General features: G+C 45.4%; 1 protein-coding gene across 1 annotated transcript; it reads left to right on the top strand.

Moving 5' to 3' along the window:
- The first annotated feature begins 23,214 nt into the window (after positions 1-23,214).
- On the top strand, positions 23,215-46,612 carry F2R (coagulation factor II thrombin receptor). Its single transcript, XM_075591225.1, has 2 exons — positions 23,215-23,458; positions 41,875-46,612. The coding sequence occupies exons 1-2, from the start codon at positions 23,380-23,382 to the stop codon at positions 43,062-43,064; spliced, it is 1,269 nt and encodes a 422-aa protein (XP_075447340.1). The 5' UTR covers positions 23,215-23,379; the 3' UTR covers positions 43,065-46,612.
- The last annotated feature ends 25,477 nt before the right edge of the window (positions 46,613-72,089 follow it).

Below are 72,089 nucleotides of genomic sequence, written 5' to 3'. Positions count from 1 at the left end.
CTTCCGCACAATATTATTAAAAATACATAAATGCTGATTCATTACCATAGCGGATAGCCGCTAAGGCAATGAAGGGGTTAAGGCAGAATAGCATGTTTAAGGGGGACATTTGCCCCCAATAAACATTGCAATACACAACATACACCCCCTGTGTATGTAAAATACATAAACAACAATAAATACATTAAATACATATAGTACTCACCACCCATGTCCGGCTGCCACGATGAAGTCCGTCCTCATCTTCATCCTGCCCATGCCCCATCCGCTTCTGCAAAACAGACACAATAATTAAAACATCCAATGTAATGTCCCCTAACCCCTTAATCACCATAGCGGTTATTAACCGCTACAGTCATTAAGGGGTTAACCCACCATCACCCACATACCATCCCCCACTAACCCTCCCAACCACCCTCACCCTCTACCCACAGGGGAATCCTACCAAATACCCTTGGGGCCAATACCCCCTCCCCCAGCACATACAGTACAATAATGTGCCAAATAACTATTATCCACATAGGGATAATACATTATTTGGCCATTATTAAACACATTAAATACCTTAATAAAATAAAGAAAATTGTACTAACCTCATCAATAAGAAGGCTCCATCGCCAGCATCATCCTTGGGGTCCGTTGCCAAAATAATAAATAGGCAATACATCTCAATTACATTAACATACCAATGAACCCCTTAATCACCTTATCGGGTACTAACCTCAAAGGTAATTAAGGGGTGAAGCCATCCTGCAATGGCAACACCACTTATGCATAACATCCTCAATGAATTAAAAAGCAATTTCCTAACCAAATCTCATTTAATCATTCAATCTGAAGGCTTAAATGCCACTTAAAACATTGCTTTTACAGTGTATACATGTAGCATAACATGTAAACTACATGTAGACGCTGCAAATCAATGTTAACAATACAGTAAGCCAACTCAAATAGCCTGACATCACAAGAACTATATTATGTAAGCAAATAAAGTCAACATCAATGAATAAACACACATGAATTACATCCCTAAACAATTAAAATACCATCCATACCAATTACACAATTAACTATAGCTATCGTAACAGAGAACAAGTTCAAAACATACTAAAAAGGACACCAACATTTACAATATACTAAAGCAAGCCTCTCCATAACCTACAGTACAGCATAAAGCCCACAACTTACATCTCTCTAATAATAAAATACATTTAACACACATCTATGCATAGCAGCATAGCCACAATCATTTACAATACAGAAAATCAAGCTTTAAAAACACTATCATTTCTTACCCTGTATGTATATATCTCTCTAGAAATACATACATACATACAGTGGCAAGAAATGATATGCCATGTGACAGAGTCTTTCAATGACGTCACATCCTCTCTCTCCCAAGCCTCTGTCACATGGTACTTGAACCAATCAGAGTAGGGATAGACTTCCCACGCTCTGATTGGCTGCCGTACCATGTGAGTCCGGCCATGTGTCTTTTCATGACGTCATCTTAAAGGCAATTGCAGCAAAGCCATTCTGATTGGCTGTGCTGTCATTGCCTTTAAGTGACGTCATCATTTTTTTTTACATTGGCCAAAACACATGGTTTTCACGGCCCAATCAGGGCCGTGGGAACCATATGACGAAAATGTGACGTCATAGGCCTTTAAAAGCCTATGTCGTCTCATTTTGAAGCCAGACGCCGAGGAAGAAGGACCTCCTCTGAAGAAAGAAGACCAGGGCGTGGCGCCGGACGGCAAGAAGACCCCGGAAGAAGGTAGAAGAATACAGATGAAGATGGATTACAACTAGAAGACCCCTGGATTGTCGTGTTTTATTATTTTAATGTTTATTATTTTATGGTTTTTTATTTTATGGGTTCCTGTTCGTGGATTGGTTCGTGAGTAAGCTGATCAACGGGAGTCGGTGGGGGCAAGTAATGGTAAGTTAAATAAAGAAATGTATTTAATGTAACTGTGTTTTTTTTTGCTTTTTCATGTCTTGATTTTTTTTTATGCATATCATTTCTTGCCACTGTATGTATGTATGTATGTATGTCTAGAGAGATATATACATACAGGGTAAGAAATGATAGTGTTTTTAAAGCTTGATTTTCTGTATTGTAAATGATTGTGGCTATGCTGCTATGCATAGATGTGTGTTAAATGTATTTTATTATTAGAGAGATGTAAGTTTTGGGCTGTATGCTGTACTGTAGGTTATGGAGAGGCTTGCTTTAGTATATTGTAAATGTTGGTGTCCTTTTTAGTATGTTTTGAACTTGTTCTCTGTTACGATAGCTATAGTTAATTGTGTAATTGGTATGGATGGTATTTTAATTGTTTAGGGATGTAATTCATGTGTGTTTATTCATTGATGTTTACTTTATTTGCTTACATAATATAGTTCTTGTGATGTCAGGCTATTTGAGTTGGCTTACTGTATTGTAACATTGATTTGCAGCGTCTACATGTAGTTTACATGTTATGCTACATGTATACACTGTAAAATCAATGTTTTAAGTGGCATTTGAGCCTTCAGATTGAATGATTAAATGAGATTTGGTTAGGAAATTGCTTTTTAATTCATTGAGGATGTTATGCATAAGTGGTGTTGCCATTGCAGGATGGCTTCACCCCTTAATTACCTTTGAGGTTAGTACCCGATAAGGTGATTAAGGGGTTCATTGGTATGTTAATGTAATTGAGATGTATTGCCTATTTATTATTTTGGCAACTGACCCCAAGGATGATGCTGGCGACAGAGCCTTCTTATTGATGAGGTTAGTACAATTTTCTTTATTTTATTAAGGTATTTAATGTGTTTAATAATGGCCAAATAATGTATTATCCCTATGTGGATAATAGTTATTTGGCACATTATTGTACTGTATGTGCTGGGGGAGGGGGTATTGGCCCCAAGGGTATTTGGTAGGACTCCCCTGTGGGTAGTGGGTGAGGGTGGTTGGGGGGGGTTAGTGGGGGAGGGTATGTGGGTGATGGTGGGTTAACCCCTTAATGACTGTAGCGGTTAATAACCGCTATGGTGATTAAGGGGTTAGGGGACATTACATTGGATGTTTTAATTATTGTGTCTGTTTTGCAGAAGCGGATGGGGCATGGGCAGGATGAAGATGAGGATGGCCTTCATCGTGGCAGCCGGACATGGGTGGTGAGTACTATATGTATTTAATGTATTGTTGTGTATGTATTTTAAATGGACAACTGCACTATTATCCATTTGTGGATAATAGTCATTGTGCCCATTACTATACTGTATGTTAGGGGGGTATAGGTGTTGTTGGGGTCATATATATATACATATATATATATATACAGTGTTCGACAAATCACCCAAAAATCTACTCGCCCAACCAAAAAATCTACTCGCCACCTAGTCCCGCCCCCAACTCCACCCCTAGTCCCACCCCAACTCCGCCCCTAGCCCCGCCCCCAACCCCGCTTTAAAATAAAATATATAAATAAAATACATTTAATAAATTCCTAGTCAGAACAACATTCGTTTTTGACATAAATGTATTTATTGTATTACATTATACTACAATTAGTCGTGTGTGTGTGTGTGTGTGTCAATGTCGGATCTAGAAATAAAAGACAGATGTGAATGACTAGTTTCCTGAACCCCTTAACCAGTGTCTGGACGTCGGCGCTTCACAGAGAGAGACAGAGAGAGACAGACAGACAGACACACACCCACACAGAGAGCGGCACACCCACACAGAGAGAAAGAGAGACACACAGAGAAAGAGAGAGAATGAGAGACACACACAGAGAATGAGAGACAAAGAGAGAGTGCGACAGAGAGAGTGCGACAGAGAGAGGGAGAGGGTGACAGAGAGAGGGAGAGGGTGACAGAGAGAGGGTGACAGAGAGAGGGAGAGGGCGACACAGGGAGAGGGCAACACAGGGAGAGGGTGGGTGACACAGGGAGAGGGTGGGTGACACAGGGAGAGGGAGGGTGACACAGGGAGAGGGAGAGTGACACAGGGAGAGGGAGGGTGACAGGGAGAGGGAGGGTGACAGGGAGAGGGAGGGTGACAGGGAGAGGGAGGGTGACAGGGAGAGGGAGGGTGACAGGGAGAGGGAGGGTGACAGGGAGAGGGAGGGTGACACGGAGAGGGAGAGGGTGACACGGAGAGGGAGAGGGTGACACAGGGAGAGGGTGACAGGGAGAGGGTGACACAGGGAGAGGGAGAGAGAGGGTGACACAGGGAGAGGGAGAGGGTGACACAGGGAGAGGGAGAGGGTGACACAGGGAGAGGGAGAGGGTGACACAGGGAGAGGGTGACACAGGGAGGGAGGGAGAGGGTGACACAGGGAGAGGGTGACACAGGGAGAGGGAGGGTGACACAGGGAGAGGGAGGGTGACACGGAGAGGGTGACACAGGGAGAGGGTGACACATGGAGAGGGTGACACATGGAGAGGGTGACACATGGAGAGGGTGACACAGGGAGAGGGAGGGAGAGGGAGAGAGAGGGTGATACAGGGTGAGGGAGACACAGGGAGAGGGAGAGGGTGACACAGGGAGAGGGAGAGGGTGACACAGGGAGAGGGAGAGGGTGACACAGGGAGAGGGTGACACAGGGAGAGGGAGAGAGGGTGACACACTCACAGACACCCACTCTCACTCAGACAAACTCACTCACACACACACAGTCTGTCACTCACACACACACAGTCTGTCACTCACACACACAAACACTCACCCGCAAGGCAGGGGGTCGCACATGGCAGCGGGGGGCCTCCGCACGGCAGGAGGGCCTCTGCAAGGCAGGGGGGTCGTACATGGCAGCGGGGGCCTCCGCACGGCAGGAGGGCCTCTGCAAGGCAGGGGGTCGCACATGGTAGCGGGGGCCTCCGCATGGCAGGAGGGGCTCTGCAAGGGGCCGCGAGGCCGAGCAGGGAGAGGCTCCGGTGAGGGGATTTCCCCTGCTTAGAGCAGGCAGAGGCTCCGGTGAGAGGATTTTCCCTGCTTAGAGCAGGCAGAGGCCCCGGTGAGGGGATTTCCCCTGCTTAGAGCAGGGAGAGGCTCCGGTGAGGGGATTTCCCCTGCTTAGAGCAGGCAGAGGCCCCGGTGAGGGGATTTCCCCTGCTTAGAGCAGGCAGAGGCCCCGGTGAGGGGATTTCCCCTGCTTAGAGCAGGGAGAGGCTCCGGTGAGGGGATTTCCCCTGCTTAGAGCAGGCAGAGGCCCCGGTGAGGGGATTTCCCCTGCTTAGAGCAGGGAGAGGCTCCGGTGAGGGGATTTCCCCTGCTTAGAGCAGGCAGAGGCTCCGGTGAGAGGATTTCCCCTGCTTAGAGCAGGCAGAGGCACGCGTGGGGTGAGGGGGGGTCACGGAGGCCGGGAGAGATTGGGGTGAGGGGGGGGGTGGATGGCCGATGCGAGGGGGGGCGGATGGCCCGATGGGAGGGAGGGAGGGGGGGTGACAGATGGCCCTGCAGGGGCCTGAGGCAGACATGCGTGGAAGGGGCTGGCTGGCGGAAGGGGGAGGAGTGGAAGAGCTGAGGAGGGAAAGTTGCTGAGAGGCGGGGGAGGAGCTAAGGCAGTGATCAGAGAGCTGGCTTTTTTTTTTTCTCCAGCGCGAGCGCGGGAAAAACAGCAGCGCGAGCGCGGGAAATTTAAAAAATACACGTGTGCTGCTTGTGCCAATATTTACTCGCCTGGGGGTTAAATCCACTCGCCCCGGGCGAGTAAATGTATATAATTGTCGAACACTGTATATATATATATATATTTATTTATTTATTTAGTGTGGGGCTGGTGTGTGTATTTTTTATTATTGTGGGTAGTGGGGGTGGGTGAAGGGGGTATTAGCCCCATCGGTGGTTGTTTAGGGCTTGCGGGTGGGTAGCGGGAGGCCTTAACCCCTTCATGACCGTAGCGGTATTAACCGCTACGGTCGTGAAGGGGTTAAGTGCCCCCGCAACCCCCCCGCAAGTCCTAAACTCACACCCAGGGCCAAATACCCCCTTCACCCACCCCCGCTACCCACAATAAAGATGGCACGGTGGGTTAACCCCTTCATTGCCTTAGCGGTTAGCCGCTAAGGTAATGAAGTGGCCTTTAAATGCCTTTTTCCTGCCTCGGATGCATGCCGGGGGTCTCCGGTGCGGGTATCAGCTCCGGAGACCCCCGGCATCAATCACAGGCAGGAAAAAGGGCTGATTTTTTCTAAGTGTCGCCCCGGCCGATGCTTCTCCTCCAGCAAGTTGCCAACTTTAGTTGGCGGGCTGGATTGGCCATAAAATCTCCAATCTGGGGTGCCGATCAGCACCGAAAAGCTGATCGGGGCTACCTGAATTCAGCCGGGTTTAAAAAGTGCCGATAAGTGGCTTATCAGCAGCCGTCTCCCGATAAGTTCTTATCGGGAGGAAAAGTTACCGATAATTCCCACTTATCGGCACTTACTGAATCAGGAAGGAAAATAATGGCTATAAAATGCCGAAAAAGCCTTATCGGGGCTTACTGCATGAGGTCCTAAGTCGTCTTTCTGACCAACACAACTATACACAAAGACAAGGGACAGCTATCCCCAGGCAAAAGTATGTCACTGCTTACAGACTTTTCCTGTGAACTGCCTGATGCCAGCTCACCCAGCATTGCTATAAGCTGCAACTTTTCAGCGGTACAAAATGCAAATGAAAGACTAGTTATTTTAAATCATTGCCTTGTGATTTATATCAGCACAGCGCTGTCTTCTAAAATAGAAAATAGAAAAGTATTTGCTTTGAAGATGAAATAACTTATGTCAGTGTTACTATCACTCATAAAAGTGGTCTTATCTGAGTACTGACATGCAATCATTATGTTCTGTTCGCTCATAGTAACACAAATCTAATGACCCTATTTGGAAATGTTCTGTATTTGGTGGAAATGCAAGATGTGGGAATTATTTTTGACATATCTGGTATATACAGAACACGGCACAATTTAATGTTCCGTCTCTTCTGAGGTTTGCAAGAATCCTTGTTCTTAATGTAACTATAGATTACAGTCTAGTGGCCCTATTCATGGAATGTCACTCCCTGCCGGTTTCACAAGATCTGTGCTTCTCACTTCTTTTCTCATGAGTTTTTCTAACAAGAACATAATTTTTGCCTTTTATTGAATAGGCGCCTGATTGTCTTTAGCTGTGATGTATTGCCAGTGTTAGAAGTATGTCTGCTGCTAGAGAATTTATTTACGTTATATCTTCCTGTCATTATACACTACCGACACACTTTATTGAAGTGTGGTCGGTACCGCAAGCCGGGAAATCTCCCGGCTTGCTAGTGGCCGCCCCTCGGCGTGCCGCGCGTCATAGACGCGCGGTCACGCGTCATCGGGAGCGTGCGCCCCCTGCACGCGTGTCCAGGGGCTCCCCGAGGGAGCCCTGGTGTCCCGCGATCGCGGGACAGCGGCAGGGGGTTCCGGGGGACCCGGCGGACCCGGCAGCGGTAGGGAGAGCGCCCCGATCGGAGGGCGCTCTTCCGCTGCTTCGGCGCGCGCCCGTCACACTCGGGCGCGCGCCAGGCTACTGCTGCGGCACAGAACGGGCAAATGCTCGAATAAACTGTGCCGCAGCAGTATACTGTATTAACCACATTACTTTATGTGAAAATATTCATCTTAAAAAAACCTCTTAAATAGGGAGTAGCCTGCCTTTAAGGTGCATGTTCAAACTGAGAGTTGACAAATAGGGAATCATTACTCACTTCCAAAAAATAGGAATATTGGTACTCAGAAGATTAAGGAGTCAATTCTATATACTCCAAAAAGGGCTGTTTTCACTCAAAAGTCATATTAAAATTAATTGGGATTTTGGCATGAATGGCTGCTTCAAAGTATATAGAGTTTACCCCTTGTAAGAGGCAGGTGCAGACGTACACACAAGGAGACAGTTTTGTCTCAAGAAACAAACACCTATCCCTTGTAAGGGCTTACTTACTTCCCCAGTCCTTATCTGCAAGACTGTGCGGAAAAGCCCCTTTCCAACCCATCATCCCAAAGTCTCAAAAGGTAACTCAAAGCAGGCGGCCCTTCAGGTCAGTCTCTGGTTCCGGGTGATTGTTCGTTGAGGGGCCAGCCTTTTGGTCGGTTACTGGGTTTGCTGAACCCTGGAAGAAAAGTCTGTTCCCCTCGTGTCTTGCAATCAGCACACAGTATTCCTGTGAACTCAAGAATCTCCCTTGCAGTTTCAGCAGGAGGCTTTTCAACCTGTCTGATTACCAGATGGAGACTGGTTAATTGTCTATCTGCAATTAACCAGCTCCCTACTGGATTCCTCAAACTACTAAAGACTTTCCATTGCAGCCTCATTGAGACAGGGTTGCTTCCATGTTATACACCTAAACGTTTTATAAGTGAAGGCCTTCGTAGAAAAACATTGCACTGTAACTTTATACTGAAACTGGCTAGGAGATTCTGAAGTCATTTTAATTATCCTAATCACATAAACCATTCTGGTTCAGAGAAAACCTGACAGGATGCTTCAACTGTGACACGTGTAAAGTTTATCAGTTTAAACTGTACATTATATATACTATTGGGTAACGACCGCTCAACCTAAATCCAAAGGACAGAAAACTGAGGTTCATAGGGATATAACATATAGAACCAACACAAGTGCAGGACAAACTGCCTACACTGTATCCCATTCAATCTGCACTCAAAGTGTAAACGTATATCCGTGACTAAAATAGCCAGGGAGTATCAGTTGTTCCCATAGATAAGGTATTCAGTTAATTCTCTCGAGATGACACTGTAGAGTAGGTATTAGATAGTAACAAAATAATAACATTTTATTGATAAATTCATAACAACGACGCAAGTGGACAGACATATACTCTACAGTCATATTAAAAGTCCCCAAGGTAGGACGGCTCTGTGTTTAGCAGAAAGTAGGCGGATTCATTGATAATCATCTGACATCCAAATTAGCCTACTAACCCCGGGCTATACATCCCTTCAGGCGCCAGAAGGCCATTTTTGTTAGGTATTCAATAATAACCTTTTCAAATAGCATTTTTCTCCCAATGGATCTCCAATTACCTCAGAAATACAATATAGTATGTGGCACACAGCTCTGTACACAGACATTTATAGGCAAATCCCTGCAAAACCTATAATCTAGGTTTTTTTTCCAAGGCCCAGAGAGCTAAAGTAACTGGCCGTAAGAAGCTGACTCTGAAACAGGTGAGTCTGGTTTTGTTACGCCGGTGCTGCCCGCAGACCAGACCCGTTCCTTTCACTGAGGTGAGGAACGTATAGAAGCACGCACCCGCAGCAAAGGGAGCGTGTCCGGAGTGTGGTGATTTTGGCGTTGCCAGGCCAGGTGTATTTCGCTAGCAATACTTGCCGGTACCGGTGTAGAAATGCCGTTGTCGTTGCCGTTAGCCAAGGTCTGGGATTGGAGAATTCTGGAAGGTCGTTTGTCCAAGCAGGGGTCTAGAGCCAGAGAGAGACGTCCGCCAAGCCAAGTCGTAACCTGAGTGAATGAGAGAGAAAACGCCAGAGTAGTAATCCAAATGAAAACTATGTCGAGCAATGAATGATAGGAAGGACTGGCATTATAAAGTGTGGCTGACCAATCAGAAGTGAAGGCAGACCTGGAGGACTGCGTGGAGCCATCCTGGATAGGTTCCCTTGATTGGCAGGCAGGTGAGGACTCTTGTCTTGACAGGAGATCATATTCCTGTATTGGGGGCGGGTCTTCACTGCCAGAGCAGTGAATAAATTAACTTCGCCCGGACAGCGCGCGCCCGAGCAACATGGCGGCCGCGTGAGGTACTGCTGGAAACCGGGGACGCCGAGGACGACGGGGAACCCCCAGAACCGACGGAGGTGAGTGGCGCTGGCGAGGGGTGCGCGCCACGGCAGCAGGAGGGAATATATCAGCAGAGGAACCAGGGCGCGGGCGCCACGATCCCTGATTCCTCACAGGTTTAAAGCCCAACACCTTTACTCACTGAGCCACTCTTTCAGTACTCAGGCTCATATTTACTAAGCACTTTTCTGCCATAGAACACCTTCCAGCGAATTGACTTGAATGCTCCAAGGTGTCTTCCAGCTCTATTGTTTGGTTCAGAATGCTCAAACCTCCCTGATTGAGGTACTGGGAGGTTGACATATTGTACCTGGGACTAAAGCAGCAGTCCAAGCTGCCATTTCCATTCCCCCTCCCCCCCCCCCCCATTAATATGTGCATTAATACAATCCACACAATGATAATTAATTAGCTAAGTTGCAGATCAATCGGCGAAGATTCAGCTCTGGGGTTCGCTAAATGTCAGTGCAGCAGAAGAGGACCAAAGATGCAAAGTTCTGCGGGGAAGATCATGTGACCAGGCAGTCACTAGATACAATTGGTGCACTGCTAGAGAGCGGGCAGGGCTCAAAAAGGTGTGTTCTAGAGCCACAATACCCAGACCCACAATATTATATATTTTTATATTTATTTGTGTCAATTGGGTGCCACTGGGACAGTGACCTCAAGTATTTTACAATAAACAATGAAGCCCCAATGCACATCCAATATGACAAACTATTTAGCACATTACTACCGTATTTCCTTCATTCTAAGACGCACCTATAAGGATTCCAGTCTAGGCTTCGGCTGGAACCCGCCCTTACCTGGCTGCTGTGGACATTTTGATTACTGGCAGCCTGCTATATTGGCTGCACCTGTTCAAGGGCTTAAATAGCAGCCATTGATTCCCAGCCCCTGCCTGAGCATTGTATATGTTTCCCTTTGTTAGTGGCCATCCTGGGCACTAGTTCCTCAGCCTTCCGTGTGGCTTGCCTATCCCCGTGGCTTCACTGCTACAGAGGCCAGTCTGTTGCTGTGGCTTGTCTATCCCTGTGCGCTTGCCTATCCCTGTGCGCTTGCCTATCCCTGTGCGCTTGCCTATCCCTGTGCGCTTGCCTATCCCTGTGGCTTCCCTGTTAATTTGGAATTCCTGTTGCTGACTCCGGACCGTGACCCTGACATCGCTGCCTTTCGCCTGCCCTGACCTTTTGCCTGTCGCCTGGATCCTGCACCACTGCCGCCTGCCCGGACCTCCTGCCTGCTTACTGACCATGGATATTCTAACAGGACTCTGTACCTGAGCTCTGGTTGGTTAATTGGCATCCCTACCCCAGCCCTGCGGGTCCACTTCCTGATTGGAGACAAGCACCGTCACAGCACCTTTTTCCCATTTTCACATGTGTGAAATCGGGATGCGTCTTAGAATTTATGTTTTAAAAAAAATAAACGAGGTTGCAAGGGGGCGTTGCTGGAGCAGCCGCAGTGGGATGCTTCCCAGGTTTTCACGCGCCCAGCAGTAGCTTGGCAGCCTTACTCAGCTCTGACCCCAGCCGTTAACTCCCACTCCCCCCTCCCTCTCCCCGGCGACTCTCTGCCTTGTGGGCAAGTGTGCTCGAGACCGAAACTCCCCTCTATCCAAAATGGCTGGCTGTTAAGCTCCCGGCGACCCTCTGACCAGGGAAGGGGCAGCTGGTGTGCGCATGAGACCTGCACTCCCCCAACCCACACCACCAAACCCGTTAAGCCCTGCAATGTCTTTGGTCAGGCTTTGTGCTCCGGGACCTTTAATTGCTAAAACAGACAGTTTTACCTCCTGCCAGGTCAAAGCAGCAATACTACGTTCCCCCCCCCCCCTTTTTTCTTTTATTTCTTATTTTCATATATATAGCATGTGACAATGTATAATTCTACATTGTTACCTAAACTGGCAATCGTTTGGTGCTCCTGTTTTAAATCTGTAAAAATCCTGATTGTGTGTCTAACGAAATGGTCGCCTTCTAACTTTGTGCTGCAGCCTGTAAAATGCTGCAGCTGATATGTAACATTATATTACGAAGTGTAACACATTATTGTTATAGCTGTCTGAATAATAGACAGTCTGCTGTTTGGAACACAGCAACAGATCTGTTTGTGATACTTTGTTGCCAAAGGGCAGATCTCAAAAAGGTGTCAGAGGCGGTTTCAAAAGAGGAAGTTGATATGACTTTCTAAATGGTTGCTGTAGCAACCAAAGGATGATCAGTACATTAAAAAAATCCTTAAAAATGGCATTGCGTTAAACAAAAATGCAGATAGTATTATCTAATATGGCAGAACTGATTTATTATTTTAAAAAAAACACAGTAGTATTTTTCATGTTTTGCTGCTTTAATCTGGATTCTTTTATTTGTACGGTTGTTGTTGTTTTAAGGGAGCGTTTTTTATGTTTATTTATTGGGTGCACTATATCAGGGGTGCGCAAACTTACCTACATGTGCCCCCCCTATATTATCTCCCCACCGGCTCATGCCCCCTCCCTGCACGGCTCCGGCGTCAAATGATGACGCGGGGTCATGTTACGTCACGAGATATATATATATATATATATATATATATATATATATATATAATCACTGTCCTCTAGGTGCTGGATTAGGGCAGCTTCCAGCAGCAGCTTCAGACTAATTGAACAGGCTGCACTCCTGATTGCTCATGGAGTTTTAAAAGTCAGGAAGTGACTACACACGGAGAGAGACTGCTGACCCCAGAGAAGGGGGACAGAGAAGAGTTCTCCCCAGCTGTGGAAGCTGGCGCCGTTCCTTAGACCTGCTGGATGGTGGTCCTTGAGTCTGCTGGGACTGCCTGGGTTGTAAATCCCAGGAAGAGGAAGGAAGGACGCAGGACCGTGCTGAAGCGGGGATGTCCTATCCTTAACATTGGACTTAGAGGAGAGATTCTCTGAGCTCTCGTGGGGCTGTGCTCCCCTAGGAAGGAAGGACGCGAAACCGTGCTGAAGCGGGGACGTCTGCTCCATAACTTTGGAGTAACAGATAATAGAAACACCTTATTGCTGTGTTAAGAGACCGCATATGCTCAGCTATAATAGTACCCGCCTGGGGGTGTAACCAGCCCAGCTGTCCACTCAGCTAGTAAGGGCTGAAGTTGCATGTACTGCTGCGGCCGAGTTTATTCGAGCATTTGCCCGTTCTCGGCCGCAGCAGTTACCTGGCGCGCGCCGGAGGGTGCTGGGCGCGCGCCGAAGCAGCGGAGGAGAGGCCCGCCGATCGCGGCTTCCCCCTCTCCTCTCCGGGTCCGCCGGGTACCCCGGAACCCCCTGCCGCCGTCCCCCACATCGCGGGACACCAGGGCTCCCTCGGGGAGCCCTGGACGTGCGTGCAGGGGGCGCAGGCACCCGATGACACGTGACCGCGCATCGGAGACGCGCGGCACGCCGAGGGGCTGCCACTTGCAAGCCGGGAAATCTCCCGGCTTGCGGTACTGGCCACACTGCAATAAAGTGTGTCGCCAGTGTATAGTTAGTCTCCTAAAAGGAGTAGGAGTTTATCTTATGATTTTGTTTTGAAAGGGATGGTGGGCCTGTTTGTATATTATTTATCCCTGTAAATAAACCCCATATAGAGAAATACTACGTTTCCTGCCCTAATCTGGGACTAAACAAGACTGCAATATGTTGTGAGAAAAACACAGGCGCAGATATTGTTAAGGCAAATGGTATAGCCAGATATGAGTAACAGGGACACAGAGAATAATATAATGATAAAACAAATCATAACCAAGTTGAAGATGAACCTAAAAAAATGAGAGAAGAGGCAAATATGGTGATGTCCCACAAGTCCACACCACACGGATCTAAGTTGAAATATAGTCGAGTTCCCACTGCTGTGAATATGACTGGAATCCGCGTCCTCGTGCAAACAGGGGGATGCTGGCAGCTACTACCATCCCCCTGTTTGCACAAGGACGCGGATTCCAGCCATATCCACAGTAGTGGAACCGGACTATGTTTTCATCTAGAATGTGGCCAAATGGTCTGATCTTTCCAAGTAACTTTTTGCATGTAAATTACTTTGTTATTGCATTCCTCATCTGAGAGTGAGTTGTGTGAGGGAATTCTTAAGAAGAAGCAGCTTGGGAAGAAGCTAGGAGAAGCTGCAGTATCCACTCCAGTGCTGGTGCCAAGCCTGGAGTCCTGTTGTAGAGGACTGCAGAAAGGAAGAACAGGGCAAATCTCTCTAGGGAGGTCCCGGCACCTACAATTATAGGGTACCCCAGTTTCCCAGTTTTAAGTAAGTGTGTTGATTTACTGTAAATGGTTGTGGATATTTCTTTTTCCAATAAATTAATTTTATAAACTCGGTGTTTCTGTCTGGCGAATTGATCCGTGTTGTGCTAGTCCTGGTCTCCCGTGACAGTATGTATGTAAATCTTTATTTGTACAATGCCACCCATTTTCGTATCGCTTTACAGCAGTAATAGACATTACAATATAACAAGGGTGTAATATCCTCGGAATAAGCACTTCTAACACCAAAGTAAACATTAGGAAAAGGATCCCCTGCTCTGAAGAGCTTACAATCTAAGTGGTATGTAGAGACGGAAGAACTGACAAAGACATTGGGAAAGTAAGTGCGTATATAAGAGGTACATACTATATGCAAGGATGAGCACTTTGGAGTTTTGAGTTTTAAGATGGACTTTGAATGTGGAGAGAGAGAGAAGGTGCTTGGGGAATATTAAGGGAAGGGAATTCCAGAGGTGGGGGCAGTGTTTCAGGATAAAGAGAAATTTCACAACAAAAAGGCGTAGGCAGAAGACAACTTTTTCATTACTAATTTTAGCAAACAAGATTATAGGATTAAACTAATACTTATTTTAAAAAAAAAACGATGTATCAAATTTTATTTAATAATATAACTGAAAGCCTAGGTTAGTTTAAAAAAAAAAAAAAAAAGCATGCAACCGAAATAATATACTGGCACATAGTGGGTTATGCACAAAGCAGTGATAAGTGTTTTTAAGTGAGATAAGTGCTTCATGGCGCAATTTATGGCGGATTTTTTTTTAGCAATGACTGTGTTTTGATGATATAAAGCCTTTTAAGCGTGATACTGCAGTGTTATCACTGCTTTGCGAATCACGCTGCATGCAATATTGAGAAATAAAGGCATTTATCTCACTTAAAAACACTTATCACTGCTGTGTGCATAACCCCCAGAAGTGTCTTGAAAAAAAAAAACTAGGTCCAATGTTGCTAATTGTACATCCTCTCAGAAACCTTTGGGCATTGTGGAATTTGTAAATACATGTCCAGTGACAAATATGTTGTAGCTACCACCACAGGAGAAGAGTTTAACATACATAACATTATCAATTGCTGCTTTCAGTTTGTGACCTATGTTTTGGATAGCCCTTGTGGGCTTTGTTGCAGGGTACATGCAACCGCACAAGCAGGTTCCCTTGATAAGGCTTATTTATTGAGCCTTAAAACATACAGCACACAAAAACAAAATAACTTCTCATCAGCAGACAAAAAGAAAATATCTTCTTCTTCAGCAGACAAAACAAAATAGCTTCTCTTTAGCAGAAAACAAGGCAGCTTCTCTTTTGCATGCAGGACACAGACAGTTCATCACATATGTACTTTGCAACACAGACCTTATAGCAGTAATCTCTTCAGTATTTTCAGTCCTGTCTCCTGACCAGCTAGCCTGCCTGTGTGCACAGCTTGGGGTTTTAAAACACCTTGATTATGCAGCTTGGGTCAGACTAATTAAGTTAGTGTGTGGCTGGGGCCACGCACGCCTGAAGCCCGAACATCCACCCCTTCTCTAGAAAAGAAGTCAGCATTAGCATTTTCTTTTCCACACCTGTGCTGAATCTCAAAAGAGAAGGGTTGGAGGGCCATATACCATCTGGTCAATCTAGCATTGGAGTCCTTCATACTATTTAACCACTTTAATGGAGCATGGTCCGTCACCAGAGTAAAATGGACTCCTGCCAGGTAATGCCTCAAGGCCTCCATTGCCCACTTTACTGCGAGGCACTCCTTCTCAATCACTGAGTAGTTTTTTCCCTCGGGAACAATTTCCTACTCAGAAAAAGGATCGGATGTTCCACTCCCTCAAACTGTTGTGACAACACTGCCCCTTGCCCAATCTCTGATGCATCGGTTTGCACTACAAAAGGCCTGTTGAAGTCTGGGCTTCTAAGGATGGGACCCTCTGATAGACACCTTTTTATGTCCTCAAAGGCTCTCTGACATTCCCTTGACCATACCACTTGTGTAGGGGCACACTTTTTTTGTGAGGTCTGTTAGTGGGGCTGCAACTTCCGAGTAGTTGGGGATGAACCTCCGATAGTACCCTGCTAAACCCAACAGGGAGCGTACCTGCGTTTTTGTTTGGGGGGTCGGAACTTCTTTCAGGGCAACTACCTTGTCGGCTAGTGGCCTTACATTTCCACCTCCCACTGCATACCCTAAGTATTTGGTTTCCGCCTTACCTAAGGCACATTTCTTAGGGTTGGCTGTGAGCCCTGCCTTTCAGAGATTTGAGGACCGCTTTCAGCCTTTTTAGATGGGCCCGCCAGTGTTTACTATAAATGACAATGTCATCTAGGTACGCTGCGACATAAGCCCTATGGGGTCTCGGCCCTTTATCCATGAGTCTCTGAAATGTGGCTGGGGCTCCATGCAGTCCAAATGGCATTGTCACAAACTGGTATAAACCCATGGGAGTGGCAAAGGCTGTTTTGCACTTGGACTTTTCCTCTAAAGGTATTTGCCAGTATCCTTTTGTTAAGTACAGCGTGGATATATATTCCACGTTACCAAGGGTGTCAATTAACTCTCCCACCCTTGGCATCGGATATGCGTCAAACTTGGATACCGCATTGACCTTTTGGAGTTCCACACAAAATCTTACCTTCCCATCAGGTTTAGGGACCATAACTAGTTGACTACACCACTCACTGCATGATTCCTCAATCACTCCTAAGCGTAACATTTCCTGTACCTCCTTCTCTACCAGGGCCCTACGACTTTCAGGCAACCTATAAGGATGGGAACGTACCTTTACCCCAGGTGCTGTCTCGATCACATGTGAAATTAAATGAGTTTGCCCTGGCAAATCAGAAAAAACATCATGGAATTGTGTAATTATTTCTAACAAGTCCCCTTTTTGTGCAGAGGACAACTGTCTACCCATTGGGATTTTATCGTCACCCACGATGTTTTCCCGTGTGGGCTGAGGACCCAAGTCCATTTCCTCCTCCACCGGGCGGATGAATAGAGCCTGCTGCATCTTCCAGGGTTTCAGCAAGTTCACATGGTAAATTTGTTTACCCTTCCTGGACCCTGGTTGAGCGATCTCGTAATCCACATCACCCGTGCGGCGGAGTACTTCGAATGGGCCCTGCCATTTGGCTAGGAGTTTGCTCTCACAACTGGGTAACAACAACATCACTTGATCTCCTGGGTGAAACACACTCATACGAGCATTTTGATTGTAATGTCTCTCCTGACTGTCCTGGGCTGATCTAAGATTCTCCCTAGAGACCACATCTAGGCGCTTCCTAAGGTCTAGTACATATTACAGGGTATTCTTAGAAGGGTGGTGATGTAATGTGGCTCAAAAGTGCATTGGTCCGTGTGTATGGAATGGAAGGGAGCACATACTGGGTATTAATACATTCAAGTTGTAACAGTATTCAGCCTATAAAGGGGCACTAAGGTTACCCTGAAGGTTGGGATAGGTTGCCCAGAGACACCGACCCCCACCTCATTGGGTTGGCCCTAGGTAGTGTACTCACGATACTCAGATCCTCCAGAGTATCCCTTCCAGAGCGTGCTGCTGTATCAGGATGAGAAGTCCAAAAGGTGAGGAGTGTGCAGCGCACAATGATCAGTAAAAAGAGCAGGTCTTGCAAAAAAATCCTTTATTGAGAAGCCATAAAATAGAGGGCTGCAACCCTTCTATGCGTTTCGTGCTAGTGCACTTTATCAAGTCTTGAACTTCCCGCACTGCAAACAGCAGAAAAGGGAGAAGTTTATCCCAGGCTCTCTTCTCTGAATCTACAAACTTTCTCAGCATCCCTTTTAGCGTTCGGTTAAATCTTTCCACCAATCCATCAGTCTGTAGATGGTAGACCGATGTCCGAACCGACTTGGCCTCTAATAATTTTAAGACATCCTGCATCAGTTTAGCCAAAAAAATTATACCTTGGTCTGTCAACATAACCTGGGGTAGTCCAACCCGTGAGAACAGCTCCAACAACTTGTTGGCTACTTGCTTCGCCGTTGCTGTTCTCAGGGGGAACGCCTCAGGATATCTTGTTGCATAGTCAACTATTACAAGAATAAACCTGTGTCCTTTCGCCGAAGGTTCTAGAGGTCCTACCAAGTCTACAACAATCCTCTCAAACGGAACTGACACCAAGGGTAGAGGAACCAAAGGGGCTGGTTTTTGTCCCTTCGGACTAGTTAGCTGGCACTCCGGACATGCCGCACATAACTTAGCAATATCACTATGCATCCCTGGCCAATAGAATCGGGACGAAATACGGTCCACTCTTTAATCCCTGCCAAGGTGACCACCACAAGGGAAGTATGTGCTAAAGCACCTATCATCTGAGATCAGACTCCAAAAGACTGTTCATGTTCCAAGGCTCAACAAAGTATCCGGACGTTCCTCATTCTCTTACCGTGCACCCCAAAACTGGAACAACCTACCAGAGACTCTCACATCCACCAGTTTAAGTTATTTCAAATCTAAGGCTGCCTCACATTTTATTTAAAACCAGAGACATAACATAAAACACAGACAAAGCTCAGTGCACATCCAGAAAAACTTATATACGGTACAGTGCCTAAATATACATATATAAATAACTAATAAATAAAATGGTCTTTTAGTTTAACATTTTGGCCAAATTGTTGTAAGCCCTTGAGCCAACTGCACGGCAGACCACGTTTCAAGGGTCCCTAACACTAATCTAGATTCTTAATAACCTGTGCATTGTCAGGAAGAATGATTTATAATAAATCTGTCAATATTAGTTGCAAAAGTTCTAAGTCTGATTGAAGCTTTTATTAACCTGTACATTACCAGGAAAAGCACTCTGTAATAGATTTGTCACAATCACACTGTAAGCAGGCAAGTTCCCCTGATAGTGGGAGATGCCATGGAGTGAGCTTTTAACCATTTAAATGTGGGAGGGAGTGAGCTTCAATTAGATAGGAGGTTGCCACCCTCCAATCAGCCAAGACTAGCTGAACAAGAATTATAAAACATACAGAACACCTACAAGCTCATATTGAACCCCCAAAATACCCACAACATATATAAGCATATAAGTTTCACAGAGGAGTGCTACTGAGCATGGCAATATATATTTTTAAAACCAAAGACATAACATAAAACACAGACAAAGCTCAGTGCACATCCAGAAAAACTTATATACGGTACAGTGCCTAAATATACATGTATAAATAACTAATAAATAAAATGGTCTTTTAGTTTAACATTTTGGCCAAATTGTTGTAAGCCCTTGAGCCAACTGCACGGCAGACCACGTTTCAAGGGTCCCTAACACTAATCTAGATTCTTAATAACCTGTGCATTGCCAGGAAGAATGATTTATAATAAATCTGTCAGCTTGTAGGTGTTCTGTATGTCTCACATTTTAACCTGGTCTGTAACTGTTTCATACGCCCATAATATTTATTATCTTTAACTGTGCATGCAATGTCTTGTATATAATGTATAACCTGCTCATTTATGTAACTGTATCTGTAACCATGTATTATTTGTCTTAACTCTGTACCCAGGACATACTTGAAAACGAGAGGTAACTCTCAATGTATTACTTCCTGGTAAAATATTTTTTAAATAAATAAAAATAAAAAAATAAAATAAATAAAGTGAACACAGATTTAACAAACGCCTTGGGAACCAATATCTGTCTGGTGACCTCCCCTGTTTGTGTCTGCATATTCACCCTATACAGGATATCATTCGATAATTCAAAATGGGGGAATACTATCACCCCCTGTGCATTCAATATCTGCTCATCAATTTTTACTACTTTATCATACTGTCTAGCAAGGACTGGGTCTTCCCTTTGCCTCTGGCGAAAATCAGGGAGGTATAGGTCTGGTAAATCTCCAGAGCCCATATCCCCCTCCCTCTGGCCATCCCCAGTCATCACTTGTGACTTCTGGCTACTAGAACGGTCACCTGAGACCCCGATTTCTGCAACCAGTCCTGTTTGTCAGAGCTTCTTTGCTTCTGAGTCTTTTGAACCTGGTGTCTACTGGGAAAAAGGTCTGCCAAGAAGGGGAACAGTTTACCAGGGTTCTCCTGAGCCATAGAATAAGGCTCCTCGTGAGAGACTGGAGCCATTAGGTCCGAAAAGAAAGGCCAGTCCCGGCCGAGCACAACAGGGGCAGAGAGCCAAAGAGCGACTCCTACTTAGAGGTAGGCCTCCTGACCTTTTACTTGTAGCCAAATTTTGGCAGTCGGACACCGCTTTACATCGCCGTGTATACATTCTATACTCCATGGGGAGTCAAAAGACACGTTCGGCGGTAACAGTTCCTGGAGGACTAGAGTTTTCCCAGAGCCCGAATCTACAAGTGCCTGGGCGTTTTTTTCCCCAACCTGGGCTGGAAGTAGCCAGGGCTTGTAACTTTCTCCAGTGAAGGCTGAGGCGACGGTCCTGCTGAAGGAACAATTCATCTGTGGACAGTCCACGTGCCGATGGCCTTGTTCTCTGCAGGCGGAACATGGAGAGGGTTCCCTCACAGGAGGGTGCCGCGGATAGCGCTCCGCTGGACCGGATACTGGAGACCAGGCATCTGGTGGGTCCTGTGGGCGATGTCCTCGAAAGCTCCTCTCATTTGGCATCAAGCCGGCATCAGGAAGGGGATGAGGGTCTCGGCGGTGCCCGGCATTTTGACTTCTTCCTTGTTGGAAAGACTGCTCCTTTCGTGGCACTTGGCGGTTGCGTATGGAGGGGCCGTAGTTGCCCCATTGTTCCAATCTCCCTCTTTGGGTATCCGCAAGTGCTGGTGAAGTTGGATCCGTCGGGTCCAAGGCACTCGCCTGATCCTCGGCCCCAAGGAAGTTCTCAACGAGTCGGACCGCCAAAGCTAGGGTTTTAGCAGCATGTCGTTTTACCCACGAGCATGGGGAAGGGGTTATTATCTGTAGGAATTGTTCCAAAACCACTTGCTCCAGAATTGCCTTCTTAGTGCGCTCCTCGGGCTGTATCCAATAACCGCTGAGCGAGGACCCGGGGTCTCATCTTAGCAGTGTACTTTAGGTTCCGGAAGTGCTGCCGGTAGGTCTCTGGGGTCAGACCTAAGCGATCCAGTATGGCGGCTTTTACTTGTTGGTAGTCCATTGCCTGATCTGCTTGGAGGCCCTGATATGAGGCCTGGGCTTCTCCTATGAGCGGGGCCAAAGCAGTTGCCCAGCGATCTGCAGCCCAGCCGTGAGCTTCGGCAACCCTTTCAAATGTTAGTAGAAAAGCCTCTGGATCCTCGTTCAGAGAAATTTTCCTCAGGAGGACCGGGGGTTTGTTCGCAAGTTCTGGACTGGCAGACCCCTGGAATTGGGACAGCAGCTTGGCCATCCGTTCATCCTGTGCTGCCTGCTGCTGTGTTAGGAGCCGGGTTTGCTGTTGCAATAGTAGTTGGGCCTGCTCCTGCATTAACAGTCCCTGCTGTCTGGTTTGCTCGCACAGAAACTCTTTTAAAAACTCTTCAATTTTTCTCATTTTTTGTGTGTGTATGTGTGTGTGTGGCCTTCAACTGCAGGGGCCCCTCAAAATCCCGGCACTTCTGACACCATATGTTGCAGGGTACATGCAACCACACACGCGGGTTCCCTTGATAAGGCTTATTTATTGAGCCTTAAAACACAAAAAGAAAATAGCTTCATCAGCAGACAAAAAGAAAATAGCTTCTTCTTCAGCAGACAAAACAATATAGCTTCTCTTTAGCAGAAAACAAGGCAGCTTCTCTTTTGCATGCAGGACACAGACAGTTCATCACATATGAACTTTGCAACACAGACCTTATAGCAGTAATCTCTTCAGTATTTTCAGTCCTGTCTCCTGACCAGCTAGCCTGCATGTGTGCACAGCTTGGGGTTCTAAAAAACCTTGGTTATGCAGCTGGGGTCAGACTAATTAAGCAGCCCTTCCTAACTTAACCTCGTCACTGCTGCACTGCAAGCCTAAACATAGGTTTGCCAGGTATATGGCTGGTGACGTTCATTCACCCTGTCACAGGCTTCAATACCAAGACCATCAGAATTCTGAAAACTCGTATAGGTGAGCATATTAATAGTATAACAAATCTAGACGGTTATCTGATGAAGGGAAAAAAATTCATAATTTAGCTAGACACTTTTCAGAGAAGCATGGTGGTCACTCAATGTCGACATTTTAGAGGTTTATAATTGGTGCAATAAAATCCTAGGGAGGGCAATATAGATCTCAAGTTACCACAGAGAGAATAATATTGGATCTAGAGCCCCAATTGGTCTCAATTAAATGGTTGAACTAAATCCTTTTATAAAGGGAGTGTTCTGTTTATGTTTATACATACTTTTTAATTGTGTTTTATGGTATGTAACATAGTCTATTTACCATTTGTGATTTGTAATTGGCTATATTCTTTCCATGGGTGCAGCCTATATAATACTTCACATTAATACATTAATATATTATATATTAATGGCAAGAGATGATTAAAGTACAAGGTACTCTGGACATGGATAACATGAGTGTCATCTCATAAATAGTAAACTGGCTACATTTGATGAATTAAAGCAAATAATTAAATATATAAATAAATCAATGCAAAATAATTTGTATAGAAAATACACACAAATTGTATGCTATGCAACCCATCATCAAAAATATAGAAAAATAAAAATATAATTTATTTAAAGAAACTGTTGGAGGTGACCTTACATGCAGGAGAAAAAACAAAACCAACGGATATGCCTTTACATCCCAATCTTTATTGCACGTACAGTAATGCTCCATAAAATCCTGCAATTCGTATAGATTTATTTTTATTTACATACATATACATTTAAGAAAAAAACTTAGAAATTCAATGTGCTACAATACACAGCACAACGTGCTTGTAGAAAGTGACTTCGACGCCAGCTGTGCATAAAAGACTCCTTCCCTTTGTTAAAAAGAGCGGCAGCATTGGTGGAGGGGGGGGTGAATGATTGCCCCCCCACTGTCCACATCACATCCTCCAAACTGCAGAGGACAGAATGATAACACAGAAGATGCCCCCTGTTGGCATTCTCCTAATTAACCTTTGCTGTTGAAATGTGGCCAAAGGGGGAAGGCATTGCAGCTTCACCGCCTCCCACACAGAGGCAAGGAGGCACAGTCTGCCTGTGCTGCCTGCATCCTGCCAGCAAAGCAAGCTCCTGTACAAGTTGTATTATAGGACTGTGCACGTCATTTGCTGATCCGGAGAGAAGCCTGCAGGGGAGTTAGTGAAGTTGTGTGGTTGTGAGAGGTTGTGACTACTTGGAAAAGATGGAGCCCAGGCTGCTGCTGTCCATGCTGTCTGTGATCGGCTTGTTCTGTCCGGCGCACTGTGGTACAGAGACACGGGGTAAGGAAGGGGTAGGGTGCACGCTATTTTTGGGCTGGGGGTAACATGCATTTGCATAATGCAAAAATGTATAAACCTGGGCTGGAGAACCACCACATCCCTAATTCCAGCCCCCCCCCATTAATATTCCAGCCCCCCATCCCAGACTTCCCTAATTCCAGCCCTCACATCCCTAATTCTAGCCCCCCCTCCCCACATTAATATTCCACCTCCCCCCACCCCAGACATCCCTGATTCCAGACCCCCCCTCACATCCCTAATTCCTGCCCCCCTCACATCCCTAATTCCAGCCCCCCCTCGCATCCCTAATTCCAGCCCCCCCTCACATCCCTAATTCCAGCCCCCCCTCCCCACATTAATATTCCACCTCCCCCCACCCCAGACATCCCTGATTCCAGACCCCCCTCACATCCCTAATTCCAGCCCCCATCACATCCCTAATTCCAGCCCCCCTCACATCCCTAATTCCAGCCCCCCTCACATCCCTAATTCCAGCCCCCCCTCACATCCCTAATTCCAGCCCCCCCCTCCAGATTGACCTAATTCCAGCCACCCCACACATCCCTAATTTTAGCCACCCCTGCATCCCTAATTCAAGCCCCCCTCCAGACATCCCGAATTTCAGTCACCCCTAATTCGAACCACCCCAAACATCCCTTATTCTAGCCCCCCCCCCCAGACATTCATAATTCCAGACCCCCCATCCCTAATTCCAGACCCCCCCATCCCTAATTCCAGCCCCCTTGGCAAGAGGCGATGCCTTTTAATCATGCTTTGTATATAATGTATGGGGTATTTATTCATTCTGTGCTTGAGCTGCAAGTACTCTGTAAATCCTTGTTTTTGTTCATACTTTTCTATTTAAGCAGATATTGAAGAGTACAAACATACACTTGTAAATTACACCCATCTCCTCAATGGCACAAAGCAAATAATAATTTAAGTGCACGTTTTGTGGCTCCAGTAAGTGAAATTTAGTGGGAATGAAGGAAAGCTGAACATTATTTGGCACTGAAACCCCAAAGATCATTAAGGTATTTTGACATTCTGATTTCAGCTTTGCACAAGGTAAAACCATAGAATGATTGTGATAACAGAATCAGCCAGCGCTGCCTGCAATACTTTACATGTGTTTCACTTTCCTCGGAAATTCAGTACAACTAGATCATATTTCTTTATTTTAACAATAAGACCCACCCAGTAACAACTGGTTCTTGTATTGCACAGTACTCACATGTACAGTATAGCAAGGCAATGTGACATCATACGATACCTCTCCATTGCCATCTATTTACCAATGTGTTTAATATCCAAACCTTCATTCAAACCAGACATTATTATTAGTGATTTAACCTCTTGTGGTGTTTCTGTGAAGTTCAGAGCTATAGAGAACCATGCATTGTTAATATTGTGCTATACCACAGTATTCCATACCTATGTGCTCCTTCATGAATTGTCAAAGATTACAATGTTTGCACTAGATTTCTACTATGTATGAGAGTGACAAAGTACAGTATTATCTGTTTATGGATTGCCACTGAGATCCTACAGTATGAACTGAATGGGAAGATTCATATTGTTGAGGGGCAGTCATATGACAATTGGACTTGTTATGTAGATGACTCCATTTTCTCACAAAGATTGCATGGAATCACTATTGCGATTTTCTCCTTCCATAAAAACATCTAATCACCCACATGGGTTCCCAATGCAGTTATAGTCACCACATGGGTTCTTTGGGTGTGAAATTACTTTATTTATCAAAACTATACTTCATAAAGAGTGTGTTTTTTTTGTTTGTTTTTTATAGTATAACTACAACGTAGGTTCATGGTGCTACAATAAACCCTGATATCCGTCCTTTAACCAATTATCTGATGAAGGAGCAGCAAATGGTTTAAATACATTATTAATACCACAGTCACTCCTACCAACCATTGTGACCAAGCACTGTCATCTACTGCACTTACTCCCCCACTTGCTGCGTCTGTAAGTCTCCTAACATACCACTTACAGTAGATCAGTGGTTTCCAAACTTTTTGGGGCTAAGGAACCCTTAGTGAAATTCGGAGGAACCCCAACCATCTCTAATAGCAACTCTGATCAGATGCATTGTACATTTGTATGTATTTGATACAACTTTCAAATGACCATAAAATGGCAGGGAACCCTTTAGGGGTGCTCGGGGACTCAAGGGTTCCTAGGAACCCTGGTTGAAAAACACTGACTTAGATTATAAGTTCTCCGGGGCAGGGATTTCCTTTCCTGTTGTCTGATTTTGTTTTACATTTATTGTATTATAAATTCTCTGTACTGTATTGTCTCTTGTAAAGCACTGATTATAGCTGTGGGCACTATATAAACAAGGATATACATACAGCTCAACCCTGTTATAACGCGATCTGTTCCAATGCGAATCCGCTTATAACGCGATTCAAGCGTGGATCCCAATTTTCGTATTTATGAAGACTTTACAACACGATTATAGGTATCTTAAATACTTTATTGTACAATGCATACAATTGTACATTATTTCTAATGCGATCCGCTTATAGCGCGATGTGATTCTTTGGACCCCAAGCTCAGCGTTATAAGGGGGTTGAGCTGTACTCACATGCATATTTTGATTAGCAATGTGCATTAAGCTTGATCATTGTACCCAGGTCAGATAAGAGATGAATTTGCTCCCCTTGCAGCCTCCTGCAGGTCAAGGTTCAGCCCACATCAAAACATTCTATAGCAATGATGTCATGTGCATGCCTTGCACTCCCTCTCTGGCTCAAGCTCACATTATCCCTGCCCCCCCTCCTCACAGCTATTATATAAGAGCTAGGTGATTTATGCTTCTGCAAAACTTTAAATGCAAGCTCTTTCTAAAATAACACACAATTGTCTAGTGTTCATGTATTTTCATCAACAAGTTATTAGGTGTGTTCTAGTAAAGGAATTCATGTTTTTCTGGTTTACACTCACTTATCAATCCACGTAATAATTTTTGGGGATACTTATTTTTGTTAAACACTTATACGATTGGTCATGCAGCTCTGACATTGAAGCAGCTCCTGTAAAACACAACAGACAAACTGGAAGTCTGCAATTAAAGTAATATTACACTATTGATTGGCTCACACATCAATCTTTTTGTTGTAGTACAAATAAGTATATAATCAATCACTTAAGAGTCAGTGACTGAGGCCTAGTGTATACAAAACCGCTACTTCTGGAGGGGGACCCCATTAAAAAAGTTAGGGAAACACCCGCTTAGTTCAGGAAATATTAGTGATTAGGAAAGCATGCTTCTGTAATATGCTTAAATCCAGAAGCACATACTTACAAAGCCACTGTAAGCATCCTGAAGATGTGTCCATGTTAGTAAAAACTACAGCAATATCCAAATTCAAACAGCTTCAGTGAATGAAAACATTGAGCTATTTTTTATTTATTTTTTGGTATGTAAATAAATCTAACCCATGTTTCCCAACCCTATGGTATAATCACTGCAATTACCTTGTGATGGTGCTACCTGTTTGGTTCACAGGAAGGCCCTGAGCATCCGCCGGTGTTGTTTGGGGATTAACAGGACAGGCTTTGAGTTCTGGGTGGTTTTTTCTCACTGGTACAGCGCCTCCATTCCCACAAGGCCTATAGGAATAGGTGCAGTCCCCTGTGGAAAACATTCACCCCCTCCCTGAAGAAACTGCAGCCTCAGGCAGGAGTAAAAAACAGGAACAGTTCTTTATTCTTGAACAGCAGTACACAGCATACATATCGGCATACTCTTTCCTTTGGTCCCTGGACTCAACCCCCAGGGCTTGAGGCCCCAAAGTTCTATCCTACACTCCCATACTCCCTGGTGGAATATGAGGTAGCTGATCCCACTCCTCTGAGGGAGAGGAAGGAAGGTGAACTAGAGCCCTGGCTCCACCCTACCAACACTGCACAGAACAGACTAGAATTTAGGCCCTATCCAGGGGAAGGTTCTAGGTCTGAGCCGTTGATACGGCAGTACCTGGCCCCCCTGTCACTCAAGGGAGTTGTTTACTGAAGCAAGTACGGGCAGATTTAACCCTAACACTGCCTGCGCTGGTACCAGGACTTACGTGTTAGGCAGTTGATTAGTAGCCATGGGGATACTTGGCTACACACTCCCCCTGGTGGAACTCTCACGCCCACGTTGAGACATCCAATCTGTGGACCATCCTATAACATTGGATAACAGGATAATTAACTTTAGTATTAGTGTTTTGGGTCAGGTTTCTTAACCAACCTACCCTCTTGGTCAGGAACTGTAACAGAATAGACCCTCATTGGCCCTCGCTCAGAGATATATTCTACCCGGTCTATATATATATGTTCCTCCCCACCTTCCATACTCGGATGAGGTAACATACTTTTTCTTCATTATAGTACCTGGATATACTACTCCTGGATGCAAGATAGTTCCCTTAACCACTCCCCTCTGTGGGCCTCTGCTTCCCGCATTAAAGCTTCAGGGACATATGGATAGTCAAACCCATGGGACTGACGGTACCTTTGGACTATTATTCTTTCAGCCCGGCTGATCTTAGTTAATTTCCAGCAACTGGCCTGCCAAGGTAATATCCAAAATAATGGTTCATGAGGGATCTTTTCCTGGTATGTTATCTTTAGACCGGCGGTCTGGTGCAATGTCTAGGGAGGCCTTAGGCTCCACAATGTCTCTGGGTGTATCAGTCCCGTTAGGCCTACCAGGGCCTGTTACTGCCAGCACATTAGGCTTGTCAGGGTCCATAGGGGCCTTACGTCCTTGGGCCCTGGCTTGGTCATGGTGCCTCTGTAAAAATATGTCATACAATGGATGAGCCGCAGCCCTCTCGCCAATCCACGTAACTGTAAACTTCTCTGGAGCCTGGAAATCAAGAGTATCCTCACCACTCCGCTGTGTCGCTGAATCCGAGGGGGTCTCCCGTCCGGGAGCAGGCACGTCCGACGCCGCCTCACAAAGGTCCTCCAAGGCCTTGGGGATCCTCCGCCCAGGTAATGTCATAGCGGATCCTGGATGCATCTCCCGCTCGTTCCGACTGACGGGAATCACCTCTCTGGCAACAGGGCAATGACACTCCGGCCGGAGCATTGTGATGGAGCCTTCCATCTCGCCTAGTTCCACGGCAGTGTTGGACATGCCCCCTGGGGAAGATGACTGGGACACCTTGGTATCGCTGTCGGTGGCTTGCAGGCAGCGGCCCCGCTCCTGCACCGCTAGCGGAAGTGCATCAGCCTCCTCCCGGGCGGTCATCTCACCAGCTAAGTCTCTTGTAGGGTCTTGAACAGGAACACACGGTTCACTTGGAGCGTCCGCTCCCGATTCTGCGATCCAATCTGCACAGTTCTGCAGATAGGCCGCATCTTCCATCTGGACTGGCAGGGGTGGTAGAAACACCTTGGACTTAAGGAAGGTGGGGAGTCTCACATCACTGGTATTTGGATTTCAGGCTCACGTCTCTGCCCAGGCAATCACTTGGGGCAAATGCACTGTAGGAAGCTTTCCCCATTCAGTTGTACTACCGGGAAGCCTCCCGGCAGTGTATACTATGATATCATGCATTCAGCCATGTTAAGGATGTTGAGCGGGAACAGTGTTAGTTAGCTCCTACTTCTTGTCTCACCATGCGCAACTGAGGGTGCGGTAGCTCACGTCTGGCTATGCCCCTAGTGGTGACACTCAATAGCTCGTTAACATTTTGCCTCCTCCAGGTGGATCCAGGAGCACAGGCACACTATAGATGGGCGCGGCTTTGACTTTCGCGCCGTACCAAGCACATTTCAGGGCGCGGCTTCATCTTTGCGCCAAGCCCCGTACAATTTTGCAAAGAAATCTTGCAACTCTGCAAACCTTGCCAGGCGGTTCTCCTTTTTTTGGCGGGAACCACTATTTCACTTGCTGTATTGCTATAGCACAGAACAGACTAGAATTTAGGCTGCATCCTCTTTTGTATCTAGGGGAGGATCATAGGTCTGAGCCCCTGATAGGGCAGGATGCCGGCCTTAGGCCCACCCCCCCTGTCACTCATGGGAGTTGTTTACTGCAGCAAGTACGGGCAGATTTAACCCTAACATTGCCTACCCTGGTACCAGGACTTGCATGTTAGGCAAATGATTAGTAGTCATGGTATACCTGGCTACATATATATATATATATGTACAACCCCACACTGATGAGACCCATCAAGGTCGAAACAGCTGTCTGTGGGTGGTTTTCTGGGTATGCACCTTAACCCTGGCTGTGCTCAAAGCTGTGACCATGCAGCAAGCTTAAGCCTATAGGGAACCATGTTAAAAATGGTTATTGAGGCAAAAAGTGACACTGTGTGCTCATTTGCATGTCATTTCCCAGAATCCCTTGCTGCAGTGGAAGTGCTGTATGCTGGGTGATAATGGGGAAAGGCGGGGTTGCAGACCTGCCTAAGACATGCAGATGAGCATACAGCTATATTTGCATATTTGCTTTCCTGTGGAGGGTTTTTGTCACTTTTTTTACTCACCATAATTTAACTCAGTATTATGGTTTAGCCTATCCCATAGCCTCTCTTGCATTCCCAGTAAAATCAACCCCACACTGATGAGACCCATCAAGGTCGAAACAGCTGTCTGTGGGTGGTTTTCTGGGTATGCACCTTAACCCTGGCTGTGCTCAAAGCTGTGACCATGCAGCAAGCTTAAGCCTATAGGGAACCATGTTAAAAATGGTTATTGAGGCAAAAAGTGACACTGTGTGCTCATTTGCATGTCATTTCCCAGAATCCCTTGCTGCAGTGGAAGTGCTGTATGCTGGGTGATAATGGGGAAAGGCGGGGTTGCAGACCTGCCTAAGACATGCAGATGAGCATACAGCTATATTTGTATATATATATATATATATATATATATATATATTATTTTTTTATATATATATTATTATTTTTTATATTTATTTATTTTTTTCACCATATATTTTTGAGTCCCTGTCTTATGGACTATTTGGGCTGTTTGGTTGTGGTTCTAAGTTAACCTAGTGTTGTTTGAGACATCTCGCACGTGGCTGATTCAAAACAATGTCCGTTTCTCCTGCTGGTGCGTTGTGTACAGTATGTTCCGCTGCAGAGCACTACGGGTTGCAATAACATTGGCTACAGCTGTATGTCTAATAGAGTTTTCTCTTTAAGAATAACATGTTGAACATTACCACATCTCATGCAGCCCCGGCTGGAAACCCAGAGATCTAAAAAACCACAGGTTTAATAGAAGCAATGCTTTGCACCTAACATTTATTACCAAGTCCAAAGTTCAGAATTGACAAAGGCACCATAAACATACTTGCATATTATAGAGTTGTGTGGGTGTATAGTTTTGTTTGCTTTCAGAAATATTTATTTTGATTTTATGACAGACATCTAAACACATTGGGAAGGAAACTTCCTCCCACTAATACAATTAATTCTCTGATAGTGAACTTTTCATTGCACATTTCAGAGGACATGGAGGGAGAATAATATATGGTAATGTGTACAGGAAACAGTATATTTTAATCTGAGCTTTAAACAGAGCGCAATTGCTGTTTGAAGCACATGCTGCTCAGCTGCTAAAAAAAGTGAAAGTGAAAAAAATGAATTCCTTCCTGACTCCAGTAATGTTAATCACATTACTCCCTGTACAGTACCAACATCCTTCCTAGGTTTACTTATTTGGCATATCCCTGCATACCCTTCCTTTCTAAAAAGAAATATGTCTAACCTTTTCTTAAAGATCTCTATTGTTTCTGCCATCCCAGTCCCAGAGGGTAGGAAATGGCACGTTTTAACTGCCCTTCCCTGTGCTGCTGGTGAAATGACAAGTCACCGACGGAGTCTCAGTGAGCAATAAGCTCCTTTCAAGATTGCTACTGTCCCTCAATGTTGCAAGTCTTTGGCCGCGATTATAGTGTCCGCGTGCGCTGCGAACAAAAAGCCGTACCTATATGAGGCAGGTCATAGAGCGCTTGACCAAGCGCGATTTTTGAAAATACAATTGAATTAGTTTTGTTCCGCGCGTCACGTGAGCGGCTCAACCAATGAAGGTGAACCGCTCACGTGATGTCACGGCCACGCCTCCCTTATTTATTTATAAAATATTTTACCAGGAAGTAATACATTGAGAGTTACCTCTCGTTTTCAAGTATGTCCTGGGCACTGTCCCTGTCGCCTTCCGATATTCTCCAGCCTCAGTGCATGTTTCGCGTGTGTGACATCATGCGCTCGGTCGCGCTCTCGTCCCAACTATAATCTTAGCCTTCAGATCAACAATCTGAGACTCCAAAGAGACCACCCACTCTCATTTCTCCCAGAGGTATAAACAGCTGCTCCAACTTTGACTACATGTGGCAAGAAGTACTTTAAGTTGCATTCCCAAGCCTGCTCCCACACACTATGCTGCGTACAAACTCTGCTATAGGGAATTAATATATGAACTATGGAGTAACCAGTGATAATTAACAAATGTGTTCTATAATCTAATTACTTTGTTCAGCAAATAAAAATATCACTTGAGAGCACAGACCGGTCACCATTATCTCAGCATACAGTGCTTCCGCTGCAGCTAGGGGTTCTGGGAAATGACATGTAACTGACCTTGTTGAAGTCATTCTTTGTTTAAACTCCTTTTGGTTTTAACGTCACACTTAACCCAATGCAATGTAATCAATGTGGCATTGAATATACATTTGCATATCCACATCTAGAATCTTGATACAGTAACACAGTGGTGCGCAAAGTTTTGACCCTGCGCCCCCCTTGCCTTCTCACCTCCCGGCTCGCGTCCCCCCTCCTGCAATGCTCCGGCGTCAAATGACACGGCGGGGTCATATGATGTCATGTTGCCCGGGGGGGGGGGGGAAATGAGCGCCAGGGGGGAGGGGAATAGCACCGGGGGGAGAGAGGGGAAATGAGCGCTGGGACCGGGGTGCGTAAATGAGCGCCGGGGTGGGGCAGGGGAAATGAGCGCCGGGACAGAGCGGGAAAGGAGCGCCGGGGGGGAAAGGAGTGCCGATGGAGGGGTAAGGAGCGCCGGTGGGGGGAAAGGAGCGCCGATGGAGGGGAAAGGAGCGTTGGGGACCGGGGGGAAACAAGCGCTGGGGACTGGGAGGGGGGGAAGGAGCGCCGGGGACCGGGGGAGGGGAAAAGAGCGAAGGGGACCGGGGGGGGGTGGAAGGAGCGGCGGGGAACGGGGGAGAGGGGAAGGAACACCCTCCCGCCTGGGCAGCCAGCCACGGGGATGGGACAGGAGGGAGGGACACCGCGTGACCAGCACATCCCGCGCGACGCCGGGTATATCAGCTAGTTCAACATATTTTTCAAAGCTAGCATGGTAGACGATTGACAATTATTTTTTAACACATACATAGATCATGTCACATAAATGGTTACACACCTATTACAGTGCCAGCCTGGATTCTTTATTCGGATTCCTGTATTTGTTCTTGCCATATGCTGCCTTTGCGCTGAGCACAGTTAGTTACCACCTTCTTTTCATCTATGTTGTTATGTAGTACAAACCCTTGCAAGTTCATATGTACAAACTACAAAAGGAAATTTAAAGTAAAACACTATTAAAAGAACACAACACTGTAGATTTTAAAATTGAATACAGCATATCTGGAGTTATTCTATATGGGGACAATCGCTCCCAAAGCCCCAGGCATATAAAGATGTATCAAAAAATATTTCCCTTTCAGATTTGTTTCACTATAATCACATACTTGTGTTGTAAAATATCAGTTTCAGTGGTATTCCTTTTCTTTGATAAATATGGTACTGTTTTATGCGCCAGTTCTGCTGCCAAAAGACTTCAATAAATCAACCCCAAACTATCGCAGCCAAAAAAATTTAGTAAGATTATTTTAGGATTAAGTAGACTTGGCCATTCTCTTACTAACCATAGTATAATAATAATAATAATAATAACTTAATTCATATATAGCACTTTCCTCCAAATGGGACTCAAAGCGCTTCACACTATAGTACTGTATATTGTATTCAGCACATAGTAAAAATCCTAACACAGTCCCTGCCCAGGTGAGCTTACAATCTATCTTCCTGTGCCTCAGGCACCAAAATCATAAAGTGACGTGCCCAAGGTCACAAGGAGCTCACATGGGAATTCAACTAGGTTGGTTCCCTTATTCAAACTCGGTGTCATTGTTTCCAGAGTCAGTGTCTTTCCTCACTGAGCCACTCCTTGTGTAGGGCTGCGTTAGCGAGGCTCATACCAAGAAGAGCAGAGTGCCAGAAAAGGAGGTGGAGGTGTGGGTGATAGTTTCTGTTTTTCCTCTTAGTGAATATTATGATAAATACCTGGATATTTAGACATATATAAATGGATCCAGCTGTAATTGATTATCCTGCTACAGCAGGGCAGACAGGAAGCCTGGAGTGTAATTAATAACTCCCACACATGAATAATACAAGCTTTAGCCTCCTAATTGAATTACATTTGAAACCACTATAAAACATGGTTTAGGAAGTTTTGCATGCAGTACTGTATAAGTTGCTAATGGGGACTCAGGCTTTAAAAAAAGGTTTTAAGAAAAACACAGAAATCAAAGTAGTAAATATAATAAAAATGTTTTTCACACTAGTTTACATTCCCCCCCCCCCCCCCCATTTATCCTTGGAAATTATATCATTCACTTTTTTTACTCTCCCAACAAAACCTATAGATTGCAAACAAACACGTAGCAAAAAGAAAAGAAACCTAAAAAGGAAAAAAAAAAGAATTGTTAAAAGTCCTTGGCAACTAAAAATATTTGTATTTAGAATAGAAAATACTGCAACGCGTTTTTTTTTTTTTTTTTTTTAATTCGTGTGTAGGCCGTCCTCGCTATCCGCAGGTCTGTTATCCGTTGAACGGATTATCTGGCGCTGCAAAATGCGGAACCCATTATCCGACGTCAGAACCACAAACCTCAGGAAACTGGCTTCACCAAGGAGTCTTAACAGCGCTCACCGGCGCGGATTAACATTGGGCCCGCAATCCGAAGGCAGTTTGCCGGACGGATTCCGGCAGATAACCGAAGACCGCCTGTATGAGGTTTTCTTTTAAGTCAGTTGTGCGCAAACTGGGGGGCGCAGGGTCTCTGCAGCCTGGGTGCGGCGAAACATGCTGTGCGCAGGCGGCAGCAAAACATGATGGGGGTGTGGGGGCTTTGGAGGTACGTCGGCTTCAAAAGAACCCTGTCAGATAGCTTGTGGATCGGAAGAAGAGGGGCAGAACACAGGAGGGATGCGGGGAGGAGCAGGCCCCAGCGGGCTGACGTGGAGTGTCCCTGTGTCCTGTGTCTGGCAGCGCTCTGCAGACAGAGCAGGGATAGGAGAGATCAGGGGCTGGTCAAGTGTGTAGCAGGGCTGTGTGTACTGAGCTTGCTGCATGTGATAGGTCAGCATTTAGTGTCTTAGATTGTAAGCTCTTCGGGGCAGGGATTTCCTTTCCTATTGTCTGATTTTGCTGCACTTACGGTATAATTATTATTCCCTGTACTGTATTCTTTGTGAAGCGCTGAGTACACTTTTGGCGCTATATAAATAAAGACATACAATACAGTGTGTGGAATTGGAAGAGTTGTTTGTTAATCAGTGACAGAGCACAGACTGCTAATAAATAAATAATCTCGAACTCCTTCTTCACCCCCCACCCCCCTGCTTAAAGGCTCCAGTTAAAGGTGCAGTCACATTCCAGAGACCCACTCTGGCATTACAATAAAGTGAAATCACTCAGCCATTCAACATGCACAAAGTGCAAAGATTGTTTCAGGATTAAAGAAACATCTACTAGCTTTTCATATATCAGGGAATGTACCCTCTCTATACAGCTGTATGGTCTAGCTCAGCGGTGCGCAAACTGTGGGGCGCGACCCCCAGGGGGGGCGCAAGACTGCCGGTGGGGGGGCGCGGGGTTTACAGAGGCCCCGCGCGCTTCCCGAAGGCACTTAAATTAAGTGCCGGGGGAGCTGCAGGGCCTCTGTAAACCTAACTTACCAGTGACTCCGGTGGCTTCCTCCTTGCGTCGCCATGGCAACGCGGCGTCAAAATGACGCCGCGAGGTCATGTGACATCACGTTGCTATGGCAACGTGATGTCATGACGCCGGGGGGCGGGTTATTGGTGGTTAGGGGGGGCGCGGAAGAGAGGGGACCGCCGGCAGGTCTAGCTCACTATTTTTTGTAGTCCTGCTCTATAAGGGGGGATATAGTAGTCTGGTTATGAGGGCAGGACAGCCGCAGAAGAACCCTGTCAGAGTCGCTGGTGGATCGGAAGAAGAGGTCAAGAATGCAGGAGGACTGCAGGGGAGGAGAGTGTCCTGCTTCTGGTGTCTGCCCTGCAGCAGCACTCTGCTCCTGCTAATGCTCCTGACCTGGCACCCTGCTTTGCAATTCTCTTCAGTCACACAGGACAGGAGGCACAGCTGACATTGCAAGAAAGGGTAGGCTATCTGAATTTTACTCAATGTACTCTAATATTACTGAAACAAGGAAAAACACCCCAACGGTAAAAAAAAAAAAGGTATAAAAAAATACTGCTAAGTAGGAGGGTGGATGACAAGAAAAAAAAGGGGGGGGGGGAGAGGTAAGGGAGGTAGATATGGGGTGGAATGAATGCCCCCCTAAAAGAATTGCCTGTGTGATATTGACAGTCCACCAAAAGAAACAAATATTACCAGATACCAGCCAAATAAACAGATAGTAATCCATCTCATAAACATGTTACAGTTCCAAAAGTTATGATAAGTGCAATGCTCTTCAGCAAGGAATTTGAGAATAAGATTTTAGTGCATTCATGGTTCTCTTATCCCTGTCCTATTGTCTTCTGGTCGCTATATCCCTGCAGTTCTACAGACACTATGGGGGATAATAATTAATGTCCCTAACTAAGCATAGAGAATTGAAACAATATTAAAGAATGCATTTGCAGCACGCGTCTATTGACGTCAATAGAAAGACTGCGTCCCACTGGCGCTGATCGCGCTCATGCTTGAGAGCGGTGATGTCACCAAAAAGTTTGCTCACCCCTGTAATTAAGTCACAATGTAGCAGTGAAAAAGTTTTCTCCTGTGAGAAGAATGGATGTTGCTACTTAGCGTGTGGGTGTGGGATATGAAATGTTAGGCAGGAAAGATAATGTATTCTCTTGATGTCTGTTTCAAGACATTCTCCTCATGTTTCCTTCCTTCACAGAGCTATTTGACTTTGGTAATGAACTCCAGATAACGGTGACATGGACAGACGTAGCCAGCTCTGCCTGTTGTTGGGATATTCTGGCACTGTTATATCAGGGTGTCTGTTGTTTTATCACTTGAAAGAATGCGGTAGGCTACATCTGTACATGGTTAACCAGATTAACCACGTACTAGCCAGAGTGGGCACCATGATGCAAGCTATGTGGCTCCCTGTGGCATTCAATATGACTGCTGTGGTATGTACAGTGTGCACACACTATTATGTATAAAAGCCTCTGAGCTGTAGAAACCTGTTAGATGTGAGGGGGGTGGGGTAATGGTGTGCGTCTTTCCTATGATTAAACACATAAATTTCACTTTTTTTTGTTTTCTATACAATTTTTTTTTTTGAAGTGAAACTTCCTTAGTGGCACCTCATTCGAACTGGGGCAAAAATGGATTGTGGAGACAGAAATGAAACGGATGTGATGTCAGTGCTGGCAGTTGGGGCCGGGCTGTGTTCTGGCTCAGCCCGACCCCAACACTGACATGATCCCAACCGCTCAAAAAATCAGATGCTCCTAATGGCCGTCGCACCCCCTCGGCCGCTGACATATGCGGTGGCGGAGGAGATAGCCGCCGGCGCCGCTCCTAACGGCCGCAGTTCCCCGCCTGCTGCCCGCCGCGCATGCGCGGTTGTGATGGCGCCACTGGCTCCAATCACCGCGGGAGGAGTGTGGAGGGGGTGGCACGCAGCCGCTATCTGCCCCCGGTGGGTGCAGGCCCAGCAGCACACTGACCTGGTGCTCCTGCAGGTCTTCCCACTCCCGCAGCGCCGGCAAGCTCACGGCCGCTGTTCCCCGCCCGCTGCCATGCCGCGCATGCGCAGTTGTGATGGCGCCGCTGACGGACGCCACACATGCGCAGAAGCGGCTGGCAGTGGCGCCGTTCCACCCACACGCTCCTTGGCAGCTGCACCATTCCGCCCTCATGCTCCCGTTCGCCCCACACGGCGCCATTCCGCCCTCCACTGACGCGGGCATTCGCGGGCCCCCGCAGGAAGCGGTGGCACACGGCGCAACCCACGCAGCACAGGGGCTCGGCGCCGGGGCAGGCTCCTGCTGCTGTTAGAAAGGGCGGGCCGGGCAGCGGAAGGAGGGTGGGGGGTGTGTGTCAGTCTATGTGTGTGTGTATATGTGAGTCAGTGTGTATGTATGTGTGTGTGTGTGTGTCAGTCAGTGTATGTGTGTCAGTCAGTGTGTGTGTGTGTATGTGTGTCAGTCTGTGTATGTGTGTGTGTATGTGTGTCAGTCTGTGTGTGTGTGTGTGTGTGTGTGTGTGTCAGTCAGTCAGTGTGTGTGTGTGTGTGTGTGTGTGTCAGTCAGTGTGTGTGTGTGTGTGTGTGTGTGTGTGTGTGTGTCAGTCAGTGTGTGGGTGTATGTATGTGTGTCAGTCAGTGTGTGTGTGTGTATGTGTGTCAGTCAGTGTGTGTGTGTGTGTCAGTCAGTGTGTGTGTGTGTGTGTGTGTGTGTCAGTCAGTGTGTGTGTGTGTGTGTATATGTGTGTCAGTCAGTGTGTGTGTGTGTGTGTGTCAGTCAGTGTGTGTATGTGTGTCAGTCAGTGTGTGTGTGTGTCCTGCGGCAGCCAGGGGCGGGGTGTGACATTGCGCACCACCTCCCCCCCCCTTCTGCAAATTCTGCGTACCCCCCCCACACTGACTGACACACATACATACACACACACTGACTGACACATATACACACACACTGACTGACACATATACACACACACTGACTGACACACATACACACACACACTGACTGACACACACACACACACACACTGACTGACACACACACACACACACACTGACTGACACACACACACACACACACACACACTGACTGACACACATACACACACTGACTGACACACACATACACATTGACTGACACAAACACACGGACTGACACACACACACACACACTGACATACACACTGACTGACACACACATACACACATTGACTGACACACAAACTGACACACACACACTGACTGACACACATACACACACACTGACTGACACACATACACACGAGGAATTCACACTTAGTGCAAATAGCTAATACAGGGGATGTGTGCCGAGCACGCACATTATAAGTCAAATTTATTTGCGTTTTGTCAATGAAATTGTATTTTGATTTTTAATTAAAACATCACCAATACAAATACAATTTCTGTGACAAAGTCAAAGAAGTTTCACTTACTATGCGCGTGCACAGCACACACAGCTTTTTTTGTCTAACGTTTCTTTAGGCAAATATGAACAGAAAGGAGTTAGAAAAAATTGCTGCACTACTTGGTACCTTAAGGCTAAGGCCCCGCTCCCTCCGTCAGCGCTCCCGCACTGCAGACAGGCGGGGCGCGGACAGACACAGACCGCGATATGCGGTCTGTAGGGAGCGGGAGGTGGGCGGGAGAGGCGTGACTTTGTGGCTTGAGCGGAGGGACCCGCTACTCTCCCTCCCCCCCCCCCCCCCTCCCTCCCCCCCCCCCCTCCCTCCCCCCCCCCCCCTCCCTCCCTCCACGGCTCGGGCTGGAGCTGCTGATTGAAGGTACAGTAAATAAAGCAACACACACACAGGCACTCATACACACACACACGCAGGCACACATACACACACACACACACACACATACACACATACATACACAAACACAGACAGGCACACACATACACAAACACAGATAGGCACTCAGACACACACACACACGCACGCAGGCAGGCACACACATACACAAACACAGATAGGCACTCAGACACACACACACACACGCACGCAGGCAGGCACACACATACACACACACAGACAGGCACTCACGCTGCTTTCACTCCACACTCCTCCCCGCTCCCCGAAGCCTCTCCTCCTCCCGAAGCCTCCCCTCCTCATTGGCTCACAGCCACACCACGTGACGCGTCGAAGCTAGGGATCACAATTCTCTTGTATCCGCTAGCGGCTGACGCGTCACAGCATGTAGTGAGCTGTGCAGCCAGGGGGGACCGGGACCGGCTCGGGAGGATTCCCCTGCTGGTGGGGAAGGCCCGTGCAGCCGCCCGTGCCGCCGGGCGCAGCGGGTCCCAGCCCTTATACAGGGCGGCACAAGTCAAGTCCTCAAGCCCCCTCCCCCATCACAACAGGTCAGGTGTTTAGGATATCACAGCTTCAGCACAGGTGTCTCAATCAGAGGCTCAGTAAAAGACTGAGCCTCTGATTAGCCACCTGTGCTGAAGCAGGGACTGATTGAGCCACCTGTGCTGAAGCAGGAATATCCTGAAAACCTGACCTGTTGTGATGGGGGAGGGGGCAAAGAAATAGAAAACACATGTTTCACAAGACTGCCCATTCAATCTGTGATGACAGAGCCTAACCTTTTTGCTGCTTGGGCTTCTGGGAAAGCGTGTCAGAGCAGCGGGAAATCATTTTTGGATTCAACAGCTCTGGAATCAGAATCCTGCTGACTTCTCTAAGGTTCAAGCATCCAATCAAACAGAACCGCATTTATAAACACGATAGGAGTGAAAGGGAGAAATGATTATCATACAAAATGGTATGTGTGGGGCTAGCAAACTATTTTCCCAAATATTTGTTCTATTTCTACTACGAGACAATTAGATCACTTTCCCCTTTCGCCCACTTCAATTCTGAGCACACAAGTTACACCGCAGAAATGCTAACCTTACACCTGATTGCAATAGGGCGCAGATTACAGGGAAGCGGTTGATGCCGTAACATTTTATCTTCCCTAAACACAGGAAGCCAATCAGAAAAGCCTCTAGCCTGCTGAACATTGTTTTGTATGAAGCCACTTAGAGGAGACAGGAGAAAGATAATGAACCTTTGGTATTTAGACGCCCCTTTAATGTTTGAAACAGAACAGTTATGGCAGCGCACTGGTATTCTTCATTACTTCGTATTTTCATATTTCTTTTTCAATCAACTTTGTCAAATATCTGTTAACCCTTGTCAGCCGTGTATTGTCAGCACGTGTCACTAGTGCTTTGTAGACTAATAAAGTGACTTGGTTGCATTTTGTTTTTAAATTGCAAGATTAATAAAAAAACATTTTTGAAGGAGAACTGCTATGAACCAAAAACCCATTTTCGTCTGTTTATTGTTCAGTCCACATTGATTTAACTAAAGAGTTTTATTGTTATTTATTTTTTATTCACTGATGTCTCTTTAAAATGTGGTGCTTTTCACTACTATTATTTAACCTTTAGAATGCGGTGGGTCACGCAGCATGGACCTTTGGCAATTCCAGGTCACGTGATCACTCCTGGGTGATCACATGACTGTGACCATGCACCAGAAATTTTCCATCGGGCTGGCCGCTACCGTCAGAGCAGTCTGATCACCCCCTAGAAAAAGAGCATGTGTGTATGCCATACGAAGTACGTCATTAGGGCACTGTAAAAGGTAACAAATACATATATAAGAAATAATTAAATGTATGTAGAAATGTGTGTGTATAGTGCAGGGACAGAAAATGCCTGGTTTGATGGCACCCAGAGCACCTACAAATTGCACCCTGGCACCTCAGCTACACAAAGTCCTAACTAACCTTTCAGTCACCGCCGTGACCTGGAACAGCGCAACCTACCCTGGTTTCCTTGCGCGAGCGCAGGTAAGTCAGCGCCGCTTAGGGGGGAAGAGCACTCCATGACTACTTCCCCCACTCATTTCTTCCAGTGCAGTTCACTTGTGACATGACGGGGGGGGGGGGTGTTGGGGGTCTGTTGTGTGTCTAGCCGCCCCTCCCCACTCATAAGTCTTATATTTTAGTCGTCCCCTGGTGTACTATATATGTATAATTATGAAATAAATTATTTAATATTGTCAAAAATATATTATCGTATCAAAATGGAATTACAGTAATACACACAAAACTACACACGCCAAAGTATAATTCGTGTAGACTGCAACTATCCTGCAACCCTTTCAAAAATAGCAAACTGGTTTATTACCAGGTGTAAAAATGTGGACAAAACAGCTTGATAAACTGATGCTGAGAGAAAGATGCTGAAAAAAAACATATCTTTTCATCAATCTTAAGGCATGAAATATATAGTAACACATAGTAGGCTTATTATACTGGTATCTTTCAGTTTCAATTGTATCTGCTATTCTTATACCTTTTTTTTCTTTCCTTTCAGGTGGTAATTCAGGGAATAATTCCATAGCAAGAACCTTTCACTTTAATGATATAAACGACGACAATGAATATGAGAAGATCCCATTAGAGGCACTTATTGAATCTGGAGAAGGATCAGGGATTCAGCCCAGAATTCCTCACATCCAGGAGAAACCAATCCAGAGAAAAGTTTCCATTACAACGGAGGCCAAAAGTTATCTCTCCAGTCAGTGGCTGACCAAGTTTGTTCCTACAGTATACACACTAGTGTTCGTTGTGGGGCTGCCTATGAATGTAATGGCAATTATCATTTTCCTATTCAAGATGAAAGTCAAAAAGCCAGCGGTGGTGTACATGTTGAACCTGGCAGCTGCCGATGTTTTCTTCGCCAGCGTGCTGCCTTTCAAAATTGCTTATCACTTTTCGGGAAATGACTGGCTCTTTGGACCTGGAATGTGTCGCTTTGTCACTGCTGCCTTTTACTGCAACATGTACTGCTCGATCCTGCTCATGATGAGCATCAGCGTTGACAGATTCCTGGCAGTGGTTTACCCGATGCATTCCCTTTCCTGGCGGACAGTGGGCCGCTCCTCACTGGTTTGCTTTCTCATCTGGGTAATAGCTATAGCCAGCACTGTGCCTCTACTCTTGACTGAGCAAACACAGCACATTGATGGCCTGGACATCACAACCTGCCATGACGTGCTAGATTTGAAAGACCTCCAGCAATTTTACCTTTACTATTTCTCCACTTTCTGCTCACTTTTCTTTTTCTTGCCTTTAATCGTCACGACCACCTGCTACATTTGGATCATCCGCTGCCTCAGCTCCTCAAACATTGTCAACACATGTAAGAAGACACGAGCTTTGTTCCTGGCCGTGGTTGTGCTCTGTGTTTTTATCATTTGTTTCGGGCCCACCAATGTCATCATGTTGATTCATTATTTGCATTACTCTGTTGGATCCAGCGAGTCTCTGTACTTTGCCTACATCCTGTGTGTCTGTGTTAGCAGCATCAGCTGTTGCCTTGACCCTCTAGTTTATTACTATGCATCTTCTCAATGCCAGAGATACCTGTACAGTTTGCTGTGCTGTAAGAAGGTTGCTGAACCTAGAAGTAGTAGCAGTGGTCAGCTGATGAGTACCGCAAGTAAAAATTACACTGTCACCATTAATGCAAATAGCAGCATTTACAGAAAGCTTCTGGTATAATCATCACACATACCAGCAGTTCCATTTACATATAGAAATGTAAGCAGAGATGTGCACTTTTTATAGCACATTATATTTATTCTCTTTGTCATGTGCATATACCAAGTAATCATTGTCTGGTCCATGCCTTATACAACAGGTTGTGTAGAATATGGGGCAAAGCTCATCTGAATATGAAAGCTTAGGAATAAATGTAAGGTGCAAAATAAAGTTTAACCCATACATTGCTGGGAGGATGCAGCTCACTGCTTTACAATGGGATGTAGGCTTCTGTTGTGTTGAAAGGGTTAATGATTGCTCTTAAAAGCTTAGTCACGTTTAGAATGTACTGCGCAGTCAGAGTAAAGTGAGCACGGGTTATGAACCAAGGCTGAAAATGGAAGGATATGCTAAGTGGGTGCTGTACATTTCCCACATATTACTGCCACCAAGCTGCATAGCAATGTTTAAATCGGTCTTATAGTGTAAAACTAGAAAGGAAGGGGATGATATTAATTACTTTGCTGCCAGTTATAGCTTCACTGCACATCAGAGCCGTGCAGGGCTCTGTTACCAAAAGGTAATCCCCCCCCCATCCCCTGAGTAACCCTACGTTTTGAAGTGAAACTTCTTTCAAGGACTGCTATCCCAAAAAATCTCATTGGGGAAAAAAAAATAGAAAATGGCCACGAAATTTTTGTTACGGAAGTGACACTGCGCATGTGCAGAATTGTATTCTGTGCATGTGCAGATGCATTTCTACACCCCCCTCACTCCCCCGCCCCGCCGCTGCGTCTGACTGCCTCCCAGGAACACTGTGCTTCTATGACCAGCTCCCTGGGGTCTCCTGGTCGGGGTGCGAGATGCAAACAGGGCCAAGGGCCCGGCCCGAAGGAGTCTGTGCTGCTGACCAGTGTTCTGGTATGCCCACATACACACAGATGTAAACACAAACTTCTAAAATGCATATAAATGCATGGACCATAATATTTTTACTGCATATTCTGTGATGTTGGTTTGGCATTGTCTGTGGGTCAGTCATGTCTAAGGCTACTTTCTCTCCAATGCCTTCCTTCTCTCTATCATAAGAAAATGTAGCTTTAAAAATTCTACATTGTTTTTGGCAGCAACTTGTCTTCCTGTCTCTTTAATGTGTTTAACAGCTGGAGTCTGTACAAAGTAATGTTCTAAGATTGCACATCTGGGGCAAAATGTCAGATGTTCCACATGTTCAAGGGCAGAATTGAGCAGTGACGCAGCATTCACTGACGTGCATGCCTTCACAGCATAGAGTTGTCAGATAAGTAGCACTGAAGCAATCTCGCTGAAGTGAAACTCATCAAATCATATGAAATGGCTTTCCCCCCCCCCCCCCATATAGTTTTCCTTAATCTTTAAAATAATATCACTGTTTTTAATATACTTTTAATCGGCCAAAGCAAAGAGTTTAAACTACATCCCACTGTCATTTGGAACCTCTGAGAAATCTATTCACTCCTGTTGTTTTTTCCCCCCATTGTAATGTCTGCCCCTGAGCTTATATGCAGGAAACACGCAGTGCTGTACTTTTACATGTCTTGGAAATATTACCCATGACATATAGTTTACATACGGCCATTCCTTTTGTAATGATTAGTGTGCATAAGTTATCTCAGGTGCCCCTGAGACCACTTGATTTATAGTATGTTTAAGTCACAGCAAAAAAAATGGGAGAAGCTCTCGTTTAAATTACTTTTAAGTCCTTCTAGACCCCTTTTTACATTGTTCACTCCCTGCTAGGAAATATTTGTCCTGGGAACCCCTAGATAATGAATCTTATTGCCTTCTCATCAGACTATTGGTAACAAACCTGTGTGACCAATCCCAGGCAGTATAGTGTCCTGAGCTTGTAGGGGGAACACACGCTTTATAAGGCCCCAAACTGCACCTCGGTGTGTGCAACCAGCGTGGGTGGTATAGCTGTCAATTACTGTGGGAGTGTTCAAAGTCACGCCCCACAATGCCTTACCTCCGTGGATGCAAATCACTGTGGGGAGCGACTTTGAATACTCCTGCTGTAAGGTGCCATTTGAGGCCTTACTAAGTGCGAAGTCCCCACCACGGGCTCAGGAAACCACTGCCTGGAATCCTCCATTATATATATATTTTTGAAAATCACTTGGAGACACCTCACGAATCCCTATGGAGTCTCAAACCCCCTGTTGGGAATCACTGGTTTACTGTAGACTGAAACATTTTAGTTGAGGACAATGCACTAGCCTCTTGGCTTATTCTTTCAACTACAGCAATATAATGTGTCCCGCATGCATTAAACTTTACTGTTCTTTAATGATGTAAAAAAAAAAAAAAGAATTTAAATTATAATATAATGACCCCAATAAACCACTCTGTACCAGTTTAACCTCGTAGCTACCAGGAGAACATTGCATGTTGGTTGCTGAAGTGAGCAGAAGCCGTGCCCTGTCGTGTGTCTCAGTGCCACTTGCATTACGTATTCGGCCATGTAGTATATGACCAAGAGGGCATACAACTCATTTCAAAGTCTCACTGACGGTAATAGAATTAAAGAGGATGAGTGCAGAATTGCTGTATTTTAGGGACTTTCACCTTAAACAGTTGCCCTTCTCAGTACTTATGTACAGCACCGAAACCACAGAATTCTAAAGGCATGGTGTACATTGATAGGAAATGGCTTTCCATAATGTATCCTTTTCATTTATTCCATCTAACATAAGATTATAGGATGCCTGGTGAAAGGACAAGTTTGCACCTTTACCACAAACGCAAATTTCAGTACAGATTGCAGAATCTCAGCACTGCAGTAAATGCTGCTACTGCTGAATGCTTTCTGCTGTGGAGACTATACAGTATGTGAATAGTTTTTACTGTATCTTATGTTTCATTCTGTTAGTTTTAATAAGAATGTTCATTGATTTTCTTCCATTGTTTAGACAGGATGCAGCTAGCTTTTTACAAGCCATTGCGTTTATAATTATGTTTAATAGCTGTAGTCAAAGCTGGCTATTACTGCTCAATTCTTACTGTTTAACATCTCACAGGACGATGCATTCTGAGCACAACCATTCTTTCAGAGCTGTAAAATTGTACTTTTATAAGGGTTGTATATTTAGAGCAAATTGAACTCCTTTGCAATGCATTACAGGGCCTCTTGTAAGCAAAGGGGTAATGTTGTAAGTCCTCCCAAATATATATTTTTAGATAAACAAAGTAATCTTACAAATATTAAGCATGTTTTTATTATTGCCAATGAATCCTTCGAAACAGAAGTGTGACAGCAAAAGTGTGACTTCATACTGGGAACATGCAACATACTTACACTCCATCCAATGTGTTTTTATCCATATATAAATTACTATGGTGACTAAATTCCCAACAGTTTGAAGGATGGTTGATAATGTTTTTTTGCTGCACTTTCTGAAGATGTAAATGTATGTAAATATGTTCAGATTATTTTGTATCATTTGTATATTTAATATATGCCTTGTCTTAAATTCTTTTCACTGAGTTGGCACTGTAAATAAAGTTTTATACCACCTGCTTTAAGATAACCTGCGCTAATAACTGTGGTTTTCTTGGGCGTTTCCTTGTTTGTTTTGTCGCAGTTAAAACGCTCGCTGCCCGTAATTCCTTGTACGAGAAATATTTATAAACATATCAGTTTAGGGATTACTGCTTTGTTTGTGATCTGCAGGTACACACGTAGGCAAGGCGGACACATGTTTTCCAAATGGTGAGTAGAAGCTTTCACAACAAGTCATGGGCAGTGTATGTCATCCTCTTCTATGATATTGGGGGGTAAAAGGCAAAAAAATGCCAAAAAGGTCGTTGCACCACTTAGGAAAAAAAGCCCTTACAGGCGAAACATGTCAGTGTGATTTTCTCCGTTTGTCAGCAATAAATTTGTTATTTTTTCACCCTCTGCTTTTTTCCTAAGTGGTGTGGCGACCTTTTTGGCATTTTTTTGCCTTTTACCCTTCATCATATTCCACAGCGCAACGCACACTAGGGATGGCACCCAGCACCCAGATATACCATAGGAGGAAGAGTATTCCATCTCTGTGAGTACCTATGCTTCAATTGTTTATTTGGATTCAGTCTTGTGTATAGGAGGTTGTCCCTGTATACTTGGTTATTTATCTGCAAAATTGCATTTCCTTGTATGGGACTTTATACACATCCATCAGACTCCCACATCCTGGAATTGTATACCAAGTCTTGCTTAAAGAAATAAACAGGGTGCCCCCTGCTGTATTATCATCATCGTTTTTGCTTTATTACTGGAAGCTCGGGGTTTATATGCAATCCGTTGTTGTTTCTGGTTTCAGTGCACCCCATATACCTTGAGCCCCATCTCTTCCCTCCTGGGAGACTCTATTCACTATGATTATTGGGGCACCTTTCATTCCTAATTGAAAAAGCCGTCATAGTCAATTGCAATGGACCAATCACACATGCAAAGCTAGCAGGGATCGTAGTGCAGGGAATAACCATGCAGAAGTAGGTACCCCAACCATAATAGAAACAAAAAGGTTGGACATCTTTTTAGATGGGAAAGGTATACAGGGATATACCAAATAAGTATACATGGGAAGGATGTTGATCCAGGGATTAATCCGGTTGCCAATTCTTGGAGTCGGGAAGGAATTAATTTTTCCCCTTAATGGGGTTTTTTGTTTGCCTTCCTCTGGATCAAGTATAGATAAAGGATAAAGTATCTGTTGTCTAAATTTAGCATAGGTTGAACTTGATGGACCTACGTCTTTTTTCAACCTCATCTACTATGTAACTTCTGCTCCAAAGATTGCATATGTAAGTGGTTTACATGCATTGGTTTGTAGAGGGTAAGCGTGTTTGTGCTGGAAATTAACTAAACTCTTGATACAAGGTAATGCAGCATGTTAACTGCCATTGACTTCACTTAGTGAATGTTCCCCCTTGGAGAGGGCAGTATGGCGGAATTTCAAAGCTACTCAAATGTAGGATTGCAGTTGGGATGAGGCGGGGAAGTGCTGGCGAGACACGAGACAGCAATCATAAGATAGGCTCAAAGTAATGCCTGTCAACTCTGAGGTTATTAAGGGCAGATCTACACAGACAGAGGGAAGAAGTACTGTGGTTACCTACAATCAAACAATAAAAAAATAATTCGCACTCTTACACGCCTCACTTTCTCCAAAGTTTCCCTGTGAAGTGATTATATTACAGTATTTTACTCAGGCAATATTCCTACTCTTGTTTTAATCCTTTAAGGGCCATAAGAGCGCTTCCATGCCACTCTCATTTATACGTAATCACTCCCTAGGGTTGGGCGATAACAAAAAAACTTTGATAACGATATCAATAAATGTATCGCCAAAATTATATATATCATAACAAATATTTGTTACAATTAAAGTACTACATCTAAATAAAATGTGCTATCAAAAGAAATGTTTTAGATTTGCAAGAACAATCATGAATTTCCAAACCTTTTCCATGTCTGCACTTCACATTTTCTCACCTACACTGCTCCCATCACCCTAAAACCACCCTCAGTCTTCCACCCCTCGTCCTGTCACTCATCCTTAGGCCGCGCCTATAGTGCCGTCGATGGCGACGACGGGTGACGTCGCCACAGGCGAAAGTTATGTTTCGCCGGGCGTTGTCGTCGCGGCTACCAGTTTTCGCATTGTCGCCGTCACGCTTACTATAAGCGCACGCGACGGCAACAATGCGTTTATTTTTTGGCGACGTCGCGGGCACTATCAAGCGCGGCCTTCGATACTTCTTCCATTTATAAAATGTTAAAAATACACGAAACACATTTTTTGACAATTCTTATATATTTTTAATATGTTCTAAATTAATTGTGTTTTTAAATGGAGGGAGTACCTACAGGTGAGAGTGATGGGATGAGGGGTGGATGAATGAGGGAAATGGAAGAAGTGAAGGTGAAAAAAGATGAAGTGCAGACATGGAAAGGGTTTGTAAATAAAGCGATTAACCCTTTTGGTACAGGAGAGATTTTCATCAATTTTGTCTGGTTCCAAAGTGCGGGGAAACAGTTTCAGGCGAGGGGAATCCTGCTTGTGCAGCCAACACAACATAGGCAACATAGGCAAACACATTCTTCAATGTGCAGGTCTCCTCTGGGACAGAGGTACAAAGTAGAGATCTACTCGCACGTTCATAATGAAGTTCTCCATGTAATGTGACAGCCAAGAATAGTGGAAAGACAACGTTTCAGGTCCCATATGGACCTTTCATCAACACAATCAAATGTGTCTGCAATTTCCTGCTGCCTCTTTGGAAGTGAAAGGGGTTTGAAGAGAAAGGTGTTAAGAGGTAAGGGGCGGAAGAGATAAGGAGAGAGGTGATGAATTTGGGGGTGGGCTGCAGTTGATTCGAAGGGAGGGTTGAGTCCCAGGGGGAGGAAGGGTGGGGTAAGAGTCCCAGGGAAGGGGGAGGAAGGACGGGTAAGAGGTCCAGGGAAGGGGGAGGAAGGACGGGTAAGAGTCCCAGGGAAGGGGGAGGAAGGACGGGTCCAGGGGGCTGTTTGTGCTTGTCCCATGGAGGAAAGGGTTAAGAATCACAGAGAGGGGGCTTAAGAATCCCTGAGAGAGGGAGAGTCAAAAAGGGAGGCTTTTGAATCCATGGTGTCAGGGTGGTGAATGGGTTACGAGGGAGAGGAAGGGTTAAGAGAGCTATCGAGGAAGGGTTGAAATATTTCATGCAGCATTAGGCCTCGGCCAGGCAGGGATGGGTGCGCTGCGCACTGCTTGGCCGGGCGATTTGTGGCCGGCTAGGCGCACGATCACTTGGGGGGGTGGCCACGACGTCACGGAGCTGGTCTCCTTGGCTGAACCACTCACGTGACGCGCTTGCGAGCAGCAAAATCAAATTTGCGCTAAACGCCGAGCAGGTACAGGCGCTCGCTCACGCTGGCCACACACATTGCCGCAATGTGTTTCATCGCGGCCAGCGTGAGTGTGAGCGCCCGCTCAGCGCCACCCTGGACAAAGCCTAACTTCTATCATGTTGTCTCACACAGAGCTGCCAGACGCTCTTCCCCCTCCCTCCCTGCAGTGAGCATAACCGCGGGAGTGTCTGAGTGACAGCCGGGAGAGACTCCACAGCGTGGCAACTTCAAAGCTGCTCTTCTCACCCCCAAACTCTGACACCATAGTAATACTGCGATAATAAATCACCTCCCATATCGGCACAACATTAGATTTCATTAATCAGGGTATTACTATGATACTGGTATATTGTTGCCCTACCCTGTCACACACTAGAAAATGAGCATTTAATGCATGACTTACTCTGCATGTTGTTGGTATGGAAGAATAATATTTTCACATTATTTCTATGCATAGCTATAACCAGGTTTTTGTTTTTCATAGCTATAAGAAGAGTCATTCTTTGTGTTTCATTGCATTATGGGTTAAAGCTGCAGTTCAGCCAATATCCTGCATGTGTGGTTTTTTTAATAAATCAGTTCTGTAGTAAGAAAAAATACTTTTAGCATTTTCTGTTTTAAAAACAACAACTTTGAAAGACCAATTTTCTTGTATTCTATTTTAACAAGCATGCTTGTTCCTATAGCAACGATTTACATTCCCCATATTTAAAGATGTCGCCAAACTTTGCAGATCAATAGACAGAGAACGAATTGACCGGCAGCTATACAGTTCTTTAGGTAATTAGAGATTGCCCACATGACACTATTGAAGTAAAAAAAAAAATAAAAAAAAAAAAAAAAGACTGAACTGCAGCTTTAAGTGAAATTGTGTGTTTGTGCAAAACAAGTTTTTCCTTTGCAACTTTCCTTAGTGCTGAAACGGTATGATCTTTGTTTAGCTGGGCCCCTCGTCTTATCTACTAACTCCCCCTTTTAGAGTCAGAGATGTACCAGCTGTCGGCCTTGACAAGGATGAGTTAGCTTAGCACCTACATTTTATTTTTGCTTAATCTGCTAAAATATATTGCAAAATGTATAACCAAGTAACTTGCAAGAAAAACAAGATAAAGAAAAGAAGGATGCCCGATGAAGTCATATGAGCAGATATTGCAAAATGATGTATGCCTGCCCCTTTCTCTGGTATAAGATAGCTTTCTTAGAGCCTAAAGTCCAGTGCCTTTGTGTTAAGTCAGACAGCATGTCTTGATTTAATATGTTAATGTACCGTAAGCGGCCGCTGAAATAAAGTTTCTCAACAGATTGCTTTTGTCTAAATAATAAGTGTGGACTGAGTTTTCCACGACATTGGTCACCTAGAATGCTGGCCCTTATGACGTACTGAGTACATCTTGGGGCACTCAAAGGGTGTAAGGTGCATTGCCCCAACATGAACAAATAAGGACTTTTACCTGATCTGACTCAGGGTAATAGCTAATATCCATGGACACTAACTAGTGATGCGCCGGGTACCCGAAAAATACCCGAATTACCCGGCACTTTTTCAGCTACCCGGAAATTACCCAGACCCGCCGCAGGGGGCTGGGACCGGCACCGGGTAATTTCAGGGCAGCTGAAAATAGTTAAACACTTACCTGCAGCCGGCTCCTCCCCAGCTGTCCAATAGGAACGCTCCTGCTCCGGTCACGTGCTTCCCCGGCTCACACAGTCATCAGCTGTGTGCTTTGTTCCTGCTGCTCCCGCTGGAAGAACAAGACCTTCAGCTGCTGCTGCTACCGTCACCAGGATATCTGCTGCAGGTCCCATATGTCGCTGAAGTCTTCCTCACTGGTCTTCTGTCCCTGCAGGTAAGTGCCGTCCGGGTAATCGGGTACCTGGCCGGGTAAAATGTTTCATTTTGCCTGGGTACCCGTTACCTGTTTTTTTTTTTTTTTAATGGAACCGGTACAACACTATAACTGTCTGACTGAGCCGCAAGATACCATCCAAAGAAAGGAAAGGTGAATGTGTATGTAGAAGATTTATGTGGGTTTTACTATAAAGCAGCAAGAGATTTGCTACTTTAGGCTGCGCTTCTACTCATGGCGGCGGCGGCGGATGACATCACCAGTAGCTGTCGCCATTGTGATAGTTGTAATGTAAGTTTAGACGATTTCGTTGGCTATAAGACCAGGGACGTCAGAAAGGGGGAAGGCAGAGGGACGGAGAAGTTCTGTGATTGTCCACAAGGGGAGACCATCGCTGAAAAAAATCAAATAACGGTGACTACTAGATTTTTGGTAGCGCTGTTGCTTGATCGCGCCGTCGTGTGCCCTATAAGCGCCAACGACGGCGACAATGCATTTGCTTTGATGCAACGTCGCATCGCCGGCACTATAAGCGCAGCGAGAGATCTACATTACAGGCATACCCCAGTTTAAGGACACTCACTTTAAGTACACTCGCGAGTATGGACATATCGCCCAATAGGCAAATGGCAGCTCGCGCATGCGCCTGTCAGCACGTCCTGAACAGCAATACCGGCTCCCTACCTGTACCGAAGCTGTGCACAAGCGGGGAGACTATAGAGCCTGTTACAAATGCGTTATTTACATCAGTTATGCATATATGTGACGATTGCAGAACAATACATGCATCGATAAGTGGGAAAAAGGTCATGCTTCACTTTAAGTACATTTTCGCTTTACATACATGCTCTGGAACCATTGCGTACGTTAATGCGGGGTATGCCTGTACAGCATTTATTCTGGTTCACTGTAAAGCGCCTGCTAATACCATGTAACTAGAAGCATTTAAATAGAGAAACAGAAAGAACTCTGGAGTTGTTCTTTCATTGGTAACCCTGACGTGATCAGGAGACGTAAGCCTGATCAAAGGAAACAGCGAAAGCTGAAGGTAGCCAAAGAACTCCGGAGAAGACGAGGTAATATGTGTCAGTGTGAGTGAAGTTGCAGATAACTACCTCCAACGTGGGAAGCAAGATCCACTGAGCAGTTGCTCAGCTTTCACAAGACTTTGTGAGCACCTTCAGGACGCAAGATCAGCTGAGCAGCTCAGGGTGTTTTGACTGGTTCGAGAGATGGGACTGATCTCTGCAGGTATACAAGAACCGCTGAGCAGATGTGCAAGATGTGGTGAATATTAACAGGGTTATATTAGCATTGAGGGACAGGTCTTAGCACTCAGGATGCACAGTGGTTAAGCCAGTGTCACCTGCATAGACTGTTCCCCTATCTCAGCTGATAGATATTCTGTGTAGCCCTCTCTTAGTTAGAATCTGTTAGTTAGAATCTGAGTTAGCGTTGAGAGTGTATGTTACAATGTGCCTTATGTCCGCTTGTTCACCACTATAGGGAGATTTACTGATACTGTACATTTTGTATTTGAGTGTGAAAGCCATGGCTGAGAGAACTTAATTTTGTTTTAAGTGAGCTTCTTTGCTATGTACTTTTCTATACCCTAAAACAGCGGGTAACCCTCTTTGCTTGGCAATAAAGGAGTTTACATGGAGTTGAACTATATACGTGGCAGTGATCAGTCTCTCATACCTGTTCAGGGTGCTGGGTCCATGCGGGATGGCCATGGGAATGCAGATAGAAATGAGGATGGGCGCCAGGAACTTTTATAGTACAAACAAGACGTTTATTCACATCCCTTTATAAAGCTCGCCATACAAAAGACAGGCTTCATTTCAGACATTGCCTGGTGGAAAACAATATGGTCAGTCTTTGCTGCTTCCCCTGGTAGCTCTCACTCTTACGCTGGGGAGGTACATAGGCTTTTTTCCATTAGAATTTGGCTAGATTGGTAATCTCCTGCTTAGAGTCAATAGGGTCCCATCTTGAGTGGGCCCATGTTGGGGACAGACACTTCTCTCTTTGGGATCAGTATTCCGTTATGCAGTATCCAGTGTCTGTCATTCATTGGACACCGATTATTAATAATTACTTTTTGTAACCTTGGGCCGCGTCCATAGTCAGGGCGATTGGGCACGCAACGCAAACAAAACGCAGTGACTCACTGGGGACGGCCATAGAGCACTCGTGTACGAGAGCAACAGCCCTTGCTGATTTTGCGCGAGACAAAATCTTTTGATTTTGTCGCACAACGGCCGTGTCACGTGCGCGGTTCAGCCAATGAGGGCGAACCGCTCACGTGACATCACGGACACGCCTCCGTAAGGAACTGTGAATCACAGCGGATCTTGGACACCACCCCTTCGCGTCTCCTCCTTCAGATCCCACAGGCCAGGGAGTGCCTCTAGCACACGCGATGCCTTGTGCTCCGTCACTGCGCCTACTATATACAAGGTCTTATTCTGCATGTTAAAGCAGCAAAATGTGAAAAATCCTATGTTTTTTAAATTGTTTATTTATTAAATCAGTTCTGTAGTATTAGATAATACTAATATATATATTCACCGCGCTTCTCCGTGTAGGGAGCCTGCTGCTGGCAAAAAAATTGGCCATACATATATAGCCTGGCCTTCCGGCAGCTATTTAATTTCCCTGGGCCTTTCCTCCATGGAAAGGTTAATTCCTTCTTTAGGCCTGTGTGTGTATTCCAACCTTGAATAATGTATCAGTAAGGCCTAGCAACTCTGAGGATGTCAATCTGAGGGGTGGATATTGGTTGGAACGCCCCCTGATGTGTGTGGGCCAATCTGTATCCGGCTCTGGCTTGCTATGAGTCAGAGTTAGAGACACTCCCCAAAGATATACAAATTGTGACATCCTCCCAAAGTGTGTGTCAGTTGAGAGTGAGTTCTGGAAGAAGTAGATAGCAGAGAGAACTGTCTCTCCCTTCCCCCCACGCTGGGCGGGAAGGGAAATCATGCTGGTCAAGACAGGGCTCTGAGTTAGATAGGGAAAGAAGCAGATGGTGTTGGGGAGTATATGAAATCTGCCATTCTCGATGCTTTATACCTGCCTGCAATAAAGAACAGAAAAGACAAAGCTGTGTGTGTTCCTGTCTCTATGAATGAAGGAGTGTCAGTGGGGGTCCATCCCCTGAATAGCCACAGGGGATCCTTGCTGGCTGGGGGCGCTGTACCAACGCGAGATCAAGGTAACCTGTTCCTCCTGTCCTGTTTCTCCCCACACCACCGCGGAGCGCTCAGCCCTCCTGTTACCACAGGTCAATAACAGCACCAGGTAGCTGCAAAGAGCATACACCCCCAATCTCACTTAGGGGGGGGGGGGTATGGTAAAAGGGCTACACATATGTGAAAAACATCTATTATCTATTAGATCAGTTGTGTGCAAACTTTTGCTCCTGCCCCCCTGCCTCTTGTCCCCTGGTGCTCACGCCCCTCCCCCCTTCGCTCAGTGTGGCTTCAAATGACGTCACATAAATGACACTGTGTTGCTATGGCAACGTGCGTGTGACAAGATGCCGCATGACCCCGAGGTGTCATTTGACGCCGCGTTGCCATGAAGACGCTTCCAGGCGCCTGCTGAAGCAAGGTAAGTTGAGGTTCCAGAGGCCTCACGCGATCCCCTGGCATTTAATTTTAATGCCTTGGGGAAGAGCGCGGGTCCTCTGCAACTACCCACCCCCCCAAAAAAAATTATCTGTCACCACCCCCAGTTTGTGCACGCCTGTATTAGATAATACTGTCTGCATTTTTTAAATCTCCTAATGTCATTTTGAATTATTTTTTGAATGAACTGATAATCCTTTAGTTGCTACATCAAGCATTTAGAAAGTCATACCCACGTCCTCTTTTGAAACAGGTTCTGACGCACATCTTTTTGAGCTCTGCACTTTGGCAACAAAGTATCACAAACGGATTTGTTGCTGTGTTACCAAACAGCAGACTGTCTATAACTCTGAAAGCTGTACAATAATGTGCTACACTTAGTAATATAATGTTCCATATTAGCTGCAGAATTTCACAGACTGCAGCACAGAGTCAGAAGGTGGCTATTCAGTTAGTCACACAATTAGGAATTTGACAGATTTATAACAGGAACACCAAACGATTGCCAGCTTAGGTAAGAACGTAGAATTATATATTGTCACATGCTTTACATACACAAATAAGAAAGAAAAAAGGGGGAATGTAGTATTGCTGCTTCAAACCCTTAAAGCTGCAGTCCAAGCTCCCGTTTTTTTTTTTTTTTAGTTTTTTAATTTACTTCAATAGTTTCATGTGGGCAATCTCTACTTAGCTAAAAAAAAAAAAAACTGCATAGCTGCTGGTCAATTCGTTCTCCGTCTATTGATCGGCAAAGTTTGGCGACATCTTTAAATATGGGGCATGTAAATGGTTGCTACAGCAACAAGCATGCTTTTAAAAATAAAATACATGAAAATTGGTCTTTCAAAGTTTTTTTTTTTAAAACAGAAAATGCTAAAAGTATTTTTTCTTACTACAGAACTGATGTATTAAAACAAAACACACATGCAGGATATTGCTTGAACTGCAACTTTAAAGTACTGTAACTAAATATTATAATTTTCAACCTCAAGGTGGTGTACTTCTCTTCTCTTTCTCACCAAACAATAACATGCCTTTGCTGTTATAAGTTTTGTAATGAAAACATGGAATTTATAACCAGCATCTAGGGCCCTGTTGTAACTTGTAATGTAAAGCAGAAGAGGGTTCCGCATGCCTAAACTTTTACAAAAACGAACCCGGCTTATCATTTTTACAAAACAATTCTTGTAAACCAAAAAAAAAAGTTCCTCTTTGCACAACTGCCCCAGGCGAAGAAGAAGCAGGTAGTATTTATTATACCTTTTACTGGACCAACCGATAGTTGATAAGTTACAAGCTTTCAAACTTCACAGGGTTCTTCATCAGGTTTGGCAGAAATATAAGGTATATAATACAGTATTGCATAGAGATTGTATCTAGTTACCTAATAAAATTGGGCTAGCAACTTTCTTGCTGAAGAGCCAGTCAATATTAACGAATAAAAGAACAATCGGAGAATAAACGGTAAAACGATAATGTGTGTGTGGGAGGGGTATGAATTGCTACTTTCTTTTGATGATGCAATCCCACATAGTTGGCCAGTTGAATGAAGTGTTTGTCAATGAAGTGTGTTCTTCACCCTTATTCCCCCCCTGTCCTTATCATAGAACCCATACTGTTAATGGGATGTGTGGAGAGGTGAATCTGGTTGTACAAACACTTGCTGATCACACAAAGGGATTATCCAGAGGAGATCAAACTCCTCACAGGATATGGGAGAGTGTGAGGAGCCTCAAGGACGCATGCTAAAGTGCACCACACCACTTAAAAGTGTGACTGCTTCTTTTATCCATCACAGATGACTTACCTGTGTTTGTAATTATGTTTTACTATTAAACAGTATTATGCTATGGGCTTTTCTTTTATTGACATTGCTTCTATCTAGGGAGGATTGGAGTCCCTCTGTTTGGGAGCTGCATACACACCTGGCAGAGAGGCTGGTTCAAGTAACTACATCTAAAGAAGATTATTAACACCCCTATCCACCTTTCCCCCCCTCCCCCCCCTGGCTAAAGGATAGGGTGCACATCAAAAATATAACAGTCCCAATTGTATTACGGTCTCTTTAAGTAGAATTATACTTGTGGTGTTCAGCTCTTTACCTTGTTCTTTTCAGGGGCAGAGGTCCATGCAGGCTCTTGGCATAGAGTAGGAATAACAATAGAGGGCGCCAGGAACTTTTAACTCTTTATTTAACACAGCAGAACTTCTTCTTTGAGATGCTCACACAGCATCCCCCAAAGAGGCACATACTTTCCCTTTGCTCATTGTTCTGATAAGGCATTTCGCAGCCTGGATAAATGTAGCCGCTCCCACTACCACTGGGACCGGTGGCAGGGTGCCGTCACGTTTGAGAAACACACCCTATCTCCCTAACATAGCTTCTGCTCCCCTCTCTTGAGGACAGCAGGGAACCTATCCCTTCTGGCAGCTATGGGGTGACACTCTAAGGCAGGGGAGCGCAATCTTTTTCCCCTGCCGGCTCTCTCCCCACCCCTCCTTACCTTGGCTCCGGCATTCTGACATCATGACGTTATGTTGCCATGGCAATGCGGCGTCACGTGACCCTGCGGCCATGGCAACCCGTCTCCAGAAGCCGTCTGAGCCACAGTAAGTGAAGTTTACAGATGCCTTCGCCGCTCCCCTTCGGCATTTCATTTAAATGCCTTCGGGAAGCGCTCGGGGCCTCTGTAACCACCGCACCCCGCCGCAGAGGAGGCATGCACCTAAGGGTCATATAGGGGGGACCCTGTATAATTTAGAAATGCCTTTCCCTCACTGGAAAATAACAAAGGGTTTCTTACTTAGTGGTGTAAAAAAAAGCCCAATTTACTCTTCAGCAGATATTTAATAAGCCCCTTACTCTATTACACCATAATTGACAACGTACCAATAAATGGGAACACTAAACCAGTACTGGATCACCATTACAATGGTGGCATGAAATCATTTGGCAGGTCTGCTTTAAGGTTAAGTAGCTTGTGCAAGAGCACAGTGCAGCCAGTGTTTTGTCAGCTACTGAGATTCTTTCTTAGAAATACAGTAGTTGGATTTTCAACAAAGACTTGAAGGTGAAGGAGGAAAGAGCTTGGTGAATGGTGGGAAGGGAGTAGCAAAAAGATTTCAGACAAGGTGGAGGGACTAACACAGTTTACATGACATGATCTTTATTATAACAAACTAATATGCCATAGCCTATGAGATTGCGCTCCATTTGTTACAGTCTTTTAACTGTCGAGGATCAGTTGTCAAATAGTGAGGCAGCTTATTTATATTTATTTATATATATTTATATGATTATTTTTTTATTTATAAAGCACCAACATATTCCTCAATGCGTTACAGTGGGGTTACAGAGTGACATAAATTACATAAACAGTTAAATATGTAGCCAGGTCATCTGATGGCTACTATTCTGCCCTGGTACAATTGGGTTTCCAGTAGTTGCTATGGGGTTCCCCCTCCGCCCCTCGAGGAGCTGCACTTTAGTGACAGCGGGAGGAGGTGACATCAGGCAGGCCTGGGTATGACCAATCATGAGCCAGACCTGGTGCCCTAGGCCTGGGTATGACCAATCATGAGCCAGACCTGGTGCCCTCCTTCTGGCTGTACCTAAAGGCAGGACTGCTCTAAATTCATGAGTGTCCTTCCCCCCCTGAGGAAGGTAATTCACACAATTGGGAGCTTGAGATTGGGGCCTTCCCTTGTGCTCTTCCCTCCGGGGAGAGTGAGTGTGGACCATACCTTTGCCTCTGCTAGAGAGGCAGGGAAGAGCTGGGACAGCTGCTGGTGCCCTTGGCCTGTAGTGACGGTCCAGGACCATCCTTCAGTGAGAGCTGAGAGTACTGCATCGGGCAGAAGCCTGCCGTGTAACTGTGCTGTACAGAAGACAATAAACTGTTCCTGTTGTTATATACCTCCTGCCTGGTGCGTGACCTTACTGGGCGAGAGAGGTAATAGTTCTACCGTGGGAGATCACGTTCAGTTCCTGGAGCCTACAGCAGATGGAGGTGCTGCACTGCTAAAGAGATGTGGGGTATGAACACCAGAAGCCTGGTCCTGTGTCCCCACTACCATCGGCGGACAGCTCAGCCCTCCTGTTACCAGCAGGTATATGCACCACACGACCAGTAATGGCCAAATGTCCCACTGGGTGAGGGAAACACTGTTACAAATAAAAATAAGGACAGGCAATTGCAGATACAGAAGGTAATGAGTGTGTATATATATATATATATATATATATATATATATATATATATATATCATATGTATGTATGTGAGGTATTCTGTTCTCCGACCAGTGCTTCTCCATCTGTGTCTCAGTCGGTGACGTCAGCAGGAAGTGCCTGCCTCTAATCCGGGCAGCTTGTAGGCTCAAGGTGCTGTATGTGCTTAATGTGAACCAGGCAAGTTAACCCTACGTGTTTCGCTTGGTAGCTTCTTCAGGGTCGATGACACTGCCTCTAATATAGCCTAAAATATTAGACCTAATTGGTGATTAATTACAGCCTGCCTGGTATTGGAATACATGGTAATCAAACTTATAATTTAATATAATACAATCAAAGTAACATATAAATACAATAATATATAATAAAAATACATGGTAAAGTAAATATATCAGAATAATCCTGCCAAACTAACCTTATTAGTTTCTTTGAGGAGGTAAGTAGGAATTTAGACCAGGGTAATGCAGTTGATGCGGTCTACTTAGATTTTGCAAAGGCTTTTTATACGGTTCCACATGAGGTTAGTGTACAAAATAAAGGAAATTTGACTATGTAAAACTATTTGTACCTGGATTGAAAACTGGTTGAAGGATAGACAACAGAGAGTTGTCATAACTGGAACTTTTTTAGGTTGGGCTAAAGTTGGGGAAAAAGAAAAAATTGCAGCACACAGCCAGCGAAGTAGAATCCAAAGAAAGAACATTTTATTGAAAAATTGTTCAAAAAAAGGAGGTACACAACTCTCCATATAGACACCCCCAATGAGGCTACTGATAAGTGTGGGACCCGCCACCTTCTCTGAACCTTCAGGGGATATATGTCACATTGCTGCTAAGAATAACCTCACAAGATTGGATATAACTCATGCATTCTCATGGATATAGTCCATTAAGGAGTTCACTGTTTTTGTATACATGATATACAGGATCTAATTGCTTGAGCACCCTAACACTTTTTTTTTATACTATTGCTGGGTTAAAGTTGTGAGAGGGATCGGTACTGGGAGCCCAGCTTTTTAACTTGTTTATTACTGACCTTGAGGTTGGCATACAGAGCGAAGTCTCCATCTAGTACATATAGTACAGTGCACGTCGCCAGCCGTCACCTGTGTTGCATCTCGTGGTGTGGGGAGAACTCCGGGCGCTGCGCTACTGACGTCATCGGTCGGCGCGCGACCTCGTGGAACAACACACCACTGTGAGGACACAAGCTGCGGACGGCATTCTTGAGCGGCATGTTTGCCCTCGCAAAATTTGAGTGTAACATTGCTGCTTTTTAATATTGTTAAATTAAATTTGCGGAGTACACTAGGCTGTCTTTCAATTTTCTCCAACCTCAGCTGTTGCGGTGTATGCTGCTCCTGGGACAACGAAGACCGAGTTGAAGAGAGCCACCTTAGAAACCACGAGGGGTCCGTAGGAGATCAAGGTGGAGGAAGAGAGCCAAAGAACAGATTCTCTCCCCCGAATGAACAAGAGAATATCCTGTAAGTAGGGATTTTCCTCTTCAGGTTGGGGCAATTGAGTCTGTATACTGCGCAATGGTGTTTTTTCTCTATCTGAATTTGCAGACATTGTAAAGAGACTACGCCCAGAGGAAAATCTACCTCAAATTGTTGATGAAACTTTCTACCATCAGGACTGACTTTTCAACCAGGACTGTCTTTTGATATGGTACTGTAATTATCATCACCACACTTTGCGCCGGGGAAATTCTTTGTATTTGTATTTTTTGGTATTGGATTGGAACAATCTATTGTTTATTGCCCCCTTGGCTGCATATGTAATCACATTGTAATCACACTATTGTTGTTATCACATCAATTAGTTCACCACTTGGATCAAGCGCTGGTAGAGAGTTTTTTAGTTAGTTTTGTATTTCATGGTTACAAATACAGTTACATAAATGAACAGGGTATACATTATATACAAGACATTGCATGCACAGTTAAAGATAATGTATATTATAGGCGTTTGAAACAGTTACAGACCAGATTAAAATGTGAGACAGCCTTAGATTTGAAAGACCTTAAACTGGTGGTGGATGTGAGAGTCTCTGGTTGAGTAGGTTGTTCCAGTTTTGGGGTGCACGGTAAGAGAAGGAGGAACGGCCGGATACTTTGTTGAGCCTTGGGACCATGAACAGTCTTTTGGAGTCTGATCTCAGATGATAAGTGCTGCATGTGGTAGGGGTGAGGAGCTTGTTCAGATAGCTGGGTAGCTTGCTCAGAAAGAATTTGAAGGCAAGACAGGAAAGGTGAACTTTGCGCCTAGACTCGAGTGATGACCAATCTAGTTCTTTGAGCATAGCGCCCAAAGTCATGCAGTAGCTGCAAAACAAACAGGATCTTATTTTGCATTAAACAGGAAATGGATGGAAGGGAAATAAGCATAATTGTGCCACTGTATAAAGCATTTATAAAATCTGACATGAGGAGACGCTAGCTAATTTAGATTTGTTTATATTAAAAAATAAGCATCTAAAATGGGATATGATAACTATATATAAATATATTTAGGGACAATACAAGGAGCTTTCAAAAATATATATTCATCCCAAGGGCAGTACAAATGATATGTGGTCATCTCTCATGGTTTGAGGAAAGAAGATTTCACCAGCAACAAAGGAAATGGTTCTTTACAGTAAGGGCAGTTAACATGTGAAATTCATTACCCATGGAGACTGTGATGGCAGATACAATAAATATCTTCAATAAAAGGTTGGACATCTTTTTAGAAAGGAAAGGTATACAGGGAGATACCAAATAAATAAACATGGGAAGGATGTTGATCCAGCGGGAAATCTGATTGCAATTATTTGACGTCAGGAAGGAATTTTCTTTCCCCCTTATGAGGTCCCTATAAAGTAGATGATATTTCACTGGGGTTTATTTGTTTGCCTTCCTCTGGGTGAAAATACTGTTAATACAAATTTAGGATAAAGATCTGTTGTTTAAATTTGGCATAGGTTGAACTTGATGGACCTATGTCTTTTTTCATCCTCATCTACTATACTATATACCATGTAACTAAGTAAAATAATCCTTACGCACCAAACTTCAATAATAGTTAAATATTTAATTCTGAGTTAAAATGATAGACTGGCAGAACCACATAGTCAAGATTTCCAACAGCAAAATACATTGTTGTATCCCACTTTTACCCATTCCCTAGAACGCCTATAATGAGGCTAATGTATCAGGCAACATGTTTACAACTTGGGTGATGCTGGAAGTATGAAGAGCCATTGAAGGTCTCCTAAACAGCTTGATATATGATGCAATATGCTGTGTTTTAATACAGGAGACCTTCATTTGAGACCTGATGTCACATTTGCTTGATCTTATGTGAGCAACTTAAAGCCTAAACCCATTAAATTATTGTGCACACATTTATATATTATAAAAAAAAGGAAAAAAAATGAACATACTGTGTTGGACCTGAAACACCCCTGGACTTTACCCTCAGAGGATTCTGGGTAACAAGAGAGAATGTGTTTGTTAATAAGAAGAAAGACGGTTTAAGACTTGGCCAGTGGGATTCAGCAAGTAATGAGTTAATGTCTCAGAGACAGGCAATATGAAAATGCCAACCTTGGGATTCCTGACACAGGACAGCGAGATTTAAACCATGTATCCCACACAGCTAGGCCCAGCAAAGAGATAACACGAAACAAAGGAGATACAGTTATGGAAGAGGGGAGGTATTTGGAGCATGCGCAGAGAGAATGCCAGTAGTAAGAATGATTCGTGTGACAGCTTTTCTTAGATATAAGTATAAGCTCTGAATAAGATTCCTTTGTCTTGATCAGAGAAGAGTACTCTTGATTGCTTTGTCCTGCACGCAAAGGACAGAGCTGGCTATTTTACTCCTATTGATGCTGCACTCATAATAAACGATTTCTACTCTTTGAACACACCTCTGTGTCAGCCTCACCTTTTACAATACTGCATCAACTTTCTTAAAAAAAAGGAGTGGTACGAGATGCATTCACAAGGATTTCTACTCTTTGAACACACCTCTGTGTCAGCCTCACCTTTTACAATACTGCATCAACTTTCTTAAAAAAAAGGAGTGGTACGAGATGCATTCACAAGGGAAGGTACGTTAAAAGCATTGAGAAAATAATACTCGTGGTCACCACAATGGAGCAGTCATCTGGGACTGGAACTCTGGGTGTAAAGATTGAAGTAGGTAATGTCCAGGAGCAGTATCAATCCCCAGCCTGACAATGGAAGCGAGTCCTGCAAACAAACGTGCTAGTGTTCTAGCCGGTAACAACAGCAAACACCAGTATTCAAAGCGCTAACCGCTTTCTCGGCGCGTCTCCATTTGCTCTGATATTCTGTAGGTGACAGCACGAGTGCGCCTTTGGCATTTCATCGTGGAAATATAACTTCATCAGTGGATCCTACACCATCCTGAGGCATACTCCATCCCACTTTACATTGAAAGCAGCCACTTTACATTTTGTTTCAACATTGCCCCTTATTCCCTCTAGACTGTAAGCTCTCCCGAGCAGAGCCCTCATTACCTATCTATTACCTATCATTACCTATCTGTTTGTGCTTGTCTGTCCTTATTTGTGTCATTCTGTTTATGTCATTGATATCACTCTGTACCCCTGCAACATCTGTTGGTTATCCCAGGGGTGAGCAAAGATTTGATCCTGCGCCCCTCTGCCTGCTCACCTCCCGACTCGCGCCCCCCTGCTCGGGTCCGGTGTCAAATGACGTTGCAAGGTCCTGTGATGTCACTTTGCAAAGGGCCACGTAATCCGCTGCATCATTTGACACCGAGTTACCATGGCGACGCATCGCCAAAGACCAGGTAGGAGAAGCTGCAGACATTATACTTTATCAATTATATATATTTTATTCTGGTCCATATTTACCTTTTTTCATTACTTCTCTTTTCTTTTCCACACTCCCCTTTTCCCTTCCTCCGCCCTTCCTATACCTCCCTCCACCTTATCCTCCCCTCTTTCCCCTCCAGTCTTCTTCCTTTTCCTCTCCCCCTTCATTGGCCCCTTGCCATGCCATATGCACCTTTATGTTGTTATATATAGTTGCTTTTAATATATGTGTTTTTTACACATCTTCTATTTTCTGCATTTTTGGCCCCTGTTCATGTCCAAATTGTTGTTTTTGTATCTATTAAAGTTTGTCTATTCTTCAATTGGTTCGCTTGGGGTCGTGCGTTCATGAGCGGCTCACTTCCGCACACGTGGGTACGCAAGACGTCGGGCGGTTCTGTATACCTTATTTCTATGATTCCTCATGTGAAAGTAGAATAAAGTTTTCTTGTTTCAACAGTAGCTTAACCAATAGGAATCCGGGCTCATTGGAGCTTGCGGAGGAGCGTAAAAGGGAGGAGTTACAGTGTCTGACATCATGCGCGCGCCACAATTTAAATATGCCGATTTGACTACATTTTTCACACAGTGATGAAGCGCTGCTAACGCGAAATGCGTTGTGTTTGTTGCTACCTCTGTAGGTGTTGCCTCTATGATCCAATAAAGTATTTTTAATTTATATAAGTGAGCCCCCCCTGGATCGTTTTTGTATACTGGATAGTGCTCCGTTTTTCTCTCTCCTCTTGCTGCTGCCATTTACAATGGATTGCACATCAGAAGACCTCCAAGGATTGGATTCAAGAATTCCAAATAAGTGAGTCCTTACCTTACCTTATCACTGTATCAGGAAGTGCGCTTAATGGGGGGAGATTATAGTTTGTGCCAGCCTTGGCTTTTTGTGTTATACGACAGGATACACTTTCCACTATTCTCCCCGCACCATGAAAATATATGGACATTAATTGAAGAATTTATAAGGAGGTTCCTTACTAATTTAACATGTTTGATGACATCAATACCGGATGGATATGTGCACCAGAACCACGTTCCTACTAGGAGAAGGCTGCAGAGGCCTTGCACAGTTCCCCGGCATTTAATTTAAATGCCCTGGGGGAGAGCGCTGGACCTCTGTAGCTGCCGCGCCCCCCCTGGAAAATCTCCCACCTCCCACTTTGCGCACCCCTGGGTTAGCAAAGTCTAACAGTGATTTATAGTCATTACAGTTGCAAGAAACTTCAAACTATGCTGAAAAGTCAAGGATGTCTCTTAAGAATGATGTGGGAATTTCCAACGTAGGTAGCGCGATTACTGATGAATGGGAACTGAGTCATTTCCCACCTGGTGCTGACTAAATGTTAATGAATAATGCAAAGTATATGAACACTGTAAATGACAATGACAAATAAGGAAAAACTACAAATGTTTAAATACCGTGCACTTTTGTAATGCTAGTTTACTAGAAGCAATATTTGGGGGAGAGGAGGGAGGTCATTCCTCCACTCATCACCTTACGTATTTCCACTTACCCCGTTATTTCATCAACCTTCTCCCCCACTTTGTAGGAATGTTCATATAAAAAATGGCATTTCGCTTTGTTCCGGTTAATCAGTAGATGTTGTCACACCTTACAATGGCAGCTCCCTTATTGTACCCAGACATTTCAAGGTCTACAAACACAAATAAGTTGGGCATAATGGCTTTGTACCCCCAATTATATTTTGATGGGATATGTCTGTCTTCCCCAGACCCGTGTCAGGCCACAAATCTATCTGAACTGTGGTTTCTGTGGCCATTCCAGGCTCACTGTGTCACAGAAGTGTCTGCAGGCAGTGAATGCTTTAACACGCACAGAACACAGCCTGGACATGGTCTTATCATGTTGCTAGAATTAGTGTCACCTTTGAGTTATGCAATGAACGGAATGTTGGAAATTATGTTGGGGTTAATGAAGATGTGTAATTTACAGGAATCCTCTATATGGGGCCTCCTCTAATCACAAAACAGGAGGTGACGCTGAGACTTTTTAATGTAAAGGAGGGTCAAATCAAGCGTTTCTTCTCCAATTCTCTGAAAGGAAGGGAGCATGTATAAATTATGATGATGTTCTCATCAGGAGTGGGGTTCAACATGTCAGGGGTTCAACATGCCAGTCACTAACCCATCCACCCGCCCAGTCACTAAAGTCACTAACTGTAAGGACCCGCGCTGCGGGGACTCCCGCTACCAGCGTCTCCTTACCTCTTCTTCCCACTGCCTCTGGTCCCCGGCGGCGTTCCCCGGTCCTCGGCGTCTCCCCCGCGGCTGCTCCCGCACTTCCGGGTCGCGCGTGGACCCAGGCTTCCCTTTTCTGGCGCCAGGAGCCTGACCCCGCCTCCTCCAGTGCGGCGCGCGCATCGGCGTGCTTTCCTGCCCCTGCTCCACCAGGTCCACCCCCAAGCTCTTCTCCCCTATCAGGGCTTCCCTTGGGCCGCACCTCCGCTCCTCCCTTTCCCCTGATAGGTCCCAGCCCACTATTTAGTCTCCCCTCACCATTACCACATTGCTCTGCATAGCTTCTGTACCTTGGTGCTGTCTGCTTCTGCTTGGCTCTCTTGTGTTGCAGTCCCTGTTCCTGTCCCTGGATTCTCTGCTAAGCTCCCTGGATTTTGACCTTTGGCTTTGGACTTCGATCACGCTGCTCTCTGGACCCCCTTGGATTTGGCTTTGGACTCTCTACCTTGCAGTTTTCTATATCCCGTGGACTCGGCTTACGGACCTCTATTACGCTGCTCTCTACACTCCACGACCCAGGCTTACAGACGCTCTACCACGCTGCTCTCCCTACACCTTGGCAAGTACTGAACTCTTTCTATTTTTTTTCCCTGGACCAGCTACTGGACTCTTTCTATTTTTTTTCCAGTACTGAAATCTTTCTATTTTTTTTCCCTGGACCAGTTACTTCTCCGGCTGTGCCCCCGTTTACTGTTAGGTGTGTGGTATTTCTAATTCCACCTCAGTCCCGGGTTCTCGTCTGGCTTGTGGGCAGGCCGAACGTTACACTAAAGTCACTAACCCACCCATCCGCCCAGTCACTAAAAGTCACTAACCCACCCATCCGCCCAGTCACTAACCCAGTCACTAAAATCCAGTCACTAATCCACCGTCACTAATCCATCCATCCAGTCACTAACCCAAGTCACCCACTCACCCACTCAGTCACCCACTCACTGAACTCTGAAGGGGGGGGGGGGAATTGGAGATGTGAAGGGGGGGTGCATTCATGTGCATGGGGGGCACAGATTGCTGTCAACGGGGGAGAAACACACAGGGGGAAAAAGGGGAAGGGGGGGAGAGAGGGGGAAAGCAGGAAAATTAAATCCCGGGCAGTATATCAGCTAGTGTACAATAATATGAGCATGTAATAAATAAAATGACATGGATCACTTGAAGTGTATGCAAAAAGAGACCTGAGAGTCACCGATGCCTGCTCCGGAGTTCCTCATGGCCTTTCTGTCACCTCCGGTGAATTGGGGAGGGGAAGGAGGGGGTGTGATCTGAAATCAGATACTCTGAGGAACAAAAGAGCCAAAAGGCCAAGAAATTATTGAAGGAAACAAGAGAACATCCAGAAACGCTGTTTGCTGATTTTGCCTATGAAAAATGTAAACACAAAGGTACTTTTCTTTGCTGAGTCCCCTGCAGCCTGGCACACTGCAACGTGCAAACACTGCACACACATTACAATGAGAGGAATTACTGTAGTAAAGGAAGACAACTAAGAATCCATGATGTGGGAGAGTCAGACAGCACTGTGTTAACTGCAAACGTTTATTACAATGGCGCCATCATGATCCAAGACAGTGAGTGCAGTCTGCAGGAATTTGAGCGAATCCTCCATGTACTTAAGCCCAAGCCAAAGTTGAAGAAAATGAGCTCCCCCTAAATAAGAAGAGACAGACGTCAAAGGAATACACAACAAGAACCCAGTCCCAGGGATCTGCCATCCTCCCGGTTCTATTCAATATACAGTATATGTGAAAGCCCTAGGAGACATTATTTATCCAAAAACAAATTCAGTTCCATCAGTACGTGGGTGATATCCAGTTGATTTTCGACATCTCCAATGATGCTATCATCACGGTGAATGCTCTGAATAATTGCTTAGTGACATCTCTAATTGGATGTCATTGAATTGGCTACAACTTAATGCCTCTAAATCCGAGCTGGTCCTGATAGGCCCAAAAACACAAACAGGCGCTATGAGGAACACATTCAACGATCTAAAAATCAATAACTCTGTCATCCCAAGGAAAGATAATGTGAGAAGCCTTGGAGCTATTATTGATAAAAACATAATTGCTCAGCCTCATATAGGGGGCTATGCACTAAGCAGTGATAACTGCTTTTAAGACCGATAAATGGCTTTTAAGACAGATACTGCCTCCTGCGCGATTCACTAAGCAGTGATAACAGCGCTTTATCGGCCTTAAAAGGCATTTTTTCAGCCATAGAAAAAAAAAATATGTACGATTTGCCAGTCAGCGGGATTCACTAAGAAGTGATAAGTCAACGCCAGATTTTTGCACCTTTTTGTCAGCACACCAATACTACAACAGGCCGGCGGGTATCCCCGGGTGATCCCCGCTGGAGTCCATGGGCCCTCGGTTGATCCCCGTGGGGGTCTGTGTCCCTCGGGTGAACCCTTCGGGAGTCCGGTGGTCCCCGCTGGCCTGCGTTAACATTCGTGTGTCCCCCCAAAAATAAACAATACGTTAAAATAAATACACCCCTCCCTCCCCCAACCCCTAACACAGTGGTTCCCAAACTTTTTCGGTTCACGGCTCCCCAAGGCAATCAGGGTTTTTTCAAGGCTCCCCAAGGCGATCAGGATTTTTCCGCGGCGCCCGAAGTAAAAACAAAGGTGTATATACATACCTAACAGTTGCAGTGCACAATTGGTGTCTCTCTCAGACACTCTCACACACTCTCACTCTCTCTCACACACTCTCACACACTCACTCTCTCTCTCAGACCTCACTCTCTCTCTCTCAGACCTCACTCTCTCTCTCTCCCTCAGACCTCACTCTCTCTCTCTCTCCCTCAGACCTCACTCTCTCTCTCTCACCCTCAGACCTCACTCTCTCTCTCCCTCAGACCTCACTCTCTCTCTCTCCCTCAGACCTCTCTCTCTCTCAGACCTCTCTCTCTCTCTCTCTGACCTCTCTCTCTCAGACATCTCTCTCTCAGACGTCTCTCTCTCAGACCTCTCTCTCTCAGACCTCTCTCTCTCAGACCTCTCTCTCTCAGACCTCTCTCTCAGACCTCTCTCTCAGACCTCTCTCTCTCAGACCCCCCTCTCTCTCAGACCTCTCTCTCAGACCTCTCTCTCTCTCTCTCTCTCTCTCTCACCTCTCTCTCAGACCTCTCTCTCTCAGACCTCTCTCTCTCTCAGACCTCTCTCTCTCTCAGACCTCTCTCTCTCTCTCTCTCAGACCTCTCTCTCTCTCTCTCAGACCTCTCTCTCTCTCAGACCTCTCTCTCTCTCACACCTCTCTCTCTCAGACCCCTTTCTTTCTCTCTCAGACCTCTCTCTCTCAGACATCTCTCTCTTTCAGACCTCTCTCTCTCAGACCTCTCTCTCTCTCTCAGACCTCTCTCTCTGACCTCTCTCTCTCTCTCAGACCTCTCTCTCTCTCAGACCTCTCTCTCTCTCTTAGACCTCTCTCTCTCAGACCTCCCTCTCTCTCCCTCAGACCTCTCTCTCTCAGACCTCTCTCTCTCAGACCTCTCTCTCTCTCTCTCCCTCAGACCTCTCTCTCTCTCTCAGACCTCTCTCTCTCTCTCTCTCTCTGACCTCTCTCTCTCTGACCTCTCTCTCTCAGACCTCTCTCTCTCTCCGACATCTCTCTCTCAGACCTCTCTCTCTCAGACCTCTCTCTCTCAGACCTCTCTCTCAGACCTCTCTCTCAGACCTCTCTCTCTCAGACCCCTCTCTCTCTCAGACCTCTCTCTCTCTCAGACCCCTCTCTCTCTCTCTGACCTCTCTCTCTCAGACCTCTCTCTCTCAGACCTTTCTCTCTCAGACCTCTCTCTCTCTCTCTCTCTCTCTCAGACCTCTCTCTCTCTCAGACCTCTCTCTCTCTCTCTCAGACCTCTCTCTCTCTCTCTCAGTCCTCTCTCTCTCTCTCTCTCTCTCTCTCTCTCTCTCTCTCTCTCTCTCTCAGACCTCTCTCTCAGACCTCTCTCTCTCAGACCCCTCTCTCTCTCTCAGACCTCTCTCTCTCTCAGACCTCTCTCTCTCTCTCTGACCTCTCTCTCTCTCAGACCTCTCTCTCAGACCTTTCTCTCTCAGACCTCTCTCTCTCTCTCAGACCTCTCTCTCTCTCTCAGACCTCTCTCTCAGACCTCTCTCTCTCTCTCTCTCTCTCAGACCTCTCTCTCTCTCTCACTCTCTCTCTCTCAGACCTCTCTCTCTCTCTCTCTCTCTCTCTCTCAGACCTCTCTCTCACACCTCTCTCTCTCAGACCCCTTTCTTTCTCTCTCAGACCTCTCTCTCTCTCAGACCTCTCTCTCTCTCTCTCAGACCTCTCTCTCTGACCTCTCTCTCTCTCAGACCTCTCTCTCTCTCAGACCTCTCTCTCCCTCTCTCTCTCTCAGACCTCTCTCTCCCTCTCTCTCTCAGACCTCTCTCTCTCTCAGACCTCTCTCTCTCTTAGACCTCTCTCTCTCAGACCCCTTTCTTTCTCTCTCAGACCTCTCTCTCAGACCTCTCTCTCTCAGACCTCTCTCTCTCAGACCTCTCTCTCTCTCTCTCTCTCTCTCTCAGACCTCTCTCTCTGACCTCTCTCTCTCTCAGACCTCTCTCTCTCTCTCAGACCTCTCTCTCTCTCTTAGACCTCTCTCTCTCAGACCTCCCTCTCTCTCCCTCAGACCTCTCTCTCTCAGACCTCTCTCTCTCTCTCCCTCAGACCTCTCTCTCTCTCAGACCTCTCTCTCTCTCTCTCTGACCTCTCTCTCTCAGACCTCTCTCTCTCCGACATCTCTCTCTCAGACCTCTCTCTCTCAGACCTCTCTCTCTCAGACCTCTCTCTCAGACCTCTCTCTCAGACCTCTCTCTCTCAGACCCCTCTCTCTCTCAGACCTCTCTCTCTCTCAGACCCCTCTCTCTCTCTCTGACCTCTCTCTCTCAGACCTCTCTCTCTCAGACCTTTCTCTCTCAGACCTCTCTCTCTCTCTCTCTCTCTCTCTCTCTCTCTCAGACCTCTCTCTCTCTCAGACCTCTCTCTCTCTCTCTCAGACCTCTCTCTCTCTCTCTCAGTCCTCTCTCTCTCTCTCTCTCTCTCTCAGACCTCTCTCTCAGACCTCTCTCTCTCAGACCCCTCTCTCTCTCTCAGACCTCTCTCTCTCTCAGACCTCTCTCTCTGACCTCTCTCTCTCAGACCTCTCTCTCTCAGACCTTTCTCTCTCAGACCTCTCTCTCTCTCTCAGACCTCTCTCTCTCTCTCAGACCTCTCTCTCAGACCTCTCTCTCTCTCTCTCTCTCTCTCTCTCTCTCTCTCAGACCTCTCTCTCTCTCTCTC

The sequence above is a fragment of the Ascaphus truei genome, chromosome 1 (genome assembly GCF_040206685.1).
Source record: "Ascaphus truei isolate aAscTru1 chromosome 1, aAscTru1.hap1, whole genome shotgun sequence".
NCBI classification, from domain to species: Eukaryota; Metazoa; Chordata; class Amphibia; order Anura; family Ascaphidae; genus Ascaphus; species Ascaphus truei.
The sequence above is the reverse complement of the archived record's forward strand: the minus strand, read 5'-3'. Positions and strand labels throughout refer to the sequence as shown.

Coding starts and splice junctions, on each gene's coding strand:
- F2R (XM_075591225.1), top strand. CDS start 23,380: ATGGAGCCCAGGCTGCTGCTGTCCATGCTGTCTGTGATCGGCTTGTTC. Junction 23,459..41,874: donor CTGTGGTACAGAGACACGGG/GTAAGGAAGGGG, acceptor CTTTCCTTTCAG/GTGGTAATTCAGGGAATAAT.